Source organism: Erpetoichthys calabaricus, chromosome 1 (genome assembly GCF_900747795.2).
Source record: "Erpetoichthys calabaricus chromosome 1, fErpCal1.3, whole genome shotgun sequence".
NCBI classification, from domain to species: Eukaryota; Metazoa; Chordata; class Cladistia; order Polypteriformes; family Polypteridae; genus Erpetoichthys; species Erpetoichthys calabaricus.
The window spans coordinates 57380692-57452780 of NC_041394.2; the positions used below are offsets into that span (position 1 = coordinate 57380692).

The 72089-nt window shown below is 41.5% G+C and overlaps 1 long non-coding RNA gene across 1 annotated transcript; it reads right to left on the bottom strand.

Moving 5' to 3' along the window:
* Positions 1-29254: 29254 nt before the first annotated feature.
* On the bottom strand, positions 29255-30853 carry LOC127529809 (uncharacterized). Its single transcript, XR_007936433.1, has 3 exons — positions 30774-30853; positions 29556-29725; positions 29255-29320 (listed from the first exon to the last, which is right to left on the bottom strand). It is a non-coding gene; the product is annotated as an uncharacterized LOC127529809 (long non-coding RNA).
* Positions 30854-72089: the final 41236 nt, after the last annotated feature.

The window sequence follows — 72089 nt, forward strand, 5'->3', positions numbered from 1 at the left end:
CGCATGGCTCCTGTGTCCATTTCAAAGGCAGTTTCTTTGCCATTAAAGTCAATAAAAGATCAGTTTCAGCATGACGAGTAAGCAAAGGAAACTGGAAAAAGTGGCTTGGGTCCCTGATAATTCTTAGGACCAAGGAATGTCATTAGGCTCAGGGAGAGGGGGTGACGGAGGCGCTTGTGTGGGCAGTTGCGTCTGAAATGTCCAAGTTCACCGCAGCAGCGGCAGGCATATGACGCTGGCGTCTGCTCCGAAGGGTTAGGCATCTGAGCAAAAGGATTTTTAGGGTTTGATAAATGGAACCCACGTCCTCTTCCGTGCCCTCGCCCTCGACCTCCAAAGAATATTCCACGTCCTCTCCCCCTAGCCAGGTCAGTTCTTCCAGTATAGTAATTTATTTGTGCAGCCAAAAGTTTGGTCTGTGTGTCTGACTCTTTTAATTTAGTCTGACTGTCAGCATGCTCTGCATGACGCTTGTCTTCCTCGAACGTTGCGGTCTTCCATCCTTTTTGTAGGACGTGCAGACTTTGCTTTGAATGTCACTTCTCAGTCCCGAGATGAAAGGAGGCACTGCAGCATGAGTTCTATCGTTTGTATTGTCTAGCCCAGAGTGATTAGCCATCAGATCTTGCAATCGGTGAGCCGGCTGAAATTAGTGACCAGTTTGTGCCCTTTTTATATTTTTCTGCCAGGGCTCCTTTCAAAGGCTCTCACTGGGCGAGGAAAGGACCTTCATTCCAACACCAAGGGACACCGTTATGATCACCGTGATTTACAGTTGCCCATGCGGTGCTCAGCTGTCGATGGAGCACCTGTGTCCACTCTGCAGCATTTGTTTCATACATGTTATCCAGCTGCTGTAACAGCTCCACAAATTGCAGTCCACGGACTGCTCATGCGCTGGGAGACAGATGACTCTTTTAATTTCTGCCATTACAATCCAGTAGCACCTTGTGAATGATCTGAATTATCTTCCTCAGGGTCAATATGTGAGGATGGGTCATAATGATATTGTTCATCGTAAAAACCTGCTCCAGACGGTTCGTCTGTTAACAGGGGTGCAGTTGGAGGAGAGGGTGCAGGAGGTGGAAGCAGGGGAGTTTTGGTAAGGAGGGGGTGGACAGATTACGGGGTATAGGGGGTCTTTCTTTTCGGTCTGCTTTCTTTTACTTTCAGGCTTGGGCGCTGTCTCTATCTTCACTTTCTGCAACGCTAGCAATAATTCTTCCTTGTCTTTTTTGTGTTTTGACTTCAGCAGCCAGCAGGTTGTTACGCCTCTGCTTATTCCACTTCTTACATGCCTTTTAAAATCCAACCCAGTCTGCTTCTCTATTAACTGTTTAGGGGACCCGCTTTCAATCCCGACGGTGTACTAGGAGCCTGGTGATTCTCTGAAAATAATCCTTCTAACATTAGGTTTTGAGGACCCTGGGGGACCTGTTTGACTGGCGTGCCATTATAATTTCCCATAGTAAGCGGCAGGCCTTCAACAGAGAGCAACTCAATCCCCGATTATTTCTCGTCCCACTTGTCGTCCCCGGAATCAACCAGTCGACAAGTGGAAATCAACCTCCCCTCTTCCAAATTTCACACGTACTCTAACTGCCCCTTTCACCCCTATTCCTCTTAATATAGGAACGTGCCACTCGGTCCTTTCTACTCGAATTCTTAAGGGATGACTTACTAGCATTCACACTGTGCCGTCACTCTCTATGAATCCCTAAAACCCTTCTAGGTCGATACGGTATGATTCTCTATTCTTTCAGCATGCTTTTATTTTTTATTCTCTTTTATTATTATTTTCTTTTTTCTTTTCCCCGTATACTTCTATTTCTTCCAGCACACCAGTCAAACCAACGGGAATCCCCCGAATCTACTCACCGCGACTCCTTCTGCCTGCCTGGAAAAATCCCATCCAGTTGCTTTTCGTTTCGGTCAGGAGGAGGTCAGCGACTCCCCACGCAGGAAAACGCCCAAGGTTGGCCAGTCCTAACTTTTACCGGAGCTGGTCCTCGATCCGCGGAAATCGGTCCACTTGGACGAACCCGCCCAGGGAGTCGTCTGCCCGTCTCCTGCCCCACGTTGGGCGCCAAAAACTGTGGACGAAAAAGGCACACTGGAAAGCAGACAGATAATATTTTCTCAATTCACTTTATTTATTCATTCGGAGTCGCAGTAAGTAGAGATTCAAAAGAGTATAACTTATTGCCGCAAAGCTCAATTGAACCCTGATCAAAAGCCAGGAGGGGTTTTTTATACTTCAGCATCTCATGATTAATAAGAAAAGAAAGAACATCCTTATCAAAACAGTAAAGTTAAACAATATGTCTGTTGAGCTAAGCATTATCTGTGTTTTGGAAGCTAAGCACAGGAGAGACGCCTTTGCATAAACTTCATGTACTTTCTGCAGCCGTGTGACCTTGTCCCTGAAACATTCACTCTGAGAAAGGGAAAAACAAGAAACAGCTTACATTTTATTCATCTGGACACTATTTCTCCTGAACCCTGGAATAACATATTTTTGTTAGTTCATAAGCCAAAGCGTCTCTCACTGGCAAGTTACAAAATAGTTATTATAAAGATTCTAATTTACTAAACACACAAAATACATGGTGCTGAGGAGAACATTCTTCTTCTACAGTGTTTAGTTCATTCATTAGTGCAGTCACATCAGCAGCAAAGGCCAGATCTGCAATCCAGTGTGTATCTGAGAGCTCTGGAATGTCCTTGTCTTTCTTTTCACAAAACTCCTTGATCTCTGCTCTCAGGTCCCATACTCTTTTAAGCACCTTGCCAAGGCTGAGCCATCTCACAGCTGTCAGGTAGCCTAGGTCACTATGTTCACTTTCATGCTCCTCTAACATTGAAACAAACTGTCTGTGATTCAGTGCTCTTGCCCTGATGAAATTAACTATTTTAGTTACAACATCAACAACATGGGTAATTTTTAGCACTGACTTGCACAACATCTCCTGATGAATGATACAATGCAAAAATATCAATTTCTGTTCTGGGTTAATTTCAGTCACATTATCTTGCATCCGCCTCAAAAGTCCAACATTTTTCCCCGTCAGATTTGGACAGTCATCAGTTGTAACACCTACCAGTTTGTCCCATTTTAGTCTCAGCGTGTCCATGGATGCATTTACCTCTGTGAACAAATCACTCCCTGTTGTAGTCCCTTTCATTAGCCGCATAGCTGCCAGCTCCCCCGTCATCTCAAAGTCTTTCGTTAATCCACATACAAAGATAAGTAACTGGGCTGTATCACGGACGTCACAGGTCTCGTCCAGAACCAAGGAAAACAAAGCAAAATTGTCCGTTTTCTTTTGCAGTTGAATCTCCAAATTCCCCACGATGTTCTCGACCCGCCTTGTTACGGTACGCCTCGAGAGAGATTTGCAAACGCGTCTTTTTTCTCAGGGCATATTAGCGCTGAAGACTCCACCAAACAATCTTTGATGAACTCCCCATCAGAGAATGGCTTACTGTATATTGCAGTTTTGTGGGATATTACAAAGCTGGTCATGACTGCTGCACCCCTGGATGAGTGGAGCTTTGTAAAAAATCCTTGCTGTTTTTGCAGTTTAGCTAGCAAATCTTCCAATGCTTGTGCCCACTCTGCATCACTGAAATTCTTGTATTTTTCTCCGTGTTTACTCTCGTAATGGCGATTCAAATTGTATTCCTTAAACACCGCTATATGTTCTCCACACACTAAGCACACAGCTTTACCTTTGATTTCAGCAAATAAATATTTAAGTCCACGCCTTGTTAAAAACTCTACATTCTGCGTCAATTTTTCTTTTTTTAACGTTAGCTGACATATTTAAGGGCTAAGAGCTAATTTCTTGGAAGCTGTTCAACACATTCGCTGACGTGCATAAGCACACTGAATATTAAGAAAAACAATAGTGGCCTTCAAAATAAAAGTAGTGTAATTGTATTTTGTGCACCTATCACAAAGTAATAGATGTCGCTACACTTTTACTACGAACTTACGTGGACCGGTCAAAGGTAGTCAGCAGGCTGGATGTGGCCCACGGGCCGTAAAATGCCCAGGTCTGCTCTGTGGGGTCAGCAAAAGTAGGATTACAGTTGTTAGTATGGAAAAAGATATGCAGGTTATGATTATTTCAGTGAACTCACAACTGTAAACCTACTTTTGCTCACCCCTGTATTTTAGTTTACAACAAGGTACATCCAGTAAAAGCCATCAAGAAAGCTAACCCTTGTCATTTAAATAAGGTTGTGCTGAGTTGTTTAAGCTCTCTGCGGCTGTGCTGCACAAACAGAAAACAGAGTGAGGCAGAAAAGTAAAAAGGCGAATCCACGTCGTGGGACAGACTGCAAGAGAATCATTAAATTCTTGCCCCACGGATTGAAGAAGGATCCTACGGGCCCCATATGCGGTTTTAGATGGCGGCCAACAGGGGCCAGTGCCCCTGTAGAACTGGCCCTGGCCCCTGTTATGGTCCCTGTGCTGAAGAGATAAAATTTTAATTAATTACTTACGGTGATATGTGCTGGCACAGAAACCGAAACTAACATGCCGGAGCATGATGCCAATATTGATGACCTGGGGCATGAACTGCATCAGTTCAAGAGACTTTTGGAAAGAAAAATAAAGAGTGGTGTGATTCAAAAGCCATCCGATACAGTGGAGTTGATCCGTTTCACTGAGCCGTACAAAGAGGTATTTTATGAGCTCTTTAGACTGTGCAAAATAGCTTTTGTGCTCCCAGTGAGTTCTGCCACTTGTGACAGGAGTTTCTCCACATTAAAATTAGTAAAGACCTACCTCTGGTCCACCATCACTGATGAGCGTCTTAGCAATCTAGGGGTGCTAAGCATTAAATCCAGAAGAGCCAAGGCATTGAACCTTGATGCATTTGTGGACCATTTTGCAAGAAATGACAAACGCAAAATACTGTTATTATAATGTTACAGACTACTGTGTTGACAGTGCTAAAGGATGAGAGATTACTGAACAGAAAATGTAAGTGTACATTTAAATTTCATGCTGTAAAAAAGTCACTTTATAACAAAATACAGTAAATACATACCTACATAAAAAGAAAAATATCTTGCATACAAAAAAGAGAAATGTTACTGTACAAAAAGTAAAATTTGTTTAAAGGTTTATTGTGCATATAGTATGTACAGTATGTGAAATCGTTTGTTTGAAATACATTTGTATGTTTTGTTGTTAAAAGTTCAATTCATTTTGTTTGTGCTCCAAATAAATTCACTTAATATATTAAACAATTAAATATTACCCTTTTTTTTTTTGTTCTGTGCCCCCATGAAAAAACACTGGCCCCCCTGGTAAATTTGGTCTGAAACCGCAAATGCCTACTGCAACTTAGTAAAAGGGCAATTCCATGTCGCTGGGTCGACAACAGAATATTGCTCTACTCTTAAGTAAAGGGTCGTTCATGCTAGGGATCAAAGGGAGGATCTCAGGGCAGCTTGGCTGAAAGACAGAATTCACGCAGTGATTTGGAGCACAGAATCACCACAGAATCATTTAAATTAACTGCGCCTCCTGACAGGTTGAAGCACAGTGAGGTACTGTATTTTGATTCTCTGCTTTCCAACATACAGCAGTTTGGCGTCTCTCATGGCCATAAACAATGAGAAATTCAGTTCACAAAGGACCAAATTGGGATCTGATTGCCTTAAGTGTTTCAGCTTTATTCACTATGTCTCTTCTGAATCGCCTAAAATCGGCAGTTGTCTTTGGGTGTAGCTCACTACACAAGCACTCGGTTTAACTCATACATCCCAAAATCCATTGTTGTAGACATGGAGAAAGTATGCAAAACCAATGCTGCTTCTGTGGCCAATTCAAGGAGAAGGGTCTGGCTGCTATGGCAAGCCATTTTAACATTTAATCCATTTAATTTTATACCTGCTTTCAAAACTTTGATCTCATGAGTTTTAAATTTGATATCAGCACTTTGAAATTTGATGTCAGATATATAAAATTTGATATCACCATTTTAAAATTTGATACCAAGCTTTTGAAATTTGATATTAACTTTTTAAAATTTGATATCAACTTTTTAAAATTTGATATTGAACTTTTGAAATTTGATATGATAGCTGAAATGCTAATATATATGTATTTGAAACTCTCACACAATATTTTGTCATTTTGATATCACATTTATAACATTTAATATTGCTCTTTTGAAATTTGATGTTGAGGTTCTGAAATTTGACATCGCGGGTTTGATAGATGATATCAAGTTTATCAAATTTGATATCTCACTTTTAAAATTTGATACCAAGTTTTTAAAAATGGATATCAACATTGTAATGTTTGATATCAAGCTTCTAAATTTGATATTGAGCTTTTGAAATTTGATATCAAGTTTTTAATATTTGATATTGAGCTTTTCTGCAGTGGGCTGGCGCCATGCCCGGGGTTTGTTTCCTGCCTTGTGCCCTGTGTTGGCTGGGATTGGCTCCAGCAGACCCCTGTGACCCTGTGTTGGATAATGGATGGATGGATGGATGGATATCGAGCTTTGAAATTTGACATCAAGTTTCCAAATTTTGATATCGCTTTTTTAAAAGTAGCACTGGTCACTGTTACTATACACAAATTAACTGATTCGACTTTGTGTCATTTGGGTTTGTATGGATTTTGTTTTTTTTGTTGTTATGGTTGCACTTTTCTATCCAGTTTCTGTTTGCTGATTTCCCTTTTCCAGCTTTTACAGTATGTCTCGACTGAGCAGAACCAGTCAGCAGCGAAGTACAACAAGGGATGTTGTAGAAAATATTCTTTTAAAGGTGCAAAGAGGGTGCACGTCTATTCAAAGAACAGTCTATCAGGGAAGCACTAACGAAAGGGATGTTGAAGTGATCGATTCGTTCATAAGAAATGTACGAAGAATTCAAGATTTTATTAGCAACTCTGTGGGATACTTAATTGAAAGCCTTCACCAACTGAGAGACAATATTCATCTGCTACCACAGAATGATGGTGATCGCTCATTCATGGCCGAACGCATTTCTTCGGGTATTGTTACTTTACTTTAAAATATTGTACATCACAATTAAAAAAAACAAACCACGTATCAGAGAACCTGGGTATTAAATCTCATAATGTGGGTTGTCCATTATCGAATCAGAGGGCTAAACTCCCGTCAAGGCTCTGATCCTTATAAAATTGACTGACCTCATAACACCAAAACAAAAATAACGCTGGTTAGATAACTGGTCCATTTAAGGATAAACCACCACACATGGCCACAATAAAGAGCACAAAACCATTGAACATCCGGGCACCAGCACAAGGTTTTGCTACAATAATAATAATAATAGGGCACAAGGAGCTCTTGTATAATGTTATTCCTCATCTGGGTTATTATTAGTTGGTATTTAGTGATTTGAATATATATCATTTTTATTGTTACTTATTTTTAAAATGAATGCTGTGTTAGTTGTGCAAGTTTAAAAAAAATCTTTAGGGCTATTTATTTCATTACATTATGTCTATTAAGTTTGCAACATGTTTTATATAATATACTGCTATATAATGCTTTATTTAGGATGCAAAGGAAGACCAAGAGTGAATGTGCCCAGAGAACAGATGGAACTGCTCTCAAGTCAAGGGTTCACTGCAAAAAAAATGGGTCACATTCTGGGATGTTCTTCGTCTCTTGTATATAAAAAGATTAAACGTTTTGGACCATTTGAGAAACTGATTTACTTCCATTTCTCAAGAAAATCTTGATATACAAATTTGGATCCTTCACAATCAGTACAATTCTTGTTTGTGAAGATCTGCTTATATATATATATATATATATATATATATATATATATATATATATATATATATATATATATATATATACCCTAAGTTCTTGTCTATAAGCCGCGGCTTATCTAAGGAAAAAAGTTGTGAAAATGAAAAAATAGAATATCGGCTTATACATAACTCCGGCTTATACAGTAATCCCTCCTCCATCGCGGGGGTTGCGTTCCAGAGCCACCCGCGAAATAAGAAAATCCACGAAGTAGAAACCATATGTTTATATAGTTATTTTTATATTGTCATGCTTGGGTCACAGATTTGCGCAGAAACACAGGAGGTTGTAGAGAGACAGGAACGTTATTCAAACACTGCAAACAAACATTTGTCTCTTTTTCAAAAGTTTAAACTGTGCTCCATGACAAGACAGAGATGACAGTTCCGTCTCACAATTAAAAGAATGCAAACATATCTTCCTCTTCAAAGGAGTGAAGCAAACAAATCAATATGTCTGTTTGGCTTTTAAGTATGCGAAGCACCGCGGCACAAAGCTGTTGAAGGCGGCAGCTCACACCCCCTCCGTCAGGAGCAGACAAAGAGAGAGAGAGGGAGAGTTTGTTTTTCAGTCAAAAATCAATACGTGCCCTTCGAGCTTTTAAGTATGCGAAGCACTGTGCAGCATGTCTTTTCAGGAATCAGCTTTACAAAAGATAGCAACATGAAGATAATCTTTCAGCATTTTTAGACGAGCGTCCGTATCGTCTAGGTGTGCAAACAGCCCCCCTGCTCAATCCCCATACGTCAGGATCACAGATAGTCAGCGCAAGAGTGAGAGAAAAGTAAGCAATCTAGCTTCTCAGCCATCTGCCAATAGCGTCCCTTGTATGAAATCAACTGGGCAAACCAACTGAGGAAGCATGTACCAGAAATTAAAAGACCCATTGTCCGCAGAAATCCGTGAACCAGCAAAAAATCCGTGATATATATTTAAATATGCTTACATATAAAATCACAATTTAAATGACCGCTACGCGCGCGTGTTGACTCGGCGACGCCCAGAGCAAAAAGAACGCGCTCCGGCCGCTCCAACCGCGCCATGCGGGGAGTGAGAGAGACGCCAATATCTCACACTCTCTCCCCCCTTAAAGAAATTAAATGGGTGCGAGTGAGACCACTGACATCCCTCCCTTCTATTAGTTATAGGTTATAGTACGTTCGGCTTATCCATGAGTCCGGCTTATCTATGATACGATTTTATTTTAAAAATTCGTATGATTTTTGGTCTCCGGCTTATACATGAGTCCGGCTTATAGACAAGAACCTAGGGTATATATATTGTCACGCACGCGCGATTAGGGAGCCGCAGAACGACCTAAACTGTTGCGCGAAAGCATATACCAGACGGGAATGGCGTAGTACTAACCTTTCTCTCTTTATCTCCAACAGAAAGAAAGACACAACACTGCCATGAACCTGCTGAACATGGATTCCCAACACGCCACTTCCGCCTTTCCTCTGTCGCACCCCAATGACGTCAGCAGTCCCACCATCCATCTCGGTTCCTTCCCAGCAGCGCTTCATCCATTTCCGGTCCCTCCCTCATAAATGTTCCCCCCGTCCGCCATGATGGCGAACGGTGTTATGACAGTTGTATTGTTTTTTTCGACTGATTGCACTTTTCCCACAGTATATGGGGCCGGAAAACCCCAAACCTTTTTCTGACTTCTTGTGTCTTTTTTACAGTGGCGTAGTTGGCAGGAGTGAAAGATTGTCCGAACATGTCAGAAGGACAAGACCTAAACGAAGTGCTGTCCGGGATGGCTGCCCAAATCCAGAATCTCCGGATCGCACATGCAGAAACAACGCGGGAACTTGAAGCAACCAAGGCAAGGCTGACAACGGCAGAAGCGTTAAGACCGGAGCCCGAGGTTATAGAATCGTACCTCGGCATATTTGAGAGGACCGCCTCTCGCAACAAGTGGCCGCGGGCGGAGTGGGCGTCCATTTTGGCTCCGTACCTGAAGGGTGCTGCGCAGCGGGCCTATTACGATCTCTCCAAGGAGGAGGCCGCAGATTACGACCTCCTAAAACCAGAGATCCTGAGTCACTACGGCATCACTACGGTCCAGCAGGCGAGTGAATGGCGAACCTGGCAGTTCAACCCCGACCACCCTGCCCGAGCCCAGGCTTTCGAGTTCTGGAGCAAGATGGGGCATTGGTTAAGACCAGAAGGTCCCCAGGCACGTAAAGTAGTAGAGTAGGTGGCGTGTGAGGGCTTAGTGAACGCTATGCCGGGATATCTCGCCCAGCAGGTCCGTAGACACCCCTACAAGGACATGAAAGGACTCTTGGAGGTCCTGGAGCGTCAACTTGCGGTGCACCGAACCGGGGGATCAGAAAAGTCGGCTCGTGGCGCCCGACAGGGACGGTCCAGTCACTCCGAGCCCACACGTCGCGCGGCGGAAGCACCGCCAAAAGCCAAGGACAGACCCGGCCCGCCGCGCTGTTTCAAGTGCGGGGACCTCGGTCACCTGTTGTCTGCCTGTCCTCTGTATCAGCCACTCCAGGAGCCAATGGACTGTACTTGGGCCACCACAGAAAGGTACTGTGCTCTGTCAAACCCTCTGGCTATTCCAAATACGGGAGTGGTTTTAGTTAATGGTCATTCTGTGCTTGCATTGTTTGATTCCGGCAGTAACATTACCATAGTTGCTCACCGTTATGTTTTACCGCAACAATGGCGATACCAGTATGTCAGTGTAACTTGTGTACATGGGGAGACCAAGTCTTATAAGTCCGCAAAGTGTTTTTTATCATGGAATGGTGGCTTGTCTCGATTAACGGTCGCAGTTTTACCCAAGCCACCTTTTCCTGTCATTTTGGGACACGACTGGTCAGATAGCAACAGCGGGAAACAAATAACCACTCCTAGGGCTAAGTTGGGTCTTGTTATGGGTACGCGAAGCACCACCCCCGCGGCTCCCAGGCCGTGCACACGGGCGAATGCCGTAGACAACAGTGACCGGGGGGAAGAGTCTCTGGCGTTGGACCCCGACCCGGAAGAAGATCCGGGCGAGGGCACGAGCCAAGGAGTCTGCAGAGCTCCCGTACATGCGGACCCGATAGACTCTGTGATCAATCAGTTCCGGTTTACCCCCGCGTCATTTAAAAGGGAACAGTGGAATGATGATTCCCTAAAAAACGCCCGGAATGCAATTGTTTCAGTAAATGACCATTTGTCCGACAGTTCCTTGCCACCGGAACCCTACTTTGTATTAGAACATGATCTGTTGTATCGAGTCGCGAGTCACGAAGGTGGAGCGCGGAAGTTATTGTTAGTGCCGCGAACCTTCCAGCGGGAGGTTTGCGAACTGGCACACTCCCACCTCCTAGGTGCCCATTTGGGATCCGAAAAAACGCTGGAAAGAATTAAACAGCAGTTTTATTGGCCAGGAATAAATGAGGAGGTCCGACGTTTCTGTCAGTCCTGCCCGGAGTGTCAGATCCGTCAGATTCCTAGGAGGGACCGCGCTCCTATTCCTATTCCCCTTATTGATGTTCCCTTTGAGAGGATCGGTATTGATCTTGTAGGTCCCCTAGAACCTTCGACCCGTGGCCAAAAGTACATATTGGTCATGGTAGATTACGCGACTCGATACCCAGAAGCGGTGCCCTTACAGTCCGCTACTTCTAAGAATATCGCACGGGAATTAGTCAGGCTCTTTGCCCGAGTGGGAATACCTAAAGAAGTCCTCACGGATCAAGGTACTCCCTTTACTTCGGATACGTTCAGGGAGGTTGCTAAGTTACTTAAAATTAAACATCTGAGGACGTCTGTTTATCACCCGCAAACCGATGGTTTAGTGGAGCGCTTCAATCAGACGCTTAAACAGATGTTACGTAAGGTAGTCAGCGCGGACGGTCGGAACTGGGACGAGCTTTTGCCCTTCGTGCTCTTTGCTTACCGGGAAGTCCCACAGGCCTCCATGGGTTTTTCCCCCTTTGAACTTTTATATGGACGTCAGCCCCGGGGACTTTTAGATATATTAAAAGAAGGCTGGGAAGAGGAGGCGCTACCTGGCAGTAATGTTTTGGAGTACATCGCGCAAATGCGCGATAGAATGAACAAATTCCCACCCATCCTAAAAGATCACATGACCCGTGCTCAAGCAACGCAAGCCCAGTGCTATAATAAAAATGCTGTCCTCAGGGAATTTCTCCCCGGAGACTGCGTGATGGTACTTGTACCCACATCCCACTCTAAATTACTGGCCCATTGGCAGGGTCCTTATGAGGTTAAGGAGCGGAAAGGGCTGGTGGATTATTTGGTGAAACAACCAAATCGTAGACCTGCCGAGAGAGTGTACCACGTGAACTTGTTAAAGCCGTGGAGAGATAGGGACGAGGCTCCACCCTCCGGTACCGCCCTCTCCCTTTGCGCAAGTAAACTCACGCTTAACCTCGGACCGGACTTAACCCCATCACAACGGCTGGAGCTGGAACAGGCTATCCATGCCGTCCCCGAAGTGGTTAGCGAGTTACCTGGCCGTACTTCATTGATTGAGCACGATATTGTTACTGACCCGGGGGTGGTAGTCAGGGAGAGACCCTATCGCCTCCCGGAAGCAAAGAGGACGGAAGTGGAATTGGAGATCCAAAGGATGCTGGACATGAATATTATTGAGGAAAGCTATAGTCCCTGGTCCAGTCCTATCGTCCTCGTATCTAAGCCAGACGGGTCCTGGAGGTTCTGCAATGACTTCAGGCGTCTGAACCAAGTCTCTAAGTTCGATGCCTACCCTATGCCCCGAGTGGATGATCTGTTGGAGCGCCTAGGGAGGGCACAATACTTGACTACCTTGGACATGACAAAAGGGTACTGGCAAATTCCCTTAACGGCATCCGCCAGAGAGAAAACAGCATTCAGTACCCCTAGTGGACATTGGCAGTATAAGGTTCTCCCATTCGGGTTGCACGGGGCACCTGCAACGTTCCAGCGTCTGGTGGACAGAGTGCTACGGCCCCATCAATCCTATTGTGCCGCCTACTTGGATGACGTAGTCATTTATTCCGGCACCTGGGAAGAACATATACTGCAGGTGTATGCTGTTCTTGCCACACTAGCGAAGGCCGGCCTCCGCATTAATCCACGTAAGTGTTACTTTGGCTTAAGGGAGGCCAAATATTTAGGCTACCTAGTGAGGCGGGGACAGGTGAAACCCCAATGCTCCAAAATAAAAGACATCTTGGAATGGTCCCGTCCGATAACCAAGAAACAGGTGCAGGCTTTCTTAGGGTTAGCGGGGTATTACCGCCGGTTTGTTCCCCGTTTCTCTGAAAAGGCAGCACCCTTGACTGATCTGACAAAGAAGGGGTCTCCTGTCTATGTGGTATGGAACCAGAAAGCGGAACTAGCATTCAGTGACTTAAAAAAGGCCCTGACGTCGGCACCTATATTACACACCCCTAACTTCTCTTTACCTTTTCTTCTCCAGACCGACGCTTCGGACACAGGCCTGGGTGCAGTGTTGAGCCAAAGCGTCGACGGTGCCGAACACCCCGTGTTTTACCTGAGCCGGAAATTGTTGGACCGAGAGACCCGGTACGCGGTGGTTGAGAGGGAGGACTTGGCCATTAAGTGGGCGGTGACTCATCTGCGGTACTACCTGCTGGGTCGTGAGTTCACTCTGGTAACGGACCATGCCGCCCTACAGTGGATGGCCCTGCACAAGGAATCGAACCCTCGTGTCACCAGGTGGTTTTTGGACCTGCAGCCATACAAGTTTACCGTTACTTATCGCCTGGGTCCCCTTCAGGCCAATGCAGATGCCCTCTCCCGGGTTCACGACCTCTCGGTTCAGTCCGCCCGACCCGGTGGGTCTGGGCTGAGGGGGGGGTCATGTCACGCACGCGCGATTAGGGAGCCGCGGAATGACCTAAACTGTTGCGCGAAAGCATATACCAGACGGGAATGGCGGAGTACTAACCTTTCTCTCTTTATCTCCAACAGAAAGAAAGACACAACACCGCCATGAACCTGCTGAACATGGATTCCCAACACGCCACTTCCGCCTTTCCTCTGTCGCACCCCAATGACGTCAGCAGTCCCATCATCCATCTCGGTTCCTTCCCAGCAGCGCTTCATCCATTTCCGGTCCCTCCCTCATAAATGTTCCCCCCGTCCGCCATGATGGCGAACGGTGTTATGACAGTTGTATTGTTTTTTTCGACTGATTGCACTTTTCCCACAGTATATGGGGCCGGAAAACCCCAAACCTTTTTCTGACTTCTTGTTTCTTTTTTACAATATATATATATATATATATATAATGATTCTTCAGTTAACAGATCAATTCAAACAATACTTTTAGTAATACCATTTAAATGAGTCAAATTAAATGAATAAATTAAATAATAATATGACTTGAATATGCAACCTTAAAAAACATGAACCCTTATAAAAAATGTAAAAAGATTTACATTACTTAAAGGATAGACAGCATTGTCCTGAAGGATATGCAGCAGAATTACAATGACTAAATAAGAAATCATGTTGCTTGAGAGATGGTGTCAGCAGAGCAGCTTTGGATTTCAGCAAACATGGCAGCGCATGGGTAAAATTCAAACATCCAGGAAGGAAACTTCTTTCTTTTATTTCTAAGCACCCCTCCCTTTATGCTATTAACCCCTTGTTGGGTACCAAGCCTTGTGATATCTCTCACCATTATTGGTTTAGAATTTCAGAGATGTACAATCAAGTTCAGGGCCTTGCCATTGCAGGTGTTTATTTGAGTTATGCACAAAGTTGCAGTTTCTCATAACAATATGACAGGTGCCATTAGAACAAAATAACCAGTATTATTCACTTCACCTCAACTGGTTTTGTAGATGATTGGTGTATATATATATGGGGTGCCAAACAGGCAAATACATTGATTTTCTGAAAATATAAAGTCAGTGTCAGAAGATATAAAGTCAGCGCTGGAATATATAAAGTCATTCCTGAATATATAAAGTTAAACCTTGAATATATAAAGTCAGTGTTGGAATATTTAAAGTCATTGTCGGAATATATAAAGTCAGTGTCAGAATATATAAAGTCAAAACTTGTTTCTGAATATATAAAGTCAGCGTCTAATATATAAAGTCAGCGTTGGAATATGTAAAGTCATTCCCAAATATATAAAGTTAAACCTTGAATATATAAAGTCAAAACCTGAATATATAAAGTCATTGTCGGAATATATAAAGTTAAACCTTGAATATATAAAGTCAGCGTCAGAATATATAAAGTCATTCCTGATTATATATAATGTCAACGCCTGATTATATAAAGTCAACATCGGAATATACTGCATAAACTCATTCCTGAAAATATAAAGTCAAAGTCAAAATATATTGATTGAAATGACTCAGGCACATTTTTAGTAAACTAAAAAACTGAAATAAGTTAACAAAAACATATTCAGAAAAATATATAAAAAAAACACCGTTGGTTTAAAGTTTTGAAAATGATGCATGTGCCCGGCATTTTGAACACTATATTAATTTATTATTTTTGTATGGGCTCATTTTTTGGACGAACCTCACAAGCCCAATCGACTCTGAGTAGCTTATGTGGAAGTTTACCGCAACCATTACTCAAAATGAAAGATTTCTTTCACTAGTATGAGTAAAATGACAAACATGGAAATTAGAGAGTATTTGATGGAACTAGACCATTTTATTTGTGAATTGTCCTAACGTTCCCTTGATCTAAATCGTTTAGAGCGCAAATCTAGATGTGCCGAGGAACATCTTCGCATCATTGTTGCATTTATGTTGGCCATTAATACACACGTTTCCGAAAATACACATCACGAAACTCTGTTATCCTCTTTAGATGTGCTTTTTGAATTTCTAAACCGTATTTACGGCTCACTTTCGGAACAAATACTGTCTCTTGGAGGGGGTGCACATCCAGAATGCATAACGGATATAATTTCGCCTAGTTTGTAACATAATATCCAAGGAGGTCAACCAAGGTAATTTATTATTATTATTATTATTATTATTATTATTATTATTATTATTATTATCATAATATGCCATTATGTGACAGGTGTCTGGTCACACTTACAGGTGCTGGTCATAAAATTAGAATATCATGACAAAGTTGATTTATTTCAGTAATTCCATTCAAAAAGTGAAACTTGTATATTAGATTCATGCATTACACACAGACTGATGTATTTCAAATGTTTATTTCTTTTAATGTTGATGATTATAACTGACAACTAATGAAAGTCCCAAATTCAGTATCTCGGAATATTAGAATATCAATTAAGACCAATGCAAAAAAAGGATTTTTAGAAATGTTGGCCAAGTGAAAGGTATGAACATGAAAAGTATGAGCATGTACAGCACTCAATATTTAGTTGGGGCTCCTTTGGCCTGGATTACTGCAGCAATGCGGCGTGGCATGGAGTCGATCAGTCTGTGGCACTGCTCAGGTGTTATGAGAGCCCATGTTGCTCTGATAGTGGCCTTCAGCTCTTCTGAATTGTTGAGTCTGGTGTATTGCATCTTCCTCTTCACAATACCCCATAGATTTTCTATGGGGTTAAGGTCAGGCGAGTTTGCTGGCCAATCAAGAACAGGGATACCATGGTCCTTAAACCAGGTACTGGTAGCTTTGGCACTGTGTGCAGGTGCCAGGTCCTGTTGGTAAATGAAATCTGCATCTCCATAAAGTTCGTCAGCAGCAGGAAGCATGAAGTGCTCTAAAACTTCCTGGTAGACGGCTGCATTGACCTTGGACCTCAGAAAACACAATGGACCAACACCAGCAGATGACATGGCACCCCAAACCATCACTGACTGTGGAAACTTTACACTGGACCTCACGCAACGTGGATTCTGTGCCTCTCCTCTCTTCCTCCAGACTCTGGGACCTTGATTTCCAAAGGAAATGCAAAATTTACTTTAATCAGACAGCAGCAGTCCAGTCGTTTTTGTCTTTAGCCCAGGCGAGACACTTCTGACGCTGTCTCTTGTTCACGAGTGGCTTGACACAAGGAATGCGACAGCTGAAACCCATGTCTTGCATACATCTGTGCGTGGTGGTTCTTGAAGCACTGACTCCAGCTGCAGTCCACTCTTTGTGAATCTCCCCCACATTTTTGAATGGGTTTTGTTTCACAATCCTCTCCAGGGTGCGGTTATCCCTATTGCTTGTACACTTTTTTCTACCGTATCTTGTCCTTCCCTTCGCCTCTCTATTAATGTGCTTGGACACAGAGCTCTGTGAACAGCCAGCCTCTTTAGCAATGACCTTTTGTGTCTTGCCCTCCTTGTGCAAGGTGTCAATGGTCGTCTTTTGGACAACTGTCAAGTCAGCAGTCTTCCCCATGATTGTGTAGCCTACAGAAGTAGACTGAGAGACCATTTAAAGGCTTTTGCAGGTGTTTTGAGTTAATTAGCTGATTAGAGTGTGGCACCAGGTGTCTTCAATATTGAACCTTTTCACAATATTCTAATTTTCCGAGATACTGAATTTGGGACTTTCATTAGTTGTCAGTTATAATCATCAACATTAAAAGAAATAAACATTTGAAATACATCAGTCTGTGTGTAATGAATGAATCTAATATACAAGTTTCACTTTTTGAATGGAATTACTGAAATAAATCAACTTTGTCATGATATTCTAATTTTATGACCAGCACCTATACAGGTAATCTAACTTACTCACCATTAAAATATCCAACTACGCCATCCAGTTTTATTAAGAGACTGGGAACTCTTGAAATTTACTGATAATAGCACACAGGTTTCTTTATATTGGGTGATGAGTAAACACACAATGAAAGACACAACAGTAATTTCAGAAAAAGCAACAGTAAGTTCTATTGCACAAGACAATATAAAGTACATTAAAAAGATAAATGAACATAACAAAATCTAAACATATCAGGAACAAATTTCTTTTTTTTTAAAGGAAAGCACACAGTCCACATTCTAAAAGTCCGTTAAAAACAAGAAATGAAGGATACAACCTTTAGATGTGCAGAGTCCAGTTTGCGCACTGTGTTACCCCAACACTTAATTGTTCAACTGTCCACAGATGCACTCTGTTCATCGGTCACTCGTTTCCCAACAGAAGTTGTGTGAAATCATTGAATCCCTGTCAGCGTCTCTTCGTCGTTCCTTTTTTCCACTCTGGGCTCCTTGTGTTGCTTTGACCTAGGCATGCCTCATTTCTCGTCTGCCAGCTTTGCTTGGTCCGTTCATGCGGCTTCCCTCTTTCGCTGGACCCGCAACCGGCGTTTCCTTGTGCTGCTGTCTCTTCCTCCCTGGAAGTAAGTGTTGCCGTCCTTGTGCCTCATGTTGTGCCAGCCAGGTACCCTCGTCTGCCTACGAGCCCCTGTGCTCTGTCTGAGTGTCTTGGCAGCATTCTCAGTGGACCGTCCCTCTTGCCTTCTCCTGCCCAGGAGTTTAAATCTCCTTCAGTCCCTGCCATTATCAGTTCTTGACAATCAGATTAAACAATGGCACATCTACATTTCCTGGGTTTAACAATTAATGAAAACACAAGTTAACAAAATGTATTGTTACCAACCATTAATGAGTACAGATCTGCTGATTAGAAACCAGTATTGTCAAACATGTTAATTTCAGGTAAATACAGACATCCTCCAAGAAAGGAGCAGTTCTGTTACCCATCCATCCATCCATCCATCCATCCATCCATCCATCCATCCATCCATCCATCCATCCATCCATCCTCTTCCGCTTATTCGAGGTCGGGTCGCGGGGGCAGCAGCTTGAGCAGAGATGCCCAGACTTCCCTCTCCCCGGCCACTTCTTCTAGCTCTTCCGGGAGAATCCCGAGGCGTTCCCAGGCCAGCCGGGAGACATAGTCCCTCCAGCGTGTCCTGAGTCTTCCCCGGGGCCTCCTCCCGGGTTGGACGTGCCCGGAACACCTCACCAGGGAGGCGTCCAGGAGGCATCCTGATCAGATGCCCGAGCCACCTCATCTGACTCCTCTCGATGCAGAGGAGCAGCGGCTCTACTCTGAGCCCCTCCTGGATGACTGAGCTTCTCACCCTATCTTTAAGGGAAAGCCCAGACACCCTGCGGAGGAAACTCATTTCAGCCGCTTGTATTCGCGATCTCGTTCTTTCGGTCACTACCCAAAGCTCACGACCATAGGTGAGGGTAGGAACATAGATCGACTGGTAAATTGAGAGCTTTGCCTTACGGCTCAGCTCCTTTTTCACCACGACAGACCGAAGCAGCGCCCGCATCACTGCGGACGATGCATCGATCCGCCTGTCGATCTCACGCTCCATTCTTCCCTCACTCGTGAACAAGACCCCGAGATACTTGAACTCCTCTACTTGAGGCAGGATCTCGCTCCCAACCCTGAGAGGGCAGTCCACCCTTTTCCGGCTGAGGATCATGGTCTCGGATTTGGAGGTGCTGATTCCCATCCCAGCCGCTTCACACTCAGCTGCAAACCGATCCAGAGAGAGCTGAAGATCATGGCCTCATGAAGCAAACAGGACAACATCATCTGCAAAATGCAGTGACCCAATCCTGAGTCCACCAAACCGGACCCCCTCAACATCCTGGCTGCGCCTAGAAATTCTGTCCATGAAAGTTATGAACAGAATCGGTGACAAAGGGCAACCCTGGCGGAGTCCAACTCTCACTGGAAACGGGTTCGACTTACTGCTGGCAATGCGGACCAAGCTCTGACACCGGTTGTACAGGGACCGAACAGCCCTTATCAGGGGGTCTGGTACCCCATACTCCCGGAGCACCCCCCACAGGATTCCCCGAGGGACACGGTCGAACGCCTTTTCCAAGTCCACAAAACACATGTAGACTGGTTGGGCGAACTCCCATGGACCCTCCAGTATTCTACTAAGGGTGTAGAGCTGGTCCACTGTTTCGCGACCAGGACGAAAACCACACTGTTCCTCCTGAATCCGAGGTTCAACTATCTGACGGACCCTCCTCTCCAGAACCCCCGAATAGCTGAGGGAGGCTAAGAAGTGTGATCCCTCTGTAGTTGGAACACACCCTCCGGTCCCCTTTCTTAAAAAGGGGGACCACCACCCCGGTCTGCCAATCCAGAGGCACTGTCCCTGATGTCCATGTGATGTTGCAGAGACGTGTCAACCAAGACAGTCCTACAACATCCAGAGCCTTGAGGAACTCCGGGCGTATCTCATCCACCCCCGGGGCCCTGCCACCAAGGAGTTTTTTGACCACCTCGGTGACCTCAGTCCCAGAGATGGGGGAGCCCACCTCCGAGTCCCCAGGCTCTGCTTCCTCATTGGAAGGCATGTTAGTGGGATTGAGGAGGTCTTCGAAGTACTCCCCCCACCGACCCACAACGTCCCGAGTCGACGTCAGCAGCGCACCATCCCCACCATATACAGTGTTGACACTGCACTGCTTCCCCCTCCTGAGACGCCGGACGGTGGACCAAAATCTCCTCGAAGCCGTCCGAAAGTCGTTCACCATGGCCTCCCCAAACTCCTCCCATGCCTGAGTTTTTGCCTCAGCAACCACCGAAGCCGCATTCCGCTTGGCTGCCGGTACCTATCAGCTGCCTCCAGAGTCCCACAGGACAAAAGGGACCGGTAGGACTCCTTCTTCAGCTTGACAGCATCCCTCACCGCCGGTGTCCACCAATGGGTTCGGGGATTGCCGCCACGACAGGCACCGACCACCTTACGGCTGTAGCTCCGGTCAGCCGCCTCAACAATAGAGGCACAGAACATGGCCCATTCAGACTCAATGTCCCCCACCTCCCTCGGGATATGGTAGAAGTTTTGCCGGAGGTGGGAGTTGAAGCTACTTCTGACAGGGGGCTCTGCCAGACGTTCCCAGCAGACCCTCACAACACGTTTGGGCCTACCAGGCCTGACCGGCATCCTCCCCCACCATCGAAGCCAACTCACCACCAGGTGGTGATCAGTTGACAGCTCCGGCCCCTCTCTTCACCCGAGTGTCCAAGACAGGTGGCTGCAAGTCCGACGGCACGACCACAAAGTCGATCATCGAATTTAGGCCTAGGGTGTCCTGGTTCCAAGTGCACATATGAACACCCCTATGCTTGAACAATCCGTGACGAGCACAGAAGTCCAATAACAAAACACCGCTCGGGTTCAGATCGGGGGGGCCATTCCTCCCAATCACGCCCTTCCAGGTTTCACTGTCATTGCCCACGTGAGCATTGAAGTCTCCCAGCAGTACGAGGGAGTCCCCAGAAGGTATGAGTTCTGTTATCACAACTTGGTATTGTTTGGAATCTCAACCAGCCAAAGTGACTCCTTTGCAATACGGCAAATACCTACATCCTGCAGACAGCCTTTTAACTTCTCACCCCCCAGTCCCAACAATTGGTGCCTAATGGAACCACTCAGTGCACAAAAAAATGTACCCCTCTGACAATCATGTATATACCAGTGTTTACATATTGTGAGGTTTATTGTGCCTTTGTTTTTCTCTAGATTCTCTAATTTATGTTAACATCTTAAAGATGTTCGTGTCAAATCAATTGATGGTAATAAACTGCACTCATGCGAGTGTCATGTGATGGACACGATATATGAATTTTCATTCTTATTACTGTACTTATTATTTGGCCAGCGTCTTTTTTTAAGGCTACTTGCACATGCGCTATACATCAGGTTACAATTTTTTTCTTAATGTATTTTTTTTCTTCATCAAATTGTAGCACAGGCAGGTAAGTAACTTTCTCATGAACACAAAATGTCAGTCCCGGAAGCCAGTAGTGAAGAATATACCCTTAACCACTATGCCATACCTATCTGATGGAGTCGATTTTTAATTTTGGTGTGTTCAACTGAACAGCTGAAGGAACCTAAAATACATGGGGTTAGGGGTTGGCTATTAACATAAGTTAATATTCTCAAAGCCACATAATACATATCAGGGTGGCAGAGGCACCAGGCACACCATCACTGGGTACAGTTATATTATAGCTCTGGATGGAAACACACTCATGCAGACTGTTACTGTATTTGTAGTCTGTAATGTGGAAATCGTTTTGTTTTAAAATACTCACATTGCTTAGAAACGTGCAAACGTGTATTGTTTAATGGTGCTCCAATAGGTTATAACTGTTAATGTTCCTTCTCCAGATACAACATTAATCCAGATCATGTCATGTATTTATGAGATTTAGGATTTTCTTGGACATCAATTTCAAGAATGATGTGTGTGAGCATTCGAACACTGTTCAACCACAGACAATGACTGGATCTTGCCCACTATGGTAAATATAGTGTAATGTCTAATGCAATGTTGGATCAGTTAATAATAGATATTTTGTCATCCACACCATACTCTTGAGAGACATATATGTGGGGAAGTTTAATAAGTCGCAGTTAGAATTCAGTGTTGGAGAATAAGAGAACAGCTTGGCCTAATTGATCCTGTAGCAAGAGCTCTAAGAAGATGACGTTGTATTAGAAGAACATATAATATTCGTATACCCAATCAACTTTGGTAACAATGTTTTTTTTTTTAAAGTCTAATTCATGTATTTAAAACACACACACAGGGGTTGACTTATCTTCTTTGTTTTTTTTTTCAATCCTATTATTTGTAAAAAAATGATTGATTTGTATGAATGATTACAATAAAATTATAAATAAAATAAAAACACACACACACACACATTATATATATATTATTGTGATAGTTGCCCGGAACCCACCAGTCGGAGACCACATCTTTATAAAACACGCACGTTTATTTTCCATTAATAAACACAATTCCACCATAACACACAATGCACTCAGCAATAATCACCACTATTTCAGTCCTTTGACGCCTCTACTCCTCCAGGGAGCTTCGTCCTTCTCCCACTCCCGACTCTGGCTCACTGACTGCAAGGAGGTGGCCCCTTTTATTCCCACCCGGATGTGCTCCAGGTGGCTGATAATGTCCATCCGGCAGCACTTCCTGGTGTGGCGGAAGTGCTGCCCTTTGAACCGGAAGCACTCCGGGCGTCCCTGGCCGATCCCTCCGCCATCTTGCCAAGTGTGGCGGAAGTAATCACATCCGGGTCTCCTGAGGCTTAAAGCGCCCCCTGGCGGTGGCCACGGTTCCCAATAGTATACATCCTCTTTGTCCCTGTCCCGTGGTCCTCTTTTTATCCAGGGCGGCTGCCCCCTTGTGCCCCGGAAGCTATTAATGTCCCTTTCCGGTCCTTCCAGGCATCCCGGCCAGGTAATGACCGCAGTCATCTGTGACAGTGCCCCCTTTCCAGCGAAGAACAGTCCTTCGAAGCGGCCTGTCCCGCGAGTGTACAACGAAGCGGGCAATCTTTGTTTTTCCTGGCTTGGCCCTGTATAAAACAAAACAGACACTGGGGCGGAGATGTTGCCCTGACGCCACTGTTTGGCTTTCTGTACTCTGGAATAGGGTCAACGCTCCCCCCTGTGACCAGCACTCTGGTCGCCAAAACCATGGCACCCGCTTAAGTTTGCTCCACTCCCCGTCATCCGGGTACTTAGGATAATTGCCCTTGCCGACTTGTGAGCACCCCTCTGCCTCTGCAGAAGACGACCAATCACTCTACGTGAGCTCACGGGCTCATGTCTCTCTTTGTAGGAAGAACCAGCTTTCCTCCTTCGATTCTTCCCCTTTCTCTGGGGCTTTCTGATGGCCTGGGTCTTCCTATGGAAGAGGAAAAGACCCCTTGCCGCCTGTGCCCCTACGAACTGATGCGAGCGTGATGCTGGCTCTGGCGGTAGAGCACTAGGACCCTGGGCACTAGTCAGCCGGCGTCCTGGCTCCACCCCTTCCCAGCGATCAGCCCTTCTTTTTTCTCCCTCTGTCGGAGATGCAGCTACTAAGTCCCTGTAACCACGCGATCCAGGAACGACTTCGCTCGCACCTCCTTTTTTTTTCCGGTAACAGTTTTGCTTAACTTTACCGTCACAAACCTCCAGCCAAAGTTTCCAGCGTCGCGCCCATCCACCCTGTGACGTTCGGTATGCTGTGACGCGCCCGCCTTCCTCTCCAGCTCGTCTTTAAATACACGGAGGTCGTTTTCTACCTGCATGATCCCCTGCGCTAATCGAAGCCACGTCTCCAATTCCTTTGGATCTGCAGGTACAAACACAGAATCAGCCAGTGGAGGATTTATTATTAAATCATTCCTACTCACTGGCTTTTCTTCTCAATGCTTTCTTCCGGGTTCCACCGGACCCTCCCCTTGCTCGAGACGGACGTTCACCTGCCCCGTCTTCAGCCAATTACCAATGGGCACACGGCACACGCCGTCCAATCTCTTGCCTGTCACGGGGTGGGACTTTCGGTCTTCAGCCATCTTCTCTCTTCTCCCAAGGGATCTGTGAGACTCCTTGCAGCCAGTCTGCCTCGGCTTCTTGAGACGCAGCGGATCCTCCCCGTCCTCTAGCGACGCCATCCCGGCTTCGCGAACAAGACAGGCACCCTCCAGCCACTGACACGGTTCCAGGTACGCTCCTCCTGACAATTCAGTGCTGATGCCTTCTGCAGTCCCTCCGGCGACGACGGACGCTGGGGAATCCCCTTCTCCTCTGCCTTGGCCGGCCCCTCTCAACCCCCTTGGGTGGAAAGCAGCACACTGGAGAGTCTCTGGCAGCCTCAGGGCAATTCGCGGACCGCCCACGGTGCGTGTGTGGACTGGCGCCATACCGGGCGTGTTCGTGGCTGACTGGGGTACCGGGCAGTTCACAAAAAATTTATTTAAGGGGTCCCCCTCTTGATAGCAAGTGGGAGGTCCCTGTTCGGGCACCATTGTGATAGTTGCCCGGAACCCACCAGTCGGAGACCACATCTTTATAAAACACGCACGTTTATTTTCCATTAATAAACACAATTCCACCATAATACACAATGCACTCAGCAATAATCACCACTATTTCAGTCCTTTGCCGCCTCTACTCCTCCAGGGAGCTTTGTCCTTCTCCCACTCCCGACTCTGGCTCACTGACTGCAAGGAGGCGGCCCCTTTTATTCCCACTCAGATGTGCTCCAGGTGGCTGATGATGTCCATCCGCCAGCAATTCCTGGTGTGGCGGAAGTGCTGCCCTTTGAACCGGAAGCACTCCGGGCGTCCCTGGCTGATCCCTCCGCCATCTTGCCAAGTGTGGCGGAAGTAATCACATCCGGGTCTCCTGAGGCTTAAAGCGCCCCCTGGCGGTGGCCACAGTTCCCAATAGTATAAATCCTCTTTGTCCCTGTCCCGTGGTCCTCTTTTTATCCAGGGCGGCTGCCCCCTTGTGCCCCGGAAGATATTAATGTCCCTTTCCGGTCCTTCCAGGCATCCCGGCCAGGTAATGACCGCAGTCATCTGTGACAATATATATATATATTATATAAATATATATATATATTATATAAATATAATATATATATATTATATATATATATATTTATTATAGGCACTTGGATAGCAATCACAAATTAAGCCCTTGGAGATTCATCTTTCATGGCTGTGTTGATGGCTATAGTAGATGCATAACCTACCTGCAATGTGCCAACAACAATAAGTCTTCCACTGTCCTTCAGCTTTTTCAGGATGGTATAAACAGATTTGGATTACCAAGTCGTGTACGTACAGATGCTGGAATCGAAAATATTTATGTAGCTCACTTCATGATTGCTGAAAGAGGTGTCAACAGAGGAAGCTGCATAGTTGGCCAAAGTGTTCATAATCAAAGAATTGAAAGATTGTGTTCTGAACTGAACAGAGTTTTGTCTTCGTATTTTAAAGATATATTTCTTTTTATGGAGAACTTTGGTATTTTAAATAGCACAAACTTAGACAATATCCGTATACTGCATTATGTTTTCCTGCCAAGAATAAACAGAGCTTTAGTAGAGTTTGTTAACCAGTGGAATCATCACAGTCTTAGTACTGAACACAACTTGTCTCCACTTCAGTTATGGACTACTGGCATATTGCAACATTCTGAAAATTCAGTTTGTCAAGAAGTGCTTGAATCCAACAATTTAAATTATGGTATTGACCTTTTTGGTCCCATGTCTGATTATACAAAATTTTTTGATAATGTGTATGATTTGGAACTTGCATTTGATAATCAGGTGGAAAATCAGTTACAAAGCTTAGTCAACCCATTGTCTGATAATGGGAATTATGGAATTCAGCACTATCTCACCCTATGTGATTTTCAGGAAAATAATTACAGTTCTACTAGTGATTCATCATAAGTACATACAAGTCAAAAATGCTGAATTTGTTAAAAGGATTTACATTAATAATGTATCATTAAATAGTACAGTACCTGCAGTTTTGTTATGACAGGATATTGTTTTGTCAAGATATGTAAATTCCTGCTAAAATGAATGTAACACTACTAAATTTATAGTCTGTCTACTTACTATTATTTGTACAAGTAAAAGTTTAAAATACCAATGAAAATAGTATTTTCAGTATTCTTTTTTTGTGATAAATTAAGAAATACAGCTGTCTTCAGTGCAAGTCATTTAAATCAGTAACCCTTGAAACTGTTCAAGTTTCCAATATCAAATCTTTGTCTTTTTCTTCCTTTTGTATCATTTCTGAATAAATAACCCCACAAACCTACTCAACTGCCTGTTGTAGCACATTGTAACCACGTCATCGGCACTTCTTAACAGGTAATCCACCTGAAGCTAAACATATTTGGGCCCAGTTAGTATTTGCCTGGAAGACCAACTAGGAAACACTTGGGTTGCTGCTGGAAGAGTTGGTGGAGAGGCCAGCAGGGGGCATTTACCCTGTAGTTTGTGTGTGGATCACAATGCCCCAGTGCAGTGATGGGGACACTATGCTGTAAAAATGGTGCTGTCCTTCGGATGAGATGTAAAACTGATGTTCTAACTTGCTCTGTGGTCATTTAGAGATCCGTGGGCATGCTTCGTAAAGAGTAGGGTGTATCCTGATGTCCAAGCTAAATTGCCCACAACATTCTGGACCCCTAGTCATCCCCTGTCCTTAATTATCTAACTATCTCTCTTCCCCCTTCACCACATAATAGCTAATGTGTGCTGAGTGTACTGGCACAAATGGCTGCCATTGCATCATCCAGGTGTATGCTACACATTGGTGATGGCTGAAGTGGCTCCCGATTCCAAATCGCTTTGAGTAGTGAGAAGAGTCCTATATACCTGTAAATGTAATGTGTTATTTTGAATCATAAAAAGATCTGAAACTGAGCCTCCTTTATAACCCAAGTATTGGCCAATAAATTATTGTTAAAAAAAACACCTTTAACAATTTTAATTAAGCCCATGATGACTTTTTCACAACACAGATATTGTCCACAATACAAAAACATCAAAATTGAAGTAGTCTATTTAATAACTTTGCCATTCACTTTACTCATACACTATCATGAATGTAACGATAAAGCATTTAACCCACACCTAAATAACAAGTCTATAAGCAATGCTAATAGAGAAAACAATGAAAAATTCTAGTAAACATAAAGATGTCAATACCTGATTCCTTGACAATACAAAATTTCTCTTTCAAATATATGAACAATAATTAAAAACACAGTGCAACATTGTTCTTTTTGCAAATAAAACATTCTGATGTTGAAAAATGAACAAATACCACAAAAGATTTTTTTTATTGCTTAATGTGTAATGTTTGAAATGTACATCACCATCATTAAGCCTTTCCAAACCCTGGGGAATTTCTAATGCCAAAATTCATATTGTTTTTAAAGTTAGAATTCTTCTAACCAACAATTATACTAAGTATGCAGTCGCAGGTATTCGCCAAAGGGAATTTTGACTTTCAGTGCAAGAACTCCAAAGATGGCTCAGGAAAGAAACCAAGAGGAGGAACTGAATTACTTCCTGTTGCAAAAATAATTATTTCTTCCAGTGTCACTGCATCAACACAAACTGAAAATAAGAAAAAATTACTTTAGTTAGCACAGATTTCTAGTAGTTTAATTTACATTTTTACACTTCACAACCAATGGTGGGTCAGGAATTTTACTGTGTAGCAAAAGAAAAAAACAGTACAGTGCAGACTATGTGAGACAATTAACTCTGCAAGGGGATATGCAATAATCTTTCAGCTTCATTCTTCATTATACACAGAATTTGGGGAAAACCAAATTTGTTCTGTAGCATGTAAACAACCCACATGTATAGCAGCTGAAGCTTCAAAGGTGAATGTACCAAAAATATACCAGAACAATTATTTTACCCAAGCATTAAATATAGTGTCCTGCGGTGGGTTGGCACCCTGCCCAGGATTGGTTCCTGCCTTGTGCCCTGTGTTGGCTGGGATTGGCTCCAGCAGACCCCCGTGACCCTGTGTTCGGATTCAGCGGGTTGGAAAATGGATGGATGGATTAAATATAGTTTCTTATAAACCCCATTGAACCACTTCTTAATGTGGCCTGCATCATTGTAGTATGTTACCCCATTTTCAACTTTACATCTCTTAGCTGACGCATAGCTGCAGAGACAGAATCTATATTTTCTACAGAGGAAAAATCCGTAATATGTGCCTCAGTACATTCATTGAGTGTCAGTTTAAAAGGGCAAGCAAAAAAATTAAATATTACACCTAACCTTGTTAAATGCTGTCCAAGTTATTAATCATTTAGCATGAAGTTTAAATATAACTATTATTTTGTAGTATTTTAACATCCATCCATCCATTATCCAACCTGCTATATCCTAACTACAGGGTCACAGGGGTCTACTGGAGCCAATCCCAGCCAACACAGGGCGCCAGGCAGGAAACAAACCTCGGGCAGGGCACCAGCCCACCACAGGGAACACACACTAGGGACAATTTAGGATCGCCAATGCACCTAACCTGCATGTCTTTGGACTGTGGGCGGAAACCGGAGTACCCGGAGGAAACCCACACAGACACAGGAAGAACCCGGGTCTCCTAACTGCAAGGCCCACTGCGCCACCGTGCCTCCTGCATTTTAACAGGACATTGTAAAATATATGTAATCAGGTTAAGGGTCTCAAGAAGCCAGGGTTAAACCTAGCACCATCAGTCACCAGGCTGGACAGTCCCTGGATATGACACCGGTCAATCACAGGACACAATACAGCACACTCCCATAACTCAGAATTGCAAAAGGCCAATTCAGAGATGCCACTTAACTTAAACCAGGCAGACATGGAGAGAACATGACAATTTCACATGAATAACAACCTGGTGTGGAATTCCACCTCAGAACACTGGAACATAGTAGTATTCTTCTATGCCACCTCTAAAATACACGTAATATTATAATAAACAATGTTTGAATAAGCCTATTTTTATACATTACATTCTGCCTCTTGCAGATAGTCTCTCAAAAATCCCACTACAAGTAATTCAGCTTCATACCTGTTGCTTCCTTCCTCTGTCATACAAAACTTGAAAAGTTGTTCAATTGTTAATAGCTGTTAATATTTTCTCCAATTAAATAAAAGGAATGAAGCTGCTGTGGAAACTGCTGCAATGCTGAAAGAACTCCAAGGCTCTGCAGTCCTTCTTGAAATCTATAAATAAAAAAATAGAAATTCTCAGTAAAACCCAATTCCTATAACTACTTCCATATTTAATATGTTACATGTATATGTAACAATAATGAACCTGTAAGTAACACTTTCACAATAAAATATTTTAAGTACACATTGATTAATTTATGAAATAATTATCTGAAATTCAGAAAAGTACATTGTATTTTCAAGGTATAAAAAGGAATAAATATTTAATGAAATTGATATTGTATACCTTTCAAATGGAGTTCTTGTTCTCTGTAACACATACCAATGTGCCACATCTTTGGTAACAGCTCCTTTATTTTCCAAAGTGATTTTTCTGAAACGCCCGGAAAGGCTTAAAATGCAGGATGCTCTACTGATAGCCACTTGCAATTGTGTGTCTGATGTAGCTGTTTTTATCTAGAAGGAGACATAACAGTATTAAGTTACGGTACTTTTTGTTTACAAACTGGACCAAATGTAAACTATGTAATTGTGTGATTGTTACTTACCCTTTCTTTAACAGTGGAATTTAGTATGGATTACTTATTATTCAAGAAATTTAAAGGAATGCTCTATCCATTTTTTTTTGTAATTTGTTGCTTACCCTATGTAGTTGATAATGGCACAAATAATTTTTTAATCTAAAGTTTTTATGCAGAATGGATATAAAGCTTCTGATAGAACTGCCATCTACAGAGAACATTGTACAACAGAAAAAAGTCTAAAAACTTCAATGAAAAAAATCATACCCTACTAATTTCACATAATCCACATCAAGTCATCATCCCATCATATGTCCCAAGTACTTTAAAATATTGTTAAATAAATCACTTCTGTAAAATGCTCTAGTGAATTGAAATGGAACGTGTCGAACCATGAGTGAGTATTTAAAACTGTAGACCTACATAACATTATTAGATTTATTTTCATAGCGCTGAGCCACAACAGGAGTACCTAGGGATTATTTTGCATCAGTTTGTGAAAGTGCAGAGTTGAACTGATCTTCTGCTTGTTGAAGCATCTCAGACGTGCACAAGCATGAGGCAGACTCTGTTCCTGGTATTGTTTTCACACACTTTTGTTTAACTTTTAATCTTCAATTGTACTTGCTTGTCTCTCGGAGCACTTTGAAGTGTTGATATAACATGAAGCACAATGTTTGCAAATGAATAGGCGGTTATTGGGCTGGACTTGTGACCAATGAATTAAGGAGGTATGCAGTTCTTCAACTGAAATGGTCGCTTACTTTTGAGTATGTAACATTCTCATTCATGATACTATTTTCTGGATGTGGTTTATTTAACAAAATTTCAGTACAGTTCAGTAACGACCCCACAGACATTGTGAGCATACAAGTAAATGACTTGAAGTGGATTATGAGATTTTTTACACAGACGTTTCTGATGCTTTTTGCTGTTGTTCAGCAAATCAGAAATAAAATAAGAGATTGTTGTGTTGAACATACCTCTATAAGTTGATTACGAATATCGATATCAAGAATATCCTCAACTTCTGCTTCAGTATTTTCTGGACCTTTGGCCAAGGATTTATAAAGAATTGCGGAGAAAAAGCATGGTGATTGCCCTCCCATGCACAAGAGACATTTCTATCAGTTGTCCCACAAAAAAATAGCCATTTTCCTTTAATGCTGCATGAAAGATTGATAAAAAAAGATTTTTATAAAAATCAGTTACAAAAGCAAAACATTTAGTTATATGAAAATCCATTAGAAGGATAACTTAGTCAAGCAGTTAAGGCTTGGAACGTCAAACGCTGAGGTTGTAGGTTTAAGTCCCACCACTTACATTATGTGACCAAGTCCCTTCACCTACCAGTGCTATAATTGAAAAACAAATGGAATGAATTGTTGTCTCAAAATGTTTAATCTTATTGGATAAAGGCATTAGGCAAATATTAACTAATAAAGTAAAAAGTATTTTGCAAACATACCTGCTGAATTGCAACTTAAATGTTTGCTCCCTGAAGCACCCTCAAACATTCCACTGTAATCTTTAATATTTCAGGCATAAGCGAAAATATTCACATTTTGGACCACCAAGGTCTACTTCTCCTTCAGAAATGCCAATATTGTCAGCAAATGTTACATCAATTCTTTTTTGGAGTAAAGTTTGGTCTACTCATTGCTTTCACTGTGCCATCCCAAACATTACTTCGCATTATATTGAACCGAGTAACTTCATGTTCATTTATTGCAGTGGTAAGTGGCATCAGTGTTTGCTCAACAGACAATGAAGTACCTCTGTAAAGTTTAAATATTGCTCAGTTAATATTCTACATGAGGATTTATGTTGAAATATCCTGTTGCAGCTGCATCTCGGCAAGTTATATACATTTACAGGCCTACAGCTTCCTTTTGCTATGACTAGCCGTCTACTGAAAATTCCAAAGATACATTGATTGAACATATCATAAAACATTTACAGCTAAACAATACATTTAAACTGTCTGTGGAAAAAAATTAAAGAATATTTGGGGTTCAACCCAGCATTAATTTAAACTACATACTGCTGGCTTTTAAGTGTCTCTCTTCCAACAATGATCTGCTAATTGCTTCTTGAATATCGGAATCTTCAGACAAGTATTCTTCATTTTCAAGAAGGTTAACAGTCACTATATGGAAAGAATGTTCATAGAGGAAAATATTATAGAATTAATTTCAAAATATTATTTGCAATCAAAGCAAAACTTAACTTTACTTTGTAGGACTCTGAAAGTAATACAAAAAAGTCCCTGGTATACTGACATTGTGCACTTTTAATCAAATGGTAAAATCTTTCCACAAACAATTGTTGGACTGTGCACATTGGTTTCTGTAGCTAATGTTTTACTGTTTAGTTTGATACCTCCAAAATATTTTGGCAAATGTTGTAACGGCCGACCCCTTTACCCAGCCGGCAGCTACACCTCCAAGACCTGTGGCCTGGATGATTTACTGAGAAATAATCTAACTATCAAGCCGTACTTCTAACCAATTAAACTTTTCCCCACAATCGACGGTGAAAATATAAGTACACAAAAACAGGATGTAAGATTTAAACGGATTAAAATGTATTAAATGAACAAGACATGAAAAAAATAGAAAACATAAATATAAATATCCCTCCACCCCAGCAACAACAAGACACCACCAAATATAAATACAACAAAAAACCCTCCCTTTCCCCTGTAACATATAAACACACAACACGAACAACAAAAATGACTGATAAACTGAATGATTGTGAACTTGAGTCCAGTTATACAAACTGTCCTGAATATGGATGACTGAACTAGCGGTAAATGCATTGTTTGACTTTCCCGGCGATTGAAGCAACCTCACCGTGATTCCTCGGCGAATGGTGGATGGCGAATCGACCCCGGGGTCTCAGCAGATGGAGGTTGAAAGACAGTCCGGCATAATGAAAAGCAAACGGGTGAAAAGGCGCGATGTGAAAAAACAGCAAGTAAGTTGAAACGTGGTTGAAACAAAATGGTCTCCTTTCTCTCCTCTCTCCTTCCTTCTCCTCCTGCTGGCTTAAATAGTCCTGTGACGGCAGTAATTGATTCATTGTGAACAGGTGTTTTCCAGGTTTGTGGCTGTGGTCTCCTTCCATCATCCGTCCTCCTTTTCGGGGACGGCATTAACTGATACACATACAAACAGCAAACGGGACAATGAAACGAGACGCACTCAGAACTGACATTTACAACACTAACTATGTGGCCCCGCTACAATGTAAACAAACTCTTAACAAGTTTAAAGGACAACAGAAGGTTCTTTGAAAGTGCCACCTCATACAGTGGACAACATACAATTGATATTAATATATGAATTTAAGTAAATATTTATAAATTTGTATACAGATTTATTCAAAATTCACTGGCTTGTACTTTATTCCAGTATGTTTCTGAGTTCCCCCAGTCCCGTTCCACTTGTGAGCCCACCTTCACCAGGTCTTCCAACGACCCCACAACCCCCCTGAGACCCCCAGCTAACCGCGGGTTACAGGCATTAAGGATGCGGCGGACCACCTCTTCTTCAGACATAGCCGGCCGCCACTTCAAACACAAAGCCCGGTATTCATAGGCGAAGTCCCGGATGGATTGCAAAGGCAGTTGCACCATGGATCGCAGCTTGTCCTCCAGTTCGGATTCATAATCTTCCGGAAGAAAAGCCGCGAGGAAAGATCGACGAAAGGATCCCCAGTCTTTAATGTTCTTCTTGGCCGTCAGCCACCAGCTCCGCACCAGCCCCGAGAGGGATGCCCCTATCACCCCCATAAGCTCTTCTGGGGTTAAAGGGTTAACAGCCAGGTACCCCTCCCCTTCCTCCACAAAGTTGAGGACATCATCGATGTTATATGGAGCCGCCAACTTGGGAAAGGAAAGGAGCACCCCAGGAACAGAGGGCCGATTGATGTATTCACACCCCCCCCCCCCCCCACGAGACCCGTACAGCGTTGAATGACAGGGTGACTGACGTAACTTCTGGAGACTCCTTCGGACCTCCCCCTGAAGAGTTTCTTGCCAGCGTTGATCCCACCTCTGGAGGCACAACACGATTTCCCGCCCCAGGAGTTGAACTTGCTCATTGAGGTACTCTTTTATTTCCTCCTGGGAGCTGCTGATGTGAGCCCGCAAGGCATCTTCGCGCCCGAGCGCACTTTCAGCAACCTCGCGGACTTTCTCATCCAGCCGGGTCAGTTGTTGCGCCAGATCTTCCCACGGAGGCGAGACATCCTCCAGGCATTCCTCCTCAGGTCCATGGTGATCTTCGAGGTACAGCGACTGCAATGAATCCACCACCTCCTGCACCTTTGAACACGCTCTGACCGTGACATGCCGCGCCCCGGCTACTCCTAACCAGCGCTTCTACTTTACAGCCTGTACGTACCTGTAAAATCCTCCTGAACCTTGAGACTTCTTTCTCAGATTGTACACTGGCAACTGCACCTTACGTCTTCTACTGAAAATACTGCTCACTTCCTGTTGAGGTGTCTGATATTGCATAGAAGCCGTTGATATTGAACACGTAGCCAATTAAGATACCGTTTGTTCTACTGTACTTGGGCGGAGATATGGTCTGCACGCATTTGTAATAGTATCTATGAACTCTTCATTTTCAATTAAATTTCTCAAAACCTGCCTTGCTGTGTTACTATCCATTGCAAAATACAAAAACTACTAATTCATCCATCCATCCATTATCCATCCATCCATCCATTATCCAACCTGCTATATCCTAACTACAGGGTCACGGGGGTCTGCTGGAGCCAATCCCAGCCAACACAGGGCGCAAGGCAGGAAGCAAACTCCGGGCAAGGGAGTAGCATCCACTTGCAGAGGTACAGTACCATACGTCACCGCAGTTTTAGACCCGCAGTTACAGACCCGGAAGTGGCGCCACCTTTGTTTCAGGACTGACTTCGTAAAATTACTTTTGGAAGGTTTTGGCTAGTGTTATGCGATACTACAAGATTTGGTATTGATCCGATACCAAGTAAATACAGGGCCAGTATACCGATATCGATACTTTTTAATAATTAAGGTGGATGCATCATTAAATTGCTAAAGCTGAATTAATTTTCATTAACTTTAAGTGTTTTGTGATTTTTTTATTAAAAAAGTTAAAACCCAGGACAGAATTTGGGCAAAGTAAATAAATACTTTATTATAAAACACAAGTAACATAAAATGTCTTTTTCTTAAATAAAGTGTACAAAATTAGAGAACTGCCTTTGAAAAAAATAAAAAATAATTAGTGGGAATACAATAAAGAAAGTACAATAAAGTGTAAACACGCTCAAAGAAATATCCCCCTACCCCACTGTGCAGAACAGATTAAAGGTTTTTGTTCAGGAACAGTATCATGTTCACATTTTTAGATTTTATTGCACTTCACCTGGTACTTAGTAACTGTCCTGCCTTTGAAAAAATCCTCTCAGCTGGCACTGAGGTTGCAACCACTCCCAGGTGCTTCTTGGCAAGTTTGCTCAAAGAGGGGAATGTTGATGAATTTTTTTTCCACCAATATAGTGGATCCTGATCCCGAGGAATTGGCCTCTCTTCTGAGTACCTGCGCATTTCAATTAGGACATCAGTGACAGTTGTCTGATGCTGCTGAGATGCAAGGACTTCAGCGTTGAATGCAGCAGCCCCTGCAGATGAGTTTGAAGTAGTTGCAGGAGCTGGGGCAGAGCTGGCGGCAAAGCTTGAGCTTGGTGCAGATGATGAAGGTGCTGAGGTCTGACTCACTGACTGCATTTCGGTGACAAGTCCAGCCTTTACAGGCTCAACATTCGCAGAGTCATGGAATCCCAGGTTTTTAAATCTAATGTCCAGGTAGGTGCTGACAGCAAGACCATAAAATGTTTCAATAGCCTTGAAGCGATGGTGACACTGCACTGACAGCTCAGCAGCTAGCTTGCTACCTTTGCGCTCAGAAGTTGCAGTAGTTCTGTGAAGCAGTGACACCAGTGGAATTACCTTTGAAAGTGAAACATGTTTTTCAGTTGATATCTCCCTGGTTGCTTCCTCAAGTGGTCTCAGTGAATTGATGGAGAGACTGATGACAGACCATTCTTCCTCACTTAAGTAAATTGAGCTCTTTCCAAGGAGACAGAGGACTATGGTAACTGCCTCCATTTGCTCAGACAATCTCTCCCACATGTAGAATACAGAGTTCCACCTTGTTGCAACTGCTTGAATTAGTTTGTGTTCAGTGAACTTCTGCTGCTTCTGAATTTCTTTGAGCTTGTCTGCAGCTTTAGTGCTGTGGTGAAAGAAAGCAACAATATCACTGTTTTTTTGCTGAATCTCACGCAAGCCAGGGTGAGCCTTGAAAGAGTCTTTCACCACCAAATTCAAAGCGTGTACAAAACATGGGTAGTGTGCCCAACCTGCTTTGCACACAGCAGCAACCATGTTGGCGCTATTATCGGTTACAACAGCCAGAATCTTGTCTGTTATGCACCATTCTTCCACGATTCTGGTTAACTGTGAACAAATATTGTCTGCAGTGTGTTGTCCAGGAACACAACACATTTCTACCACATATGCCAGCATTTGCCAGTTTTCATCTATGATGTGGCATGAGACTGTTAAATATGCCTCTGTGGCTCTTGATGTCCACATGTCAGTTGTAAGCACAACATTGTCCACACCACTCAATTCCTTTCTGATCTTAGAGCAGCATTCTTCATAAAGAGCTTTTAGTTTCTATTAATTTCTATTCTATAAATTAGTTGTATTACCACTGTATTTGACATCCTTTTTACAAATAATACAACTTTCCGTTGATTGATCTTCGGCTTGAAAATAAAGCCACACACCACTCCTCCTTCTCTCTGCCATAATTTCTTACGCACCGTATTGTGTGTGTGTGCGTGCAAGTGAGCCTGTTTGCTTGCCTGGTGACGCTGAGTCACGTGACAGTATACCATTAAAACACAAGAGAGAGGAGGAGCAAAGCCTGCTCCGTGTTGTGACAGCCATGAGAGAAGCAGCACTTACCAAGACAGCCACAGTGCATTCAGGAGAGAAATTGAAACTAAAGTATCGATGGTATTGATCAATATCAATGCTAACATTATTATTGATACTTGGATCGATCCACCCATCACTAGTTTCGGCATGTCTCTGCAAAGCCCGGAAAGTATACGTTGGGTTAAAGACCCGTTTAGAAACCAAATAATACGAATCATTGTGAAGTTCAGAGGGTTTCTGCCATCACGTCGTGTCATACATCACAGTAAACAATACAGATCGTTTCTGTGAAATACACTATTAACATTTACATTGTGTTCAGGTCTGTGGGAACCATTTAACATGTCGAAAAAATTAAAATCATCAAGATCTGTGTTAATTGAAAATAGTTTTTCGTTTACATTCATGAAACAAAGTATACAATATAATTATAATGTTTACACCACGTTAGAGTTTAGTAAAACGTTAATAATAAAAGTGATTATGTTTTTTAAAATGTACTATGCATGTGTGCAATATTGTTCTAAACCAATTTAGAATAAACATTTAAGCCAGTCTAATATTTTTAAACATGTATGTGAAGAAAACGGCAATCCATATTCTACACTGAATTATGCAATACTGTATATTAATTTGCCTTATATAAAACTGCTCTAATTTTTGTCACTTATTATTATAAACACTGGGCCATCAAAAGAAAAAAAATACTAATAAGAACACAATTTATTTATATAGCCCAAAATTCAACAACATGACCTATATAACATTGGCTACAAATAATATCTTCACCAAATAAAGATAAATACAGGATATACAAACCATTCAAATAGAATAAAAGACAATAATGCAGACTAAAATACAACATACAGTATAATACTACAAAAAAATCTTGAACAAATAACATAAATTGTGATAAAAATTCAAACCCTGAGTACCTGGACAGATAGAGGGGGTAAACTGAAAAAAGGGGCAGAATGTCAGCTCTGTTTAATGTCTTCCTAAACAAATGAGTTAAAACAAATGAATGGAGTCAGTTGATGTCATTAATTTTGGGAGGTCATTCCACAGTCAGGGCAGTATATACAGGTGAAGGCTCTGCTGTCACCCACAGAGTGCAGGTTAGTGGGGGGGCACAGAATCAGAGGACCTTAGTCGGCAGGTCAATAACAGAATTTGATATTCAATCCTGTAAAACACAGGGAGTAGTGAAGGTGCTACAGGATGGCTGTGATGTGCTCGCAGTTGTTGGCTGGTGTCAGGACTCTTGCAGTTTAGTTTTGAATCAGCCAGAGCTGTGATTTAAGATTATATTATTATAAAATGAAGATAACTTAATTATTATATTATAAATTAAGGCATGAGGGTTGCCCTGGACATGACATAAGCTACATAGGGTCTGACAATGGGTCCAAGAATTTCATTCCGATACCTAATGGCAGTCAAGGTGTCGTTGTCTATCCTGTAGAGATCTGTGTGTCCCTCCAAAGATATGCCTCCCCAGACCATCACTGACCCACCACCAAACCGGTCATGCTGAACGATGTTACAGGCAGCATAATGTTCTCCATGGCTTCTCCAGACCATTTCACATCTGTCACATGAACTAAGGGTGAACCTGCCCTCATCTATGAAAAGCACAGGGCACCCGCCAGTGGTAGACCTGCCAATTCTGGTATTCTATGGCAAATGCCAATCAAGCTCCACGGGGCCCACTAAAGGATGTCGGGCCCTCAGGCCACCCTCATGAAGTCTGTTTCTTTTTGTCAGAGGTCAGAGACATTCACACCAGTGGCCTGCCTGCTGGAGGTCATTTTGTATGTTCTGGCAGTGCTCATCCTGTTCCTCCAGTCCTGCTGATAGGTTAAGGACCTTCTCTGGCCCTGTCCAGCTCTCCTAGAATAACTGCCTGTCTCTTGGAATCTCCTCAATGCCCTTGAGATTGTGCTGGGAGACACAGCAAACCTTCTGGCAATGGCACGTATTGATGTTCTATCCTGGAGAAACTGGACTACCTGTGTAACCTCTGTAGGGTCCAGGTATTGCCTCAGTAGTGACACTGACTGTAGCCAAATGCAAAACGAGTGACACAACAGATGAGGAGGGAAAATGTCAGTGGACTCTCTCCACCTGTTAAACCATTCAATCCTGTTTAGGGTGTTGTCTCATTGTTGTCCCTCTAGTGCACCAAAGCAGCTGAAACTGATTAACAAGCCACTCTGCTACTTCACTGACCAGATCAATAGCCCACAAGTTTCATTGACTTGATGCTATACTCGGATTAAAAAGTGTTTCTTTAATTTTTTGAGCAGTATATTATAATGTAATATTGTGGTTTTATAAGTCACTACACAAATTACTGAAATACACTCAATGATAGTTTTGGATAGCCCCACACTTCAGTCCTTCACAAATGCAGTAGTTTACAAACATCATATTTTGATTTTTCTTTGAGAAGCATGAAAAATAATTGTGTTGAATCTCAACTTATGATTACATTTTTGCTATGTATGTATTATTGAGGGACTTTTTTTTTAAATCAGATGGTCACTTTATTTTAACAAGCAATGTATAAAAAATAAAAAATAACCTGTTTTCTCTTTACTCTCAGATCACATTCTATCTGTTTATCAAGCACAACTGAATATTTTAATTTTCTACACAATACTGTAATAACTGTACAGTTCAGCAGGCTAAAATAACACAGTGAGGCACACAAACACACTCACTATGCATATACACTACTGGTGCTGTCATTGGTTCCCCTGTGGATTGGACTGTTGAATCAACACAATGGCTGTGCATGCTGGGGTCTTTGGCACATGTCGTCCCAGTAGCATGTGAGGTGTCATCAGTGGTTTACCCTGCTCCTCAAGAAGGCCTTGTCTCCTGCTCCCTGTTCCAGTCTGAGATGTTCAATATGTTGAAAAAATTGCCTGTGGCCAACATCCAGTGTAATGTTTTGTCTAAATTCTCCACTCGTCTTTTTGTAGCATTATAGTCCATTATCATCTCCTATCCTTGTGCAGATCACATTGTGCACCAAGGATGTGTCATTTGTTTAGACAAACTTTAATGTCTTCACTGGCCAGTTCCGTGTGGCCAGCAGTTGAGATGAGAGATATGGCTTATTTTTCCTTATTGTGCTAAGCATTGTTACCTTCCTCTTGAGGAGCTGCTGTCCCAGTTTGTGTAAAAGTCATTGCAAATGGCGTTGTGGCCATGCAGCTTATGTAATGTCCAGGGTAATCCTCATGCCTTAATTTCTCACAGCAGTTCCTCCATCTCACTTCCCTTTGTTAATGAAATGGCATCCTCTGCTCTTCTGTATCTCTATGCTTATCCTTGAGCAAGTTATTTGTAGCTTTGGTCTGGGTTATCATTTTTATGCAGATGATGCTTAGATCTATTTCAGTGTTAAAAGTGACACTTCATCACAGCTTTCCCAGCTCACAACTTGCTTCAGTGAAATTAAAGCAAAATTAAAACCTGAACAGAGCAAAACTCTTTAAAATGAAATTGCAACATAACTGAACTCCTGCAAAGTGGCACTAAAGTGCAACTTAAGAAAACAAGCTCCTCTTCAATCATTTTTGGTGATGGTCTCATCAGACCTTTTACTGCAAAGAATCTCGGTGTCACTTTGATTCCTCCTTTTCTTATTTCACCCATGTACACCATATTAAGAAACTTTCTTACTTCCACTTGTGTCACATTTCTTATGTTTGCTCATTCCTCTCCTTTTCTAATGCTGAGAAGCTTGTCCATGCTTTTATCACATCCCACATTGATTATTGTAAGTCACTACTACATCACTGCTCCCTGTGTCTTAAAGGATTGAATATCAAATTCTGTTATTCACCTGCCCACTAAGGTCCTCTGATTCTGTGCCCCCCACTAACCTGCACTCTGTGGGTGACACAGCTGTATATAGTGCCCTGACTGTGGAATAACCTCCCAAAATTAATGACATCAGCTGAATCCATTCATTTGTTTTAACTCATTTGTTTAGGATGACATTAAACAGACCTGACATTCTGCCCCTTCTTTCAGTTTAACCCCTCTATCTGTCCAGGTAGTCAGGGATTGAATTTTTATCACAATTTATGTTATTTGTTCAAGATTATTTTGTAGTATTATACTGTATGTAGTATTTTAGTCTGCATTATTGTCTTTTATTCTATTTGAATATTTTGTATATCCTATATTTATCTTTATTTAGTGAAGATATTATTTGTAGCCAATGTTATATAGGTCCTGTTGTTCTTTTTGAATTTTGGGCAGGGTGCTATACAAATAAATTGTGTTATTAGTATTTTTATTTTTTTCTTTTGATACCCCATTGTTTATAAGTTTATAAGTGACAAAAACTAGAGCAGTTCTATATAAGGCAATTAATATATTGCATAATTCAGTGTAGAATATGGAATGCCGTTTTCTTCACAGACATGTTTAAAAATATTAGATTGGCTTAAACGTTCATTCTAAATTGGTTTAGAACAATATTGCATAGTACATTTTAAAAAATGTAATCACTTTTATTATTAACGTTTTACTAAACTCTAACGTGGCGTAAACATTATAATTATATTGTATACTTTGTTTCATGAATGTAAACGAAAAACTATTTTCAATTAACACAGATCTTGATGATTTTAATTTTTTCGACATGTTAAATGGTTCCCACAGACCCGAACACAACGTAAATGTTAATAGTGTATTTCACAGAAACAATCCGTATTGTTTAGTTTGATGTATGACACAATGTAATGGCAAAAACCCTCTGAACTTCACAATGATGCGTATTATTTGGTTTCTAAACGGGTCTTTGACCCGATGTTACTTTCCGGGCTTTGCCGAGACATGCCGAAACCTTCCAAAAGTAATTTTACAAAGTCGGTCCTGAAACAACGGAGACGTCACTTCCGGGTCTGTAACTGCGGGTCTAAAACTGCGGTGACGTATGGTGCTGTGGCTCTGCAGGTGGATAGTATTGGGGCAAGGTGCCAGCCCACCGCAGAAAAACTACTAATTCTTATTGTATTTTTTTGTACAACACTTTTCTGAAACTTCACTCTCAAATATTACACATGCACAAATATTACATTAAATAATTAGTTGAAATATATTTTTATTAACAATTTTGACTAACTTTTGGTTAACTTATTCAATTTCACTGTATTAGGACCCCAGAGAATTTACTAAACACAAACCTGAGTCGATTCACTCTATATACTCGGCAATGACTTTATATATTCCGACATCGACTTTATATATTCAAGTTTTGACTTTATATATTCGGAAATTACTTTATATATTCCAAAACTGACTTTATATAATCAGGAATGACTTTATATATTCAAGTTTTTACTTTATATATTCCGACAATGACCTTATATATTCCAAAAATGACTTTATATATTCTGACGCTGACTTTATATGTTCAGAAACAAGTTTTGACTTTATATCTTCCGACACTGACTTTATATATTCAGAAAATCAATGTATTTGCCTGTTTGGCACCCCATATATATACACCAATCATCTACAAAACCAGTTGAGGTGAAGTGAATAATACTGGTTATTTTGTTCTAATGGCACCTGTCATATTGTTATGAGAAACTGCAACTTTGTGCATAACTCAAATAAACACCTGCAACGGCAAGGCCCTGAACTTGATTATTCATCTCTGAAATTCTAAACCAATAATGGAGAGAGATATCACAAGGCTTGGTACCCAACATGGGGTTAATACTGTAGCATAAAGGGCGGGGTGCTTAGAAATAAAAGAAAGAAGTTTCCTTCCTGAATGTTTGAATTTTATCCATGCGCTGCAATGTTTGCTGAAATCCAAAGCTGCTCTGCAGACACCATCTCTCGAGCAACATGATTTCTTAATTAGTCATTGTAATTCTGCTGCATATCCTTCAGGACAATGCTGTCTACCCGTTAAGTAATGTAAAACTATTTACATTTTTTTATAAGGGTTCATGTTTTTTAAGGTTGCATATGATCAGGGATTTCTGACAGTTAATCTTCCTGAGTATTTATCTGAATAAGCATTCATTCAAGTCATATTATTATTTAATTTATTCATTTAATTTGAATCATTTAAATGGTATTACTAAAAGTATTGTTTGAATTGATCTGTTAACTGAAGAATTATTTTAAAAAAGCATTAATTTTAAACTTCCACGAAAGTTTGTCTGCACACTGGTAGTTACTGTAATAAGAAAAAATTATGCAGGGCAGCTGATGGGGGCAGATTGCTGTTTCTCTCCCACAGGGTTAGTGGCTGAGAGGAACTCCCCAGTATGGGGAGCAGCACAAGAAAGAGTACACACTCCATTTGTAACTGGCAGTAATATGATAAAGGTACTATAACCTCTGTCATCCTGAGGACACTATCTGGTCTGCTGTAGCCAAGCTAGTGAGCATATAACACTATATAGACAAAAGTATTGGGACGCCTGACCATTACACCAGCAGGGACTTTAATGACACTGCATTCAAATACATAGACTTTAATAGGGAGTTGTTCCCCCCTTTGCAGGTATGACAGCTTGCACTCTTCTTGGAAGGCTTTCACCAAGAGTTTGGAGTGTTCCTGGGGGAATTTGTGCCCACTTATTCTGTAGAGCATTAATGAGGTCAGGTACTGATGTTAGATGAGGAGGCCGGGCTCACCATGTTTGTTCCAGTTCATCCCAAAGGTGTTCAATGGGGTTGAGGTCAGGGCTCTTCTTCTACACCAAACTCATCCCACAATGTTTTTATGGACTTTACTTTGTGCACTGGGGCACAGTCAGGCTGGAATAGAAAAGGGCCTTCCCCAACTTTGGCAGCAAAATATCTTGGTATGCTGAAACATTAAAATTGTAAGGGGGCCAGCCCAAACCCTGACAAACAGCCCCACACCATTATCTCTCCTCCACCAAAGTTCACAGTTGACACAATGCAGTAAGGCAGGTAATATACTCCCAGCATCCGTCAAACCCAGACTCACCCATCTGACTGCCAAACAAGAAAGCATGATTCGTTACTCTATAGAACACGTTTCACTGCCCCACAGTCCAGTGGTGGCGTGCTTTACACACCTCCATCCAACACTTGGCATCGGACTTGGTGATGTGAGGCTTGCATGCAGCTGTTTGACCATGGAAACAAATTCTACTGTATGAAGCTCCCGCTGCACAGTTTTTGTGCTTACATTAATGCCAGTGGAAGTTTGGAACTCTTCAGCTATGGAATCAGCAGAGTGTTGGTGTCTTTTACATCTTTTAGCAGTCGTTGACCCCACTCTATGACTTTACGTGGTCTGTCGCTTCATGGCTGAGTTGCTGTTGTTCCTAAGCGCTTACACTTTCCAATAATACTAGTTACAGATGGCTTGAAGTCACTGAGAACGACTCGCTAGGTGTTTGATTTTATACACCTGTGGCAATGGATCTGATTGAAACACCTTTATTCAAAAATTAAAAATGTGTGTCCCAATACTTGTGTCCATACTCATACTTTGGGATTGCAAGGCATTCCCAGAGAGGCATCCATATCAGATGAATGAACCACCCCGATTGGCTCCTCTTGATGTGGAGGGTCAGTGGTTCTACTTTGAGTGTTTCTCGGATGTCTGCACTTCTCATCTTATCTCTAAGGGAGAGCCCAGCCACCTTGCCCAGAAAGCTCATTTTGGATGCTTGCACCCACAATCAAATTCTTTCAGTCAATACCCAAAGCTCATGACCATAGGTGAGGTTAGAGATGTAGATTGACTGGTAAATCGAGAGCTTTGCCTTCTGACTCACCTCCTTCGTCATCACTACAGATTGGTATAGAAACTGTATAACTGCAATCACTGCTTCAATCCATCTGTTGATCTCACCATCCCTTTTCCCCTAACTTGTGGACAAGAACCTGAGGTACTTAAACTCATCCAACTGAGGCAGTAACTCACCTCCCACTCAAAAAGGACAGTCCACTTTTTTCCTCCTGAGGTTCATGGCCTTTGATTTAGAGGTGCTAATACTCATCCCTGCCACTTCACATTTGGTCGCAAACCATGCCAATGCATGCTGGAGTTTGCATCCTGATGAAGCCAAAAGGACCATGTAATCTGCAAAAAGAGTGACAGCATTCTGAGGCCACCCAAATGGACCCCCTCTCCTCCCCAGTTGCACCTTGATATCCTGTCCATGAAAACCACAAACAGGAGAGGTCCACAAAGCACATGTAGACCAATTGGTTGTACTCCTCCAGAATCCACATGAGGGTAAAGAGCTGATCCACCATTCCATGGCCTGAACAGAATCCACATTGCTCCTCCTGGATCTGAAGTTCAATGATAGAGTTCTTTCTGGTAACCTGGCTTAAGCATTTCCAGGGAGGCTGAGGAGAGTGACCACCCAATAGTTGGAGCAAACCCTCCTGTTCCCCTTTTTAAAAAATGAGGAATAGCTCCCACTGACCACGTAACATTGAACAGTTGTGTCAGCCATAACAGTCCAACAATCACTAATTATCAACAATTATCGGTATGTGCAGTTTAGATTTGTTCATCGTCCCCACTGTATATTACACAACATAAGCATTTTTTATGGGTAAGGTTGATTCTCCAGAATGTAATTTCTTCCCATCTAAGATGCCTGTCACCTTTATGCATGAATTTTGGGAATGCCCCAGAGTGATAGGATTGTGGAATCTTGTTGCAAGGGCCCTGGCCTCCATTCTGGATATTCGAATACCTGTAGTATCACAATTACTGATTTTTATGATTTCTCTGTTTGTCTTTCTTCAGTATCTCAGCTACACAAACAGGGTATTTCAATTGCTTCTGTTGCTTTAAAAGTTCTACTTGTGTGTCGATGGAGAGACCCGGATAATGTATCCTTTGGTCACTGGAAGTTTTCATTTCATAATTAAATGCTTTTTGAAGGCTCATCTTAAAGAATTAATGGGGCATCAGAAACTAGTATTAAAAAGTGGGAGGCTATCACTAAGAAAATTAAACATTGGCTGTGCTGTGTTTAAGGTTTTTGTTTCCATTACAAATTGCGTGACATGGATAATTGGTGATTGGTTGTCATGGGTGATTGGGCATTTTGTCATGGATTCTTGGGACAGAGGGGCTGGTGTTTATGACCTTTCTAAAATTGAATATCCTAAGATTATAATTTTCAGACATGTTTTGTATTTTTTTTCTCTTACCAATCTGTAATTTTAGATATGCTTTCTTTTTTGCATTACTATGTATCATAAAAAAACAGGACAGGGGCTTCTCCCAAACATTCCTAGTCCACCTTCACTACTCACTTGGATTTCCAGGTCTGTCCGGGCACCTCCCCCACCATCTGACTCAACTCACCACCAGGTGGTGATCATTTGACAGCTCTTCCCCTTTCTTCACCCAAATGTCCAGAACATATGGCTGCAAATCCGATGATATGATTATGAAATCTATTATAGATATTTGGCCTAAGGTGCTCTTGTACCAAGTACACTTATGAGCCACCTTATGTTTGAGCATGGTGTTTGTTATGGACAAACCATGCCTAGCAAAGAAGTCTAATAACAAAACACCACTCTAGTTTACATCAGGGACACCATTCCTCCCAATCATGCTTCTCCAGACATTGCTTGGAGTTTTTGAAGGTTTGGAAGAACATCTTTTTTCACATATAACCTTTTAAAAAATAAGAGCAAGACACTGATAATAACGACAGCATTTCCTAGTAGCTAAAGTAATAGGCTTTAAATTCACCACTTTGCACAAATTTATAAATATTTGAAAAAATATTGAGCATTTACTGTTGTTAGTAGCAGGTAGTGTATGATTGCTGTAATGCCACAGACTTTAAACCAAAGGGTCACAAGTTAATTTCTTACCTGTAATTCAAAGTTTCACCAAGAGCAAGGCACTCAAGCCAACTGTACACCAGAGTTTAAAAGAATTTATTTAAATCTTAACATGATATGTGCACAGAGTTTATAAGTTGCCTGGGGTAAAAGGGTCTATCACAAATATAATAAACACAAGTCCTAATACTACTGTGCAGTGTATGCCACTGTAATTAGAAAGCAGTGTTTATTCACCCTTTGAATTAAACGTAGCAACTTGTTTGAGAGCACCTTGCATCTTCAGTTATCCATTTATCTATTTAAGTTTGTTTATTTGATATAACAATGCTATACCAAACTTTTTTTAGAATACTGTAATTCTCAATTTTGGATTATCTTTGCTATTTGAAGAAGTATCAGGATTTCTGCAGTTTACAGATCCAGATCAGTGAAATTCTACTGTACAGTTTTCTTTGATGTCCAGTTATTTTTTGTTACTTTCCTTTTTCTAGTGATGCTGTGTTGTTGTTTTTTTTAAGTTTGGCTGCCCTATTTGTGTTTTAACTTTTCTTCTAATGGTTGCTTGTGTTAATACTTTAATTAACTTGTCTTCTTAGCACTTTTCTAAAAAGTCAAACTTCTTTGTTGTTTATAGGTTGTCTTGTGAGAGCCCCAGATTTCAACATCGTAATGTACGTGGATAATATACATGCTTTGAAATCTCATCCTGTCTGACAGTTACAATATGGTTTTTAAATTTCGGAGCTTTCACTCTTCTAAAAGTGTTCTTCACTATTTATATTTTTTCTGATTGCCATGTTGTATTATCCATCTTTGATGATGTTGTTACCAGACACAAACTTTTTATTTATTTTATATAATGCATGATGGACAATACTGGATATTCATTTTCTGCCTGTGACCATATCAGAGTGGGCTTGCCAAGGTTTCAAGTCAGTCTCTGGTTCCCGAGACCATTTTCTAAGACGTCTCTAATTCTAAACAAACGATCAAAATACGGTATAGACAGCAACCCTATTAGAGAAATGAGTCTGCTATACAATGACAAATGAAAAGAGTTGTAAATGCACTGCTATAATAGTTGTAATGTTCAATCTGTGTGCTAAAAAAGTTCAGACAAGGCCTTCAATCCACATCAGGCTATTAGTTTCAATATAACAATACTGTATAACGTAAACTAATAATAGAGGGTGCACACAATAGACAACTATACGTGCAAAGGAAAATAGTACAATATAGGCAATAAAATTCAAATATTTTAAAAGGTGGCAATGATGTAACTTACAAATACATTTATCAGACTTACTAAACCAAAAAACCTATTAACACGAGATGTGTACGCCTGCAGCCAGCACAGTTTTTAGCCTCTAACAGTTCCGCACACCTGTTAACATCGTAAGCATTTAAACAATGCAAACGGAAGGACCAAATTCTGTGCCCAGAAACATTAATGAAGAAACAAAAACATACCTCATTTTAATAATTTAAAAGGCAACACACAAAAAAAAAAACTAATACCATTGTAAAGTTATGTTGTCACTTAAGGATTAAATTACAGGGGTAAATATTCATTACATTAGAATGGGGTTAGGAATATACTGTACCTACATTTAATATAATTTAATCCTTAAGTGACAACATAACTTTACACCATCATGAACGAGGGCTTCTGATTTATTTTATACCTCGTGTGTTATACAGTATATTCTTCTCTCAGTTCACTTATCCAGATCTGAACAAACCTCGATCAATTACGATTAAACCTTATCTAAAATGAATACTCATGTAGCTTGATAGAAATGATCTTAATATTCAAACACATACCTAGCCCATCACTGGTGTGCTTTTCCAAGTCTGCATGTTATGGAATACTTTGGTGATTGCCCCGCAATAAGATAATGTTGACTTACCACTTCATTATTCTGTAAGTCATTCTCTTTTCTGTAATAAACAGAAAAGAACACCAAGTTATGCACAAACCAAAAACGCACTCATCACAATAGTATTCCAACAGTGAGACAAACACTTTTGAATAAAAAAAAAAGTTATGTTTACGCCAGTGTCGTTGGTCAATTTTAAATCAATTTCTCTTCTACCTGTTACCAAAACCGAAAAAAGAATAAAATATTTGCGAGTTACTTACGACACTGTCCTCTGTTGGATCTTCGTTGAAAATAATTTCTTGTCGGTGACAACAGAGATGACCCATCAGCGGATGATGCACTCTTGTCGGGCACACACAATAGCATTAAAAACTTGATTAAAAATACCAACTGCTTCTGAATCTGAACAACTCCCACCTGCTACCAGATTGCCGTCGGCCATTTTTGAACTTTTGTATTTCGTTCTAATTCAAAAGCTAGTCCCACCGAACCCGAACAAAACAGTTCCAAGTTCAGTGTTAAAGGAGCTGAATACTTGCCGCAGTGAAATATAGTCAAAGTTACTGACACTTGTGCATGTCGCTTTATACTGATATACTACTGTTTTATTTCTACAAACCACAACGTGAAGAACACTTTGTGCGGAGGAATAAGAAACATCATTTTGTGGGGCAGAACTTGATAACATGCATCTCAAATTTGATATCGAGCTTTTGAAAATTCATATCAAGTTTTTAAAATTTGTTATCAACCTTTTGAAATTTGATATCAAGTTTGAGGATATTGATATCAAATTTCAGAAGCTCGATATTACATTTGAAATGTGTGAAATTTCAGAAGCTCGATATTCCATTTGAAAAGCGTGATATCAAATTTCAGAAGCATGATATCAAATCTGAAAAGCGTGATATTAAATTTTCTAAGCCTGATATCAAATTTCATAAAAAGAAACATGGATTAAATGTTAAAGTGGCCTGCCATACTATCTAAGCATTTAACCTGGTTTTTGAAATTAAGTTTCAAAAGTGTGATATCATATTTTAAAAACTCAATATCAAATTTCAAAAGCTTGATATCAATTTTTAAAAACTTGATATCAAATTTTAAACCAGCGATATCAGCATTGTTATAGCTGATATCATGGAAAACAGATCAAAATGTTTAAACGGGTGCAGGTCGAAGACAAGGCCTTCCACGCCTCCGGCCTTCCACAGTCCACCACACAACCTCCCACAGTCCGTAGAAAGAGAAAAAGAAGGAGAAGAGAAGCTGTACAGTTTTCCCAATTCAAAAAAGAAAAGGAGCTGAAAACGTTTTCTGACACGGAGCAATGGCACAACAGAATCAGATAGCAACTCACAGAATACAAAGCCCAGTATATTTAAAGAATCTTTAGAGTTACAGTATTAAATAAAACTAATAAGATGTACCAATATGTATAACGAATTCAAGTGTTTTGTGTTTATCATCATTACTGACATCCTATTTTTAAGCATATCGTTTTAATTATTTTTTAATTACTTCTTGTTTTATTTTTTAATATTTATCTTATTATTTCATCTGTATAAACTTTTTAACTTATTTATGAGATATTTATTTAGCATATCTGCAATGTTAGTGTACATTATGAAAGGTATTTATGTTTATCGTTGTCATTAAAGTTTGTTAAATATCTTATTTAACTTGATTTTTCTGTAGTTAAGTTAGCTATTTATAAAAGCACGATAGCGCTTTCTGCCAAATTAGTATTACATGTTATTTTTGTTTTGATTTCCACAGCCACATTTCTCCATAAAGGCAGAAAATATAGAACCAACATTGATTACATTGATTAAATATCAAAATGAATCCAAGTGCCCTCTTTGTAAAAATCAAAGAGAGTACAGCTTTCTGCTGCCTCGCCTTCAGAACCATGAAGCCCACATTATAAAGTATGCAGGTAATTATGCCAGTAGTGTATGCATGTGTGTTTTATTAAAAAAAATGACACTAGGTTACTTTACTTGAAAACAATACTGATGTTTAGATTTCTGAACTAGAATTTTTTAAATACAGTTTAAAAAGCTCAGCTAATCCTGCATTTTCCGTTGTTTGGCAGGTTTTACTATCCACAGATGCAATTTCCATTGTTGTTTTTGTTTAAAAGTCATTGTCAACAGTTTGCTGTATGTCAGTATTTAATATTTTTCTTTGATTTGTTTTTTACTCCTTATATTAGGGCCTTCCAAGTCAGACGAATAGCCATGACTGTGGAATTTTCATGTTGATGGTATGACCATTTCATATTATAATTATGATTTTGTGTATGTCTGCATTTAATGTTGTGTCCAGGTTTCCAAATGACCATTTTGTGGTTTCTCTGTAGAATGTGCTGTATTTCAACCTTGAGGCCCCACTTCGATTTTAATGAAGTGTGTCTCAAATTTAGTCCTCTCTTCTTTCATCGTAGCATTTGTCGAGGGAGGATTATATCTAGTTGTTGGTTTTCATTTTTGTCACCTTCTACAATTTGTGTTGGATATTTGATGTATCTTTATTTTATTTTATTATTTTGGTAGTTTTTTTTCTTTTAACATACTGTCCCTAGTGGTTTTGATGTTCCAGAAACGCCTAAAATCCAAATATTTTAAATCTATGTTTGTAATGGTTTGCATAAATATCTTTGTAACATTAAACTTGACTCTGCTCAGTCCTCTTTAGAATGACATGGAAGCGTGTGTGCTGGTATAGAATATTGCTTGAGAACTCCAGCCCCAAGGGGTAAATAAAATTTAATTTCCTTTAACTTTCATTCAGTTCTGCGGTAATGTGGCAAATGTACTTAGCCATGTTGTAAATCAAAGACAAATGATCAAAATGTTTACCATTATAAACTTGAGATCACTGAAGTAACTGCTCACATTGGACTGAGCGAGCAAGCGCCCTTCTAAATGAAGGCCAAGAAGCAAACAAAAAATTAGAAGGTACAGAAATAATGGACAGCCAGGACAGGGTCATGTTTTGTGCTTATTCTTTTGGTTCTTTTTAACATTTCCTTAGGTAAATATTATTTTTTCTGTTTTCAGGTTTAGACTCTATTGAGCCTTTAACAAAAAGACAGAAGATGTGTAAAGACTTGCAGTACAGTGCAAGTGAAAAAATGTCATGCTATTCCATAGAACTGAGTTATTGCAGGTTTCAAATCTTTTCTTTTAGAAGAAACATCAGCTTCCCTTCTCCAATATCCAGCACAGGGAACTGATGAGCAGGTACAGACACATCATTTTATAAACTTCCATAAGAAAGATGAATTACATTTTGTTGACACTGGCTAACAATGCCTATGGTATAGTGAATAAAATGTATAAAAAGACTTTTAATGCTTGTCTCAGATGCATACTGTTAATCGTTAACCAGTAGTAGTCAAAGCCCAAAAGACTAAACGCCAGTTTTATGTCTTCTGACACAGAAATACAACTCTTAACGGCCTTAGAAAATTTTAAATGCATTGTGTACTGTGTTAATAATAGTGTATTGTAAGAAACATTGAAGACTTGTAGAATCTGTGATCAAAAGCAGTAACATTAATAATATATAACAAATTAAGAATATACTGTACATTATTTTTTTGCTTTCCTTTTTCTTACATTCCTTGTAAACGTGAAGGAAAAGGCTATAAGCTTTATGATGACCTTGTAAAGAATTTTCTTTTTTTTCATAAAACCTTTTACAGCAACATGGAATTCTTTAGTATCTTACTGAGGTAGAGAAGTGGTTTGCTGAGAATAAACTTAGGGGGCAAGTCTCACTCCCTTTTTTACTCTCAATGGAGAAAGATGACATTGAGGAGGCCCTTCAGAAATTTGATTTGCTATCTGAATTTCCAGAAGATGAGAGGGAATATGTCCTTAGACCCTTCATTGTCCTTTTTTCACATTTGGGAGACATGCATCTGTTTTTAGGTAACATGAGAATAAAAAGGATAATCACTGTGTTTTGTGAGAAAATGTAACATAAACATACATGTCCCTCAGTGTTCAGTTACAACCTACAATTCTTGTTCTATATTTTATATGTTAACTTTTTTGTAATAAATGTTACAAACTAACTTCATCTTTGCAGTCCATTGTCTCAGATCTGAACTTTTTAGTGTTATGTATTAAAGTAATGTTATATAAAGCAGGGCAAGGCAATTTGTATTTAAAAAGCACATTGACACCATCCAGAACTGAACCAAAGAGTTGTACAAGAAAGGGTAAAAGAAGCAGTTCAAATATACAGTATGTACACAACACAAAACTGAAAGCATAACCAGCCATTACATAAAATATAAACTCAAAATACCGACACCCATACATACCTATTTATAATCATGAATGTACATGAGCCAACATATAAAAACAATGTCAACCTCTTGCAGGGTCAAATGGCAGCAAGAAGAAATAAGACTTTAATGATGACTTAAAAATGTCCTGTCCTGGATCAGACCTAATATAATAAGGCAAGAAAAGGAGAGAAAAGGAGCAGCCACTGCAAGTGCCCGATTCCTCCTTTGCTTCAACCTCGACCTCAGCACAACTAAGAGCATCTGACTAGTAGACCCCAGTGCTCTTATTGGCACATACAAGTGAAGAGGTTCCGAGAGGCAAGATGGGGCTGAGCTATTCAAACATTTGAAGACAAGAAATAGAATTTTAAAATCAATTCTGAAATGGACCAGAAGCCAATGAAGCAAGGTCAGTATTGGTGAAATATGACCACACTTAAGAGAGCCATTCAATAAGCGAACAGCAAAGTTGTGGAATAGTTGTAGGTGTTGTAACAAGACCTGATTACAAAGAACTACAAAGAACTGCAATAGTCCAAATGAGATCTTATAAAAGCTTGGATGGCCTTTTCAAGATCACTGAAAGAAAGAAAGAAAGAAAGAAAGAAAGAAAGAAAGAAAGAAAGAAAGAAAGAAAGAAAGAAAGAAAGAAAGAAAGAAAGAAAGAAAGAAAAGGCGTTACCTTAAAGTCTCAGCTGGAAAAAGCTTCATTTAACCTCACAATTTATCTGTTTGTCGAGTTTCAATGAGCTGTCAAAGATCACGCCTATGGTTCCTAACTGAAGCTTTATGATACGTATATGGCAAGGGGTCCAAAAGCATCATGGACACCATGATCACAGTTTTATTATCATTTAGTTTAAGAAAATTCATTGCCATCCAGGTTTTAATATCATTCAAGCACGCATGGAGGGTCTGTATTGTTCTACTTTGATTTTAGTGTCAAATAGATTTGAGTGTCATCAGCATAGCAGTGAAATGGAGAAGCCATACTTTTTAACAATGGAGCCTAAAGGTAACATGCATATCAAAAATAGAACTGGTCCAAGGATGGAACCCTGTGGAACCCCACAAGTAAGAGGAGCTACAGAGGATGAGAACTCACCCAAATGAATATAAAAGCTTCTATTGCTTAGGTAAGATTTACATCATTTAAGGGCATTACCTTGGATGCCTACATACTGTTTAAGGCAGGATATAAGAATTGTAAGTTCCGCAGTATCAAAACATGATGCAAGATCTGGCAGTACAAGAATGGCAGAATTTCCAGCATTAGTAGTTGAGAAGAAGTCATTATAAACCTTTAACAAGGATGTTTCACTACTGTAAGATCTGTATCTGGATTAGAATTTTTCCAGAATACTGTTTTCATCCAGAAATGTTTGAGTTAGGACAACTTTTTCTAAGACTTTAGATAAAAAGACAAGTTAGAAATTGGCCTGAAATTTGATACATTGGAGGGTCCTTATTTTGTTTTTTTAATAAGTTTCTGCACCTGAGCGTGTTTCAAGGCAGCAGGAACACAACCAGAAATCAAGTTAGCATTTATTAACGTAACAATACTTGGTCTGACAGAATCAAAAAACCCCTTAACTAATCGAGAGGGGACACTGTCCAGGGGGAAATTTGTAGGATTCAGGCGTTGCACCAAAGCAAACAACAGAGATGATGATACAGGCTCAAAGTGGTCAAAGACAGCTGTACATACTATGGGAAGAGGTGAATCCTTAGCAGTAATTTTATTTACAAAAAAATTATATTTCCGTTTGGAGAGTAAGTTAGTTAAAATTTGATTTGTAATTATTGCATCTACCCAAACAAAACATTTTTAAAGTTAAGTTTAAAATCTGAATCAATGTGTTAGTTCAGTTCCAAAATAAATGAAAGATGGTTTATGGAAGTAAGGCACAGAGTGTGCAACTTTCAATAATGCAAATTTTTACATTTCTTTAGAAAAACAAACAATAATGTCTATTAAGCAATTTAAGAGATTTGCCTCACTTTTTTGATAATTACATACTTATAAGTTAGGGTTCCAGGAAAAACAATTATGCATTAAATTTAAAAACCAGGAAAATATTTGAAAGTTTAATAATTCCACTTGAAGTTTATCAACATTATAACAGCAGCATAGAACAAAATTAAGAAAACATAATTCAAGACGGACAATGGAAATGAAGGTCCCCATATACTGTAGTAAGTTGGATCATTTAAAAAATTGTTCAATACAATTTTAAAAGTTTCTTTTACTGAGAACTCAAAAGTTTAGACCTTCATTTGTGTTGGTGACAGCTGAAATACGTCCAGTTCCGATTTTGCACATTCATCTGAGGCACAGTGTACAAAGGCCATGTATAGAATATATCACCAGAATTTTGCTTAGTTCTGTATCTTCTCTTGGTTGACTTTCTTTTTCTTTTAGCAGAGTGTCAAGCTTTTTTCCTCTTTGCTCTCTTCCTGGGCCGTGCAGGTGGCCCGAGCAGTGCTAGATGGGGTATGCGTCTTTTTCTTTTAACACCTTTCTTTATAACAATGATACCCGAACCTTCTTGTTGGGGTGTTGCAACTTTATTCATTACAGCACCTGCCACATGACTCATGACATCATTAGCAATGCTTTTCGCTGCAGACTTGACATGATGTTTAGCAATTTCTAGCCCGCGCCTAAACAGATGTACTGCTTTTCTGAAGAGAGCTTTAAAAATACCACCAATACAACCACCGTACTGGACAGGGAGACCATGAAACCCTGGTAGTCCATTGCCCGCTTGTGTCTTGTAATAAGATGCATAGGTGCGTGGATCTCCATAGTTTTTTGTTACATGCATGTTTAAAAATTGATATATCTTGCTGGACGAAAATGCAACTTGATTATTACTTTACCATACTGGAACGGAACTGGTTTATTCTGGTCTGTCTTAATTTCAATCCTTATAGGATTGAAGCTTTGCATGGCGAGAGGCATGTAGTGTGGCTTTTCAAAAAATATGGTGACATTTGCACCGTCTTCACCTTTTATGTTTACACATCTCAGTAATGGCGCATGCGCATCTCCAACAAGTTGTGGTTCGATAATATCTGTATACACGAACATGGTAGAAAAACCACCTGTGATATCAGTCGAGTGAGGTGACTTGTTAGACGGTGTCTCTGGATCAAACCCCAGAATGTAAGCCAGCTCCCTTGGAGCAAAATGTTTTTATCACCAATGATGCGAACGGTTCTACTGGCAGGATTGTATCTAAGCGTTGACTTACGTGATGTTGGGATGGTATTAATGACATGATTCATTTTAAATAACAATGCTTCTATAGTCCGGAAATAGCCTTTGTTTAAAGTGTATGTCCAATTTTTTGATCTTGTTTCCTCATTCATTAGTGTAAATTGTGCTTCCTGAGTGACGGAATTGAACGTTTTTGGGTAAGTCAGTTCTACCAATGCCACTTCCCAGTCTCTGGACAGTTCTATTGTCTTGGCTAGCTGAATGGTGAATGATGCTATCGTATTGTTGGGAAAAGTCCTGACCGATAAATTACTCGGCAGTGTTACATAAAATCCATTTCTGCCTGTAGACATTTTTTTTCTTGCTTTCTCAACTCCTTATGTCTTTCACTTCTGAAGCCTTGACCCAACTGTTAAATTTCTTGTCCCAGCCAAGCCATTTTACCAATACATGCTTGTTTCTACCACGCCCACGAGTGGCTAGAATTTTCTGGATGCGATACACCTGGTTATCATCGGGGTTTATTTTTTGTAACTCTTCTGCATAAAACGTCCCTTGAATTTCATCACCTGCATAATCTTTTAGTTTATAGACAGGTTTGATCCGTTTAAAACAGTCCACGATAATAAATATTTCATCTGTAAACGACTGCTCATAGCCTTTTTCGAATACACCTTTTAATTTTGAAACTCGGACATGATCACCTATTTTCAAAGTGCACGGAGGAGATTTTCTTTGCTCGGCCCTACCATAGACTGCTTTCCAAACACTCAGAGCATTTTCTGGAGTCACATCTACAGGTCTCGTTTTATTTATGGTGTGAAAACTGTGGTTATAACTCTGCAAAAAGTCTGACAGGACATCTATATACCGAAAAGTATTGGCATATGTAAAATATTTCCACATTTTGGACTTTAAGGTTCTATTGAACCATTCTACTATGCTGACCTTTACATCGTTGTTCATGACAAAATGTACAATATTGTTCTGTTTTAGTAGTTTTTGTACCAATGTGTTATGAAATTCTTTGTCTTGGTCTGTCTGTAGCTTCTTAGGAACTCGACCCTGTCTAAAGATCAAACTAAAACCCCGAGAAACTTCTTTCCCTGTCTTGGCCTTTAATGGCACAACCCATGCATATTTTGAGAGCACATCGATACACGTAAGGATAAATTTATATCCATCATTGAATTTTGAGTAATTAGACATCTCTACCAAATCTGCTTGCCACTGGTCATCGATCGTTAAAACAATTGTTCTGTTTCTCTTGAACCTCAGCCGTGCTGGTTTGTGCACACTGTAAGTATATTGTCCACTCATCCATTCCAACACATTTTTTCCCTTAACATTTTTCTGACGACTTGATACATTTCTCCAGAAGCTGTTAATACCACCAAAACTGCCAGGCTCCTTGGGTGTGTAATAGAGTCTCTCTAAAGTTTTCTTGTACATCCTCTCACTGGGTCTGTCACTCATGCTCTCTGTACTCTCTGTACACACCCCCGGCGCTGTATGCAGATAGGAGTAGGATGCCTGCTCCGCCCCATTGATGACTTACCTTTTGACACCTTACAGGGCCCCGAAGGTCCGTCTCGGATCGCAAAGATGAACAGCCCCAGTTTTTTAGGATCAAGGCTAAGATCGGCCGACTATTTTCCTTACGCACGACTGACAAAGGTCCGATGCCGGTCAAACAACGCACCCGACAACAGGCAGAGACCAGAGCGCAGGGGAAATGCCTCATCAACCAGGTGGCATACGGTGGGTACCGGAAATGCCAGGGGGGGCGGGACATACACCTGTCAAAATTTTATGATGTATAATAGTGACACTCCTTTACTACTGTCATAGGTTAAAAAAGATGTATTCTTTACATTTGTAATTTTACAGGTGGTGTCTAATTACTATGGCAGTGTGTAAAGTGTGTGATATATATTTGGGTTAAGATCACAATTAAAATCAGTAGTCAATTTTCTGCTTTCACATGTTGAGGAGAAAGCAAAAGTGTTTAACATTATAAATAAATAAATTAAATAAATAAATCAATCAATCAATCAATCAATTAAAACCTACAATGGGAGCACACACCGACTGTGACACTTTACAATACAATTATACATACCTGTCACTAAGAGGTCTGATTTGTCTATGTACTTTTATAATACCCTGTTATGTCTGCAGTTCACTGACATTTTGTGCTATTGTACCCCATGAGTCATACCACAGGAAGAGGGCTGTGCCTTGCTTATTATACATATAGGATGCTGAGGTGGGTATTGTCATGAAGGTCTTATTAATGCCAAAAATGGAAATGAAACAAAAATAGGTCAGATCTAGCTTGGTGGTGTTCAGACTTGGGTGTTTCTGTTTGGGTATAGTTTGTTTTGAGTCTGCATGTCCAATTAACAAGGAAGAGCAATAAAACCCATTTTTTTATTGCTACAGCCACTCGGTCGTGCAGTTTATTTCTCCCACTTGGAGGGACGTTACAATTTACTATATCATCACTGCAGACACTCTCATAAAATAAAATCATAGGTTGAAGAAAGAGAAAGAAGCAAATGACATCTTAAAATGCCTTTAATCTTTTCCGAAGACACTTTGACAAAGATTAAAAATAGTGGCTATTCTGCTCTTTTAAAGTACTTGCTGGCATTCACTTTCTTCTATCTTACAGAGAACATTTTAGATAAAGAGATTTATGTATGCGCTAATTTAATGTGGGTAAAAATTGTTTTATTTTTTTTTTGCTTTATAACCCCACCTATAGCTGTTATAATATTCACTGAAGCCACCAAGCAGTTCAGAGAACCTCGTATTGATGAAAATTGTAGTAAACGATGTTGCTATAGTATCATTGTATTTTTACTTTGGTCATCTAATTTGCTGATGGATGGGAAGTATATACAGTGTTTTTGTTTTTGTAACAAAAACATCACAGTTGCTTTGGGTGACATGAAAGATTCGAAAACTGAAATCTATAGAGCATACTCTCAGGTAAGTTTAAGGTTTACCTTTTTTTTTAATTTCTCGAAGATTAAGCACATAGTAAGTCACACATAGTAATACGTTATACATACTAGTAAGTCATACATAGCAAATTACATATTAAGTCAACATATGAATGTTTTGGTTTTTTTTGCCTATTTGATTTTTTTAAATTAATTTGATATATTCAGTATTTACACAAAATAAAAGGCTTTGACTTTTAAGACGAGTTCTACACTAGCTTTTATAGTATGTATTAATTATGGAAGGGGTACAAGATACTATATAACATACAAAATAATTCTAAAACTGCTGTTGATCTTACATTACTTTCTAACACATTGGCTGGATTGAGCTGGAGGAATGTTGAGAAAGGTGTGATTTTAGCTAGTGATCACTTCCCTATAGTTATGAGTTTGAATTTGTACTGAGAAAAGGAGACTGGTATTGCAAGTTGGATTTTTAGTAAAGCAGACTGAATGAAGTTTAAAATACTATTATGTGAAGAATGTTAGATAGAGGTAAATGAAGAAGAGGAAGTGGATGTATGCAATGATAACTTGTGATATTATTCACCAATCAGCATTGGAAATGATTCCAAAAAAAGGATGCTTAAAGGAGAAAGGATGTTCATGGTGAACTGAATAGTGCTCGGAAGCAACTACAAAAAGAAATAAAGCATTTAGAAAACTCAAGAAATATCATTGTATAGACTATTATCTAATCTTATTAGGTATTAAAGGACTCAGGTAGTTATAAGGAAGGTGGTAAAACAGGCTAAAGATTTACTGTAGGTCATTCTGCAGTAATATCGGGAGGGGGACTTCAGTCACAGATGTCTGGGTAATGATTAAAGAATTTGTAATAGTGGTATTCTTTGATATTGAAGAAGCATACAATATATTATGGAAGGACTTTTAACTAAGTAAATTAGGAGTAAGAGGAAAAATGTATAATTTTTTTCTAAGTATGTATGGGTGGGCTCAGAATATTCTAGATTGTATACATTAGAGAGTGGTACCCCACAAGATAGTGTGTAGCCTATTATTATGTATCTGTCAAGTTTAATGAGATTTTTTCAAAAGTAGGGACTTGAGTGGGTAAATGATTATAGATGGATGATGTGGCATTACGGATAGAGGTAAGGACTTCTGTTATATTGTTCCGAAAATGCAACATGCTATAAATGAGGTAGAACAGTAGGCAAATAAACCGTGTTTTAATATATTTGTTGCTAAAACTAAAGTAATATGTTTTACATAGAGGGTTAAAAACTTTCATTGAAGTTGAAATTATGTAATCAACACGGGATGAAGTTTCAGTTATAAAATTTGTAGGTATGTACAGTATATGGATAGTAAGCTTATATGGAAATTTTATATCAGTAACATTATTGTGTAAAGGGGCTTTGAATATTATTAGATATCTGCGTGGATATATGGTATTTGGGTTGCTACCAAGAAATCGTTATTGAATATTTATATTTGTTTAATAAAATCAGTTTTTGATTATGTATGGGTGGCCTGTGGGTCTGCTGAGACTTCGAGATTAACATGTGTAGATGTTATACAAGCACAAGCACTAAGAATGTGCTGTGGTGCAAAGAGATTGTCCCCCGTTTTCGCGATTTTAGCTGAAATGAGACAGTTACCACTACAACTGCAGAGGTTACAATTGTTAATGACATACTGGGTTAATATTTAGAGGGCATGGAAAAAGTGTTGGAGGATTGCTGGGAAAATCACAAAGTATAATTAGTTTTGGATGAATGGATTCTTATAATGCTGGTTATATGGGTATAAAGAATGTTCAAAGCCATTTTCATCTCTTCCGATGGTGCCTTCCATTACCATACAAAGGAGATTAAGACGCGGTTTAACATCCACAACAGGACAAACAATAAAGGAATCATTTCAAATTCCTGGTGTCTATTCATTAGTTGGCTTGCTTACCATTGATATTGGTGTCAGGAGCGGGAAAAAAAATGTTTAAAATGACCTGAAAATGGAGGACTGTGTTTGTGCAGTCTTTAGCAGCAATGAGTCAAAAGTCTATGCCAGTCAAGCACAGCGTTGTTTCTAAGGAAACAGTCTAATTAGAGATCTGGAGATCTTAAGTAATGTTTGACCTGCAATTGGCTCAGAAAGAAAGGTTGGCATCAACCCACAGAGAGGCAGGCTCTCTTTCCATAACTGGAGGACCCCAGATCAGCAGGATGTGTCCAATCCATCCAACAGATTGAAACCCAACCGCTATGATGGAACAAGCTCCTGGGAGGTGTACTGGAGATATTTTTAGGTCATTTCTGCGGCCAATGACTGGGAATTGGAAGAACAGGCAATACATCTGTAGCACCTCTGGATAGAAAGGCTAATGTACTGGGAGACCTACCTTCTGGAAAGCTGACGGAACTGAAAAAGCTGCTGACTGTCATTGAACACTGTCGTAATTGTAATGAAGCCTCTCTGGGCCTACAGTGGCAGCTCCACTCCCATTTACTCCTACTAGGGCAGAAGTTCCAGAACTTAGGAAAATGAGCCTATCCCCAGTTTCCCTGTATTGACCAATATAAGATTGCATGAGACATCCATTTGGAGACTATTACCAGAAAGACTGTAACAAAACCCAGCCACAGAGGATGCACAAACCAGTGTGTTTCTTTGTGCCGGTCCCAAGCCCGGATAAATGGGGACAGTTACGTCAGGAAGAGCATCCGGTGTAAACTTTTGAAAAATCAATATGCGGGCAACAATACAAATTTCCTTACCGGATCGGTCGAGCCCCGGGTTAACAACAACCACCACCAGTACTGTTAGCCAACAAGGTGCTGGCAGAAATTGGGCTACTGTTGACCGAAGAAGAAGAAGGAGAAGAAGAGGGGGGAGACGTGTCTGGAGGCAGGAGGAGAGGAGGAAAGTAAAGAGAGTGGAACTGAGGGTAGGAACTTTGAATGTGGGCAGTATGACTGGTAAGGGGAGAGAGTTAGCAGATATGATGAAGAGAAGGAAGGTTGATATATTGTGTGTGCAAGAGACTAAATGGAAGGGGAGTAAGGCCAGGTGGATCACAGGTGGATTCAAATTGTTCTATCATGGTGTGGATGGGAGGAGAAATGGAATAGGGGTTATTCAGAAGGAACAGTATGTCAAGAGTGTTTTGGAGGTGAAAAGAGTGTCAGACAGAGTAATTATTATGAAGCTGGAAACTGGAGGTGTGATGATGAATGTTGTTAGTGCATATGCCCCACAAGTTGGGTGTGCAATTGGTGAGAAAGAAGATTTTTGGAGTGAGTTGGGTGAAGTGATGAACATTGTTCCCAAGGGACAGAAAGTGGTGATTGGAGCGGATTTCAATGGACATGTTGGTGAAGGGAACAGAGGAGACGAGGCAGTGATGGGTAGGTATGGTGTCAAGGAGAGGAATGAAGGAGGTCAGAGGATAGTGGATTTTGCCAAAAGGATGGACATGGCTGTGGTGAATACAGTGGAACCTCGGTTCACGACCATAATTTGTTCCAAAACTCTGGTCATAAACCGATTTGGTCGTGAACAGAAAGAAATTTCCCCCATAGGATTGTATGTAAATACAATTAATCCGTTCCAGACCATACGAACTGCATGTAAATATATTTTTTTAAAGATGTCTATGCACAAATTATAGTTAATTACACCATAGAATTCACAGTGTAATAGTAAACTAATGTAAAAACATTGAATAACACTGACACAAGCAACCAGGCTCCCTGCTCGCGGAGGCTCTTTCTCTCTTTCTGTCTCTCAGCAACAGGTGAGCACAACCCCCCCCCCCCCCCCCCCCCCCCTTCTCTCTCTCTCTCTCTCTCTCTCTCTCTCTCTCTCTCTCGGCAGTCCCCCTCTCTCACATTGCTGTAGTTCGTGCTATAGCCTTACAATCCGATTCGCTGTATAAACACTTTTTTTTTAAATGAGTTTTAAGCGCAGGAAAAAAAAAAGTAACATTTGAACAAATCCAAACTTTATTTAAAAGTCAACCAACACAGTAACATTGCAGGATTTCATGCTAATAGCATTACAACCTGATCGATCGCTGTAAACACTCTTTTTAAATGAGTTTTAAGCACAGGGGGGGAAAAAAAGGAACATTTGAACAAATCCGAACTTTATTTAAAAGCCAACCAATACAGTAACATTGCAGGATTTCATGCTATTAGCATTACAACCCGATTGATTGCTGTAAACACTCTTTTTAAATGAGTTTTAAGCACATGGAAAAAAATAAACATTTGAAAAAAAGAGAAAAATAACATTGCAACACTTTCTTCTCACCACTCTTCACTTGCTTAGAAGCCATGGTTAACTGCAAAAGCACACGAAATACTGTAGAGCACAAAGAATTCACAGGTAAAGCACACATGTCTGACTGAGAACAATGAACAGGGAGAGGCTGAACACGTGCTTAAATCCAGTAATCGGCGCATACGACCCGGAAGGGAAATAAAATAGAGCACAAAGAGTTCACAGCGACAGCACGCACGCACGTCTGACCGAGAACAATGCAACACGTGCGGAAATCATCTGCACGCACAAACCGAAAGGGAAACTGGCTTGTTCGTATACCGAGTGTGTGGTCGTGAACCGAGGCAAAAGTTTGCCGAACGTTTTGGTCGTAAACTGAGTTGTACGTGTACCGAGACGTTCGTGAACCGAGGTTCCACTGTACATATTTTAAGAAGAGGGAGGAACATAGGGTTATATACAAAAGTGGAGGAAGATGCACACAGGTAGATTACATCCTATGCAGAAGAGTCTATCTGAAGGAGATTGAAGACTGCAAAGTGGTGGCAGGGGAAAGTGTAGCTAAGCAGCATTGGATGGTGGTCTGTAGGATAACGTCGGAGTTCAAGAAGAGGAAGAGAGTGAGGGCAGAGCCAAGGATCAAATGGTAGAAGATGAAGAAGGAAGACTGCAAGGTTGAGTTTAGGGAGGAGGTGAGACAGGCACTGGGTGACAGTGAAGAATTACCAGACAGCTGTGAAACTACAGCAGATGTAGTAAGGGTGACAGCAAGAAGGGTGCTTGGCGTGACATCTGGAAAGAGGAAGGAGGAAAAGGAAACCTGGTGGTGGAATGAGGAAATACAGGAGAGTATACAGAGGAAGAGAATGGCAAAGAAGAATTGGGATACTCAGAGAGATGCAGAAAGTAGCCAAGAGTACAAAGAGATAAGGTGCAAGGTGAAGAGAGAGGTGGTGAAGGCTAAAGAAAAAGCGTATGATGAGTTGTATGAGAGGTTGGACACTAAGGAGGGAGAGAAGGACCTGTACCGATTAGCTAGACAGAGAGACCAAGCTGGGAAAGATGTGCAGCAGGTTAGGGTGATAAAGAATAAAGATGGAAACGTACTCACAAGCGAGGAGCAGTGTGTTGAGCAGATGGAAAGAGTAATTTGAGAGGCCTATGAATAAAGCAAACAAGAGAGAGAAGAGGTTGGATGATGTAGAGATATTGAATCAGGAAGTGCAACGGATTAGCAAGGAGGAAGTAAGGACAGCTATGAAGAGGATGAAAAATGGAAAGGCCGTTGGTCCAGATGACATACCTATGGAAGCATGGAGGTGTTTGGGAGAGATGGTAGTGGAGTTTTTAACAAGATTGTTTAATGGAATCTTGGAAAGTGAGAGGATGCCTGAGGAGTGGAGAAGAAGTGTACTGGTGCTGATATTTAAGAATAAGGGGGATGTGCAGGACTGCAGTAACTACAGGGGAATAAAACTGATGAACCACAGCATGAAGTTATGGGAAAGAGTAGTGGAAGCTAGGTTAAGAAGTGAGGTGATGATTAGTGAGCAGCAGTATGGTTTCATGCCAAGAAAGAGCATCACAGATGCAATGTTTGCTCTGAGGATGTTTATGGAAAAGTTTAGAGAAGGCCAGAAGAAGTTGCATTGCGTCTTTGTGGACCTGGAGAAAGCATATGACAGGGTGCCTCGAGAGGAGCTATGGTATTGTATGAGGAAGTCGGGAGTGGCAGAGAAGTACGTAAGAGTTGTACAGGATATGTACGAGGGAAGTGTGACAGTGATGAGGTCTGCGGTAGGAGCGATAGATGCATTCAACGTGGAGGTGGGATTACATCAGGGATCAGCTCTGAGCCCTTTCTTATTTGCAATGGTGATGGACAGGTTGACAGACGAGATTAGACAGGAGTCCCCGTGGACTATGATGTTTGCTGATGACATTGTGATCTGTAGCGATAGTAGGGAGCAGGTTGAGGAGACCCTGGAGAAGTGGAGATATGCTCTAGAGATGAGAGGAATGAAGGTCAGTAGTGAACAAGACAGAATACATGAGTGTAAATGAGAGGGAGGTCAGTGGAATGGTGAAGATGCAGGGAGTACAGTTGGTGAAGGTGGATAATTTTAAATACTTGGGATCAACAGTACAGAGGAATGGGGATTGTGGAAGAGAGATGAAGAAGAGAGTACAGGCAGAGTGGAATGGGTGTAGAAGAGTGTCAGGAGTAATTTGTGACAGACGGGTATCAGCAAGAGTGAAAGGGAAGGTCTACAGAACGGTAGTGAGACCAGCTATGTTATATGAGTTGGAGATGGTGGCACTGACCAAAAAGCAGGAGACAGAGCTGGAGGTAGTAGAGTTAAAGATGCTAAGATTTGCATTGGGTGTGACGAGGATGGCTAGGATTAGAAATGAGTACATTAGAGAGTCAGCTCAAGTTGGATGGTTGGGAGACAAAGTCAGTGGAGGTGAGATTGCGTTGGTTTGGACATGTGCAGAGGAGAGATCTATATATTGGGAAAAGGATAGAGCTGCCAGGGAAGAGGAAAAGAGGAAGGCCTAAGTGAAGGTTTATGGTTGTGGTGAGAGAGGACATGCAGGTGATGGGTGTAACAGAACAAAATGTAGAGAACAGAAAGATATGGAAGAAGATGATCCGCTGTGGCAACCCCTAATGGGAGCAGCCGAAAGAAGAATTAAACCAGAAAGACTGTAACAACAAGTTAATCTCACTCAACCCCCCAGCTTTAGTCAAGTGTTAAGGATGGCAGTTTTATGTGAGTTTATATTGAGAGGGGAAGAACCCACCTGAGGAGGGATGAGCCTAATGCCCATGTAGGAACACCTTAACCTGCTGCACCAGCTTACTGAGTTAGTCCAATCTGTCAGTGTTAACCAAACACTAACTGAGGTGGAAAGATGTGCACCCAGCCGAGCTGCGCAGCTTGCACTGATGAAGCTGAATGCCCAGAGATCGGGCATAATGTCTGGGATACAGGGGTGGAGAAGAAGTGGTGGCAAAGAGACTCTTTCCAGTCCCCAGGTAAACATCATGACACCTACTATTTAGCATTTTATTGTCCTACCATTCAGATTATGTAATGCCCTTGCTACTTTTGAACAACTTGTGGACTGTGTCCTAGGCATATTTCCTCACACAGTGTCTGGTGTACTTGGATGACTTATTAGTACACAGTCATTTATTCAATACTGCCTTAAAGTTGCTATGGGAGTTGCTGGGAAAGCTGCACCAGGAAGTGAAATTCTTAGGACACCGGGTTAGCTGATGAGGACAAAATAATAGCGATCAGAGATTGAGTCCCCCACTCCGAACATAGAAGCAAGTCTGGGAATTCCTGTGTTTAGAATCTTATTGCAGATGTTATATTTGTGATTTTGCCAGTGTGGAGGCCCCACTTCACCAACTGGTGAAAAAGAACAGAACATTCAAATGGGGTGCTGAAGATATAGAAGCTTTCCAACGAATGACCACAGTCTTGGGCTGAGCCACAATACTGGCACCACCTGACCCAGACCTGACCTTTATACTAGATACAGACACTAGTGGTATCATCAGCATTGAAGCCATACTGTTCAGAATCAACCACAAGGAAATTACGTGGTGGCTTGTTTTAGTTACTCACTCAGTAAATTCGAGAGAAATCACGGAAGGAATTACTTGCTATAGTGGAAGCAATCTGGCAATTTAAACACTACATCTGTGGCCTGCAGGTTTGAGATATACATGGACAATGCATCCCTACAGTGATTCCTGTAGTTCTGCGAGCCTGAAGGACATGTATCTTGCTGGCTGGAGTGTCTACGAGCATTCCAGTTTACTATCTGACATTGGGAGGGAGGTTGCAGCATGGATGCAGTATCATGAAGACAGTGTGCAGCACAAGACTGTCAGTATTACGCTCGCATAGAAGTGCAATATATATGTCTCGGTATCCAATAAAGGTGCTGGGGATCTGAAAGCCCACATGGACACCGAGAAACATAAAAAAGCCGTGCGAGGTGAGACTAGTTCATCTGCAAAGTTGACAGAGTTTTTTGTCAGACCAGGAAAAACAGAGGATGATGTAAATGCAGCAGAAGGTGCAATGGCTTTTCATACAGTGAAACATCACAACAGTTACAGGTCCATGGATTGCACCAGTACTTTGCTTAAAAAGGCATTTCCTGACTCTGACATTGCAAAAAAGTTTAGTAGTGCTCGCACCAAGACCGAAGCCATCGTCAATGGTGCTATAGCCCCCCACTCTGTTGAAATCACTCATGAAGCACTCAAAGAAATCCAGTACTGTGGTGTTTCCACAGACGGGAGTAACCACGGACCAGTGAAAATATTCCCAGTCATAATCCAGTATTTTGACTGGAAGAAGGGTGGCGTGCAAACAAAATTGATTGAAGTTAAAGACACACCCAATGAGACAGCAGAAACCATTGCAAAATATCTCACAGAAACCCTGGCAAAAAACAATCTATCGGAAAAATGCATTGCATTTACTGGAGACAATTGCAACACAAATTTTGGAGGAATCCGACGTGATGAAGCTGGAAAGAATGTGTTTGCAAATTTGAGGAGTTTGCTGCAAAACAAGACTCTGATCGGTGTGGGTTGCCCAGCACACATATTGAATAATTGTGCACACCATGGGGCAGGCACAATAGAAATTGACATTGAGAATATCATATTCAAAATCTACCAGTACTTTCACATTTACACTGTGCGCACTGAGAGCCTGAAGGAGTATTGTGATTTTGTTGAGATTGAGTACAGAAGAAAGCTCTCTCACAGCAAGACAAGGTGGCTGTCATTGTTCCCAAGCATTGAGAGGATCTTACAGATGTTTCCAGCTTTAAAGGCATATTTTCTGTCTCAGCAAAAGCCACCCATAGCACTCAAGAGTTTTTTTGAAAATGATTTTGCTGAAATCTACCTTTGGCACATGCACACACTCATGTCTGTGTTCCACACCCACATTCAAGAAATGGAACAGGAGAACATGTCCATTATGGAAGTGAAGAAAATATTAAATAATATACATACCATTCTTCTTCAACGCAAGAGCAACAACTTCATGTCCCTTAAAGTTAAGGGACTACTGGCACAGAAGCGCAAAGATGGACTTGACAAAGGCTGTGACCAGTTCTGTGCAGATGTGCATGGCATGTACAGTGCATGTCTGGAGTATCTGGAGAAGTGGATGACTCCCATGGAAGAGTTCTCAACATTCATGTGGATGGATCTGAGTGAGCCACCAAACTGGAATGATGTGGAGGCATGCATCAATTACCTTGGAGAGAAGGGGGTGGCAGTTGATGATGTTAAGTGTTTTGACCAGGTCACCAATCTGAGGAAATTCACAGAAACGTGCAACCATGATGAGGAGTTCAGTGGCCTGCAGGTACACCAGAAGTGGACCAACTATTTTGAAAAGGCAAAAAGCATTGCATGTTACTCAGAGCTACTGACAATTGCACAGTTTGTCTTTGCACTTCCCTCTCACAATGCAAATGTTGAGAGGGTTTTTTCACTAATGCAAAGTCAGTGGACCAAGGAGAGGAACCAGCTCTCCGTAGAGTCACTAAAGGGGATTCTACTAGTTCAGTACAACTTCAAAGACATGTCTTGCAAAGACTTTCATGCTTATTTGTTAAGCTATCGAAAACTGCTAGGAAAGATCAGCTCTACAGCAAAATATGGATGGGCTGACAAGGAGGATGAAGAAGAGAAGCAGGATGAAGAAGAAAACTAAAGATGAAAAGTCTAGATTCTTTTTGTTTAAGTTTTTTGTCTTTGTGAGACTCTTCTGTTATTTATTTTATTACATTTAAGAGATATATTGTTGAAGCTGGAACAGAATAGTTCATATTTAGAACAATATTTAATTATTTATTTGAAGAGTCTAAGAGAGCTATTATTTTGTTATAAGTTTTTACAGATTTCATTTTATTTTATTACAGAGGTTAATTCTGCACCATTGAAGTATAATAAATAATGTTCATCAACCACCAAGAAGCTTGTCTGAATTTGTCTGGAGGCCGTGCTGATCGTCCTCTTTTTTGGAAATCAAAATATGGTCACCCTAACCAAAACTGCACACGGTACTCCAGACGAGGCCTCACCAGTGCATTATAAAGCTTGAGCAGAACCTCCTTGGACTTCTACTCCACACATTGTGCTATATAACCTAACATTCTGTTTGCCTTCTTAATGGCTTCTGAACACTGTCTGGAAGTCGATAGCTTAGAATCCACTATGACTACTAAATCCTCATAAGGTGTACTCTCGATTTTACGACAGCCCATTGTGTATTCAAACCTAACATTTTTACTTCCTATGTGTAATACTTTACATTTACTGACATTACGTTTCATCTGCCACAAATCTGCCCAAGCCTGTATGCTATCCAAGTCCTTCTGTAATGATATATCCATCCATCCATCCATTGTCTCCCGCTTATCCGAGGTCGGGTCGCGGGGGCAGCAGCTTGAGCAGAGATGCCCAGACTTCCCTCTCCCCGGCCACTTCTTCTAGCTCTTCCGGGGGAATCCCAAGGCGTTCCCAGGCCAGTCGAGAGACATAGTCCCTCCAACGTGTCCTGGGTCTTCCCCGGGGCCTCCTCCCAGTTAGACGTGCCCGGAACACCTCACCAGGGAGGCGTCCAGGAGGCATCCTGATCAGATGCCCGAGCCACCTCATCTGACTCCTCTCGATGCAGAGGAGCAGTGGCTCTACTCTGAGCCCTTCCCGGATGACTGAGCTTCTCACCCTATCTTTAAGGGAAAACCCAGACACCCTGCGGAGGAAACTCATTTCAGCCGCTTGTATTCGCGATCTCGTTCTTTCGGTCACTGCCCATAGTTCATGACCATAGGTGAGGGTAGGAACATAGATCGACTGGTAAATTGAGAGCTTTGCCTTGTGGCTCAGCTCCTTTTTCACCACCACTGACCGATGCAGCGCCCGCATTACTGCGGATGCCGCACCGATACGCCTGTCGATCTCACGCTCCATTCTTCCCTCACTCGTGAACAAGACCCCGAGATACTTCAACTGCTCCACTTGGGGCAGGATCTCGCTCCCAGCCCTGAGAGGGCACTACACCCTTTTCCGGCTGAGGACCATGGTCTCGGATTTGGAGGTGCTGATTCTCATCCCAGCCGCTTCACACTCGGCTGCGAACCGATCCAGAGAGAGCTGAAGATCACGGCCTGATGAAGCAAACAGGACAACATCATCTGCAAAAAGCAGTGACCCAATCCTGAGCCCACAAAACCGGACCCCCTCAACGCCCTGGCTGCGCCTAGAAATTCTGTCCATAAAAGTTATGAACAGAATCGGTGACAAAGGGCAGCCCTGGCGGAGTCCAACTCTCACTGGAAACGGGTTCGACTTACTGCCGGCAATGCGGACCAAGCTCTGGCACCGATCGTACAGGGACCGAACAGCCCTTATCGGGGGGCCGGTACCTCATACTCTCGGAGTACCCCCCACAGGATTCCCCGAGGGACACGGTTGAATGCCTTTTCCAAGTCCACAAAACACATGTAGACTGGTTGGGCAAACTCCCATGCACCCTCCAGGACCCTGCTAAGGGTGTAGAGCTGGTCCACTGTTCCGCGACCAGGACGAAAACCACACTGTTCCTCCTGAATCCGAGGCTCGACGATCCGACGGACCCTCCTCTCCAGGACCCCTGAATAGACTTTTCCAGGGAGGCTGAGGAGTGTGATCCCTCTGTAGTTGGAACACACCCTCCGATCCCCCTTCTTAAAGAGGGGGACTACCACCCCGGTCTGCCAATCCAGAGGCACTGTCCCTGATGTCCATGCGATGTTGCAGAGACGTGTCAACCAAGACAGTCCTACAACATCCAGAGCCTTGAGGAACTCCGGGCGTATCTCATCCACCCCCGGGGCCCTGCCACCAAGGAGTTTTTTGACCACCTCGGTGACCTCAGTCCCAGAGATGGGGGAGCCCACCTCTGAGTCCCCAGGCTCTGCTTCCTCATTGGAAGGCATGTTAATGGGATTGAGTAGGTCTTCTAAGTACTCCCCCCACCGACCCACAACGACCCGAGTTGAGGTCAGCAGCGCACCATCCCCACCATATACAGTGTTGACACTGCACTGCTTCCCCTTCCTGAGACGCCGGATGGTGGACCAGAATCTCCTCGAAGCCATCCGAAAGTCGTTCTCCATGGCCTCCCCAAACTCCTCCAACGCCCGAGTTTTTGCCTCAGCAACCACCAAAGCTGCATTCCGCTTGGCCTGCCGGTACCTATCAGCTGCCTCCAGGGTCCCACAGGACAAAAGGGTCCTGTAGGACTCCTTCTTCAGCTTGACGGCATCCTTCACCGCCGGTGTCCACCAACGGGTTCGGGATTGCCGCCACGACAGGCACCGACCACCTTACGGCCACAGCTCCGGTCAGCTGCCTCAACAATAGAGGCACGGAACATGGCCCATTCGGACTAAATGTCCCCCACCTCCCTCGGGATGTGGTCGAAGTTCTGCCAGAGGTGGGAGTTGAAGCTACTTCTGACAGGGGGCTCTGCCAGACGTTCCCAGCAGACCCTCACAACACGTTTGGGCCTACCACGCCTGACCGGCATCCTCCCCCACCATCGAAGCCAACTCACCACCAGGTGGTGATCAGTTGACAGCTCCACCCCTCTCTTCATCCGAGTGTCCAAGACATGTGGCCGCAAGTCCGACGACACGACCACAAAGTCGATCATTGAACTGAGGCCTAGGG